Source organism: Ixodes scapularis, unplaced genomic scaffold (assembly GCF_016920785.2).
Source record: "Ixodes scapularis isolate PalLabHiFi unplaced genomic scaffold, ASM1692078v2 PGA_scaffold3__209_contigs__length_174095766, whole genome shotgun sequence".
In the NCBI taxonomy this organism is placed as follows: Eukaryota; Metazoa; Arthropoda; class Arachnida; order Ixodida; family Ixodidae; genus Ixodes; species Ixodes scapularis.
In genome coordinates this window covers 68,927,694-68,988,641 of record NW_024609868.1, presented here as the reverse complement: position 1 = coordinate 68,988,641, position 60,948 = coordinate 68,927,694, and the positions used below count along the sequence as shown (strand labels likewise).

At 43.1% G+C, this 60,948-nt stretch overlaps 1 protein-coding gene across 1 annotated transcript; it reads right to left on the bottom strand.

Moving 5' to 3' along the window:
* Positions 1 to 7,907: 7,907 nt before the first annotated feature.
* On the bottom strand, positions 7,908 to 51,636 carry LOC121046937 (nose resistant to fluoxetine protein 6). The gene is made up of 15 exons (XM_042292759.1): positions 51,381 to 51,636; positions 46,625 to 46,833; positions 45,851 to 45,971; positions 44,416 to 44,503; positions 41,182 to 41,207; positions 40,825 to 41,010; positions 28,078 to 28,171; positions 27,690 to 27,791; positions 24,413 to 24,578; positions 21,155 to 21,237; positions 20,943 to 21,065; positions 20,240 to 20,360; positions 19,529 to 19,715; positions 12,010 to 12,152; positions 7,908 to 8,090 (listed from the first exon to the last, which is right to left on the bottom strand). Exons 1-15 carry the CDS (start codon positions 51,634 to 51,636, stop codon positions 7,908 to 7,910), a joined length of 2,088 nt encoding a protein of 695 aa, XP_042148693.1.
* Positions 51,637 to 60,948: the final 9,312 nt, after the last annotated feature.

Here is a 60,948-nt window from a genome sequence, read left to right as displayed (position 1 = left end):
ACTGCACCGAGAAACGTAGAAAGAAGAGGAGACAAGAGGGCACGGGAAAGTCAGAACGACGAGTTCTGGTTGGAACGATTAGAGGGTAGACGTAAAGCTAGCTTTTCTCCATTGCACTCGTCGAGGGCGTTAGAACGCGGAGCGACGGACTCCGCCATTTGACTCTCGCATTCGAATGCGTTTGACGAATGCAGTGGAGGCAAATGTAGCTACACTCTAAGAAATGCCTGCGCGTGTCCTTACCCGCAAAACAGTCAAAGAGCTAATCTCTGCGATCTACGAAATCAGCTCAGCGATTGATGAGGTGGAACATTTGTTTAGATCTCAAAATTAGGTCTGCGCTGTGGCATCACGCAATGCAAGCATGACGCTTTGCATTGCGTAATGGCACAGAGCAGACTTCATTTTTAGGTCTAAACGGATGTTCTGCCTCATCGTTCGCTGAACTGATTTTGTAGATCCCAGAGATTGTCTCTTTGAGTGTTCTGCGGGTATGTAGACGCACAGGCATTTCTTAGAGTGTGGCTTTACGTCTACCCACTAATCACTCCAGTCATAACTCGGCGTTCTGACGCCCCGCGCACTCTCTCTACTGCCTTTCTCCCTCAGTTTCTCGGAGCACAATGCCTCTCTGATTGTGTTTGAAAGCGCAGCTCTTGGGCGCCCGTTTCCAGGTTGAGAGGCGTCGGGGTCGCCGTCGACATCGGCGTCGCCGCAACTGCGCGTTGCATTATGGGACGCTTTTCATAATGTCATCATACGTAACGTCACGTGTGACGTCACGTAACTGCACACATGACGTCAAATATTTCACGCCAAATTTAGCAAAACGTTTTCCCGACAAATTTAGCGGGAAAATTGTACCCTCATGACGTCACGCGTGACGTCACATGACGTCACGCTAAATTTAGCGGAAACATTTATCGAAAATTCGTTCGCTAAATTTAGCGGGGAAATTGACGTCCCCTAACGTCAACACCAATTCAGTTTCCCCGCTAAATTTAGCGGGAACATCTTCGCGAAATACACCCGCTAGCGGAAAAATGTTGGTAAATTTGCAGCTAAATTTAGCGGGAATATTTCCCCGCTAAATTGAGCGGGGGAAGTTTCGCTTAATTTAGCGGAAAATTTAGCGAAAATTTCCCGCTAAGTGGGAGGGGAGAAGGAGAGGAGGAGAGGAGGGTACGGAGGGGGAGCAGGGACATGAACTCCTCTTCGTACCCTCCCCTCCTTCTCCTTAAAGGGGCCCTGCAATCATATTTAAGCATCTATCTTTTTTGCGGTTTCCACGTCTCTTGGGGTTCGGGCAAGCTAGCGGGCACGGAGAGAGTAACTAAATATCAGTGCATCCTATTTTAACCGGACGACGCGGAAACCTCCTCCACCGACGGGGGCGACCCGCGGTACCGAAAGCGCGCGAAATGTGACGTCTTTGGTCCTCAGCTTACTACTGGTCAGAGCCGCTAAAAGCTTCTTGTTAGTCGAAATACAAAACATAAGTGGCGCGAACCGTTTCAATTATTTATAAGAGTAGTTTTTGTTCAGTACTTTAGATAAGAAAAGAAACAAATCAGTTTATAAAGTATGAAAACAAGAAATGACCCGTCGTCATACCCGCCACCAAGCGGTGGAAGAGGCGGCGCATACTAGAAAGGAGTAGTGGGATCATGCGCCGACAAGGAAAGGTCCCGGATGTATGTGGCGGCGCTGCGGTCGTTTACGGACTGGAGGATCCGACCGGCTCCGAGCGTTAATCCCAAGGCCTTCAGCGAGCAGCATTGTCTCGCGTTTTGGCCGTTTCGCGGTACGGCAGCGCGAAGTGGCTCCCATTCTGAACTGATCTTCGCACCGTGTTTGCTGTCGTTTGTGGCCAATGAAGTGTCATGCCGAATTAGTGTTTAATCGCGCAGCAAATGCAATGAGAGCCGCTCTGGCGGCCCGCTGTATACAGCCTACCTAGAACACGGTTTAGTGGCGCCCTCTCGCGCCGTCGACAGAGAGTGCGGCAGCCGTTTGCGCTCGCTAAGCTATCTATCCCTCCTCTAGTTCACGGCCACTCAAGCAACCAAGGACGTCACGAAGGAGGTTATCTTTTGCTTGTTTTAGTAATTTTAATTTGCCTATGACTTTTAAAATAAAGCGAAATTCGAGAAAAGAAAAGTTTCATGAAGTTACTACGGTCAGTGCGCTCAGGTTCGGTGCAAATTAAGAACCAGTAAAAAGTGCTTGCAGGGCCCCTTTAAAGGGGTCATGAAACACTTTTTCAACTTTTTCCTGTTTAGCTTTCCTCCTCAACTCATAAATCGCGCATTCCACCAAACAGCTCAAGAAGACGAAAAGAGGGGGGCCCCTCTTGCACGGAATCTGGTTTGTGTACCCGGACAGAGCCACTGTCCCCCTAGAAGATTAAACCGTCGCTCAAAATTCAGAGAAAAGTTGGTTTCCCCAACCCGTTCACTCCGAAGCTGACAGTGCTGTGGAAGCTACGAGTTTGTTGGGCCAGCCAGGCTTGCCACGTGATCACGCTCCTTCGCGCATACCCACGCGCAGAGAATGAGGTCAGGTGATGAAAGGGAGGCAACGTGTAGCTTCCACCACAATGTCAGCTTAGGGGTGAAAGGAATAAGGGAGGTCCGGTTTCGTGTGACGTACGTTTGGACCCGATGACGCGCTTTTGGGACCCCGGATGTATCACAGTGAAAAGGCAGAGAGGTTACGAAGGGGAGGAGGTACGAAATAGTCCGCAGTGTTTTCAAATTTTCGTACTGAAAGTCAGGCTTTTGACTTTTTACCTTTTTTTGTTTGGCCCACTGAACCTCCCTCCGATGTGCTATTAGCAAAATCCCAAACTAAAATGATTTATCCCAACCCGAAATTCGTTTCATGGGCCCTTTAAAGGGACCATGAAATGATTTTAAAATCGAGTTTCATTCACCGCACGTCGTAAAAGGTGTGAAAAGAAACACAAAAACACAAAAATAGGGAGCCCAAAAAAATTATTTGCTATAGAACTTTTAAAAGAAAACTGGACTCTTTTGCGCCTTCCTTCCTTCGCCTGTTCACTACGATGCATACGCAGAATCGGTGCACGTCAGCCGAATCCACATCGCCTATTGGGTAAGAGCCTACCTCACCAGCACCGCGATCGTAAACAATAAATAGCCGGCGAATCTTTCCTAAAAGTTTTGTTAAATAATATTCAGATCCACATTTTGTAGCATAATTAGAGATGTGTGGCGAAAATTGCCAAATTTGATAATGCTGAGAGCCAAGCGCCATCTATCGTGTGGTAAACGAAGCAACTACTGCGCGTGCGCAGTAGGGCAGGGCCGCCAGTTACTTGGGTGACGGCGACCGACGAACATTTATTTTCTTTGTTTTCCTTCCTCTCAAAACTCTGACTGACTGAACGTTTATTTTTCTACGTGTTCTTCCCGCGCGTGCCGACTTCAAGCAGCAAGAAAACAGTACTTAAAACAGACCACGACGAACAAGAACGCTGGATTCACCGACTCCGACGAAGCGTATAGGCCTAGCAGGCATTCCGACTCGGCGCTGCGTTGCTTCGTCGCAAGACCGTCTGCCTACGACCGGCTGGCGTGCTAAATGGAATATGCCCGCGCGACCCTTGTGGACCCTTCCCGTATTATAGTTTGATCACTGACCTCAATTCTAGATTAAGAGGTGAGGAGGTCAATCTCTTCCCCTTGTTTTCCGAGGCAGTGTTGACGAACACTCGTCGAAAAGGGACTCTCGTCGATTCTATCTTCTTGTTTTGTGTGATATAGAGCTGAAATAAACGCCGTATGGATTGCCTTCGTAACACGGTATGTACACTTTGTTATTGGTATGCCATTTTTATTCTGACAGACTGCACGTCACTGTCGACCCCGGTCCAACCTTTCTTTGCCGAGTGTCGCGTCAGTATCGAGTTGCAATCGTAAAAGAACGGTCCCGAAGCGCTTACCAACAGCGCGAATACAAGACTTCCATCAAGCGCGCGCGTCCGCTCCGAGTGTAAGCAGGTATTTACGTGGCTCTTGCTGACACTCGTAGTTCAAACGTATCTTTTTTAACGTCGGCTCGCTCCTGCATCTCCGAGGCCGCGAAAAACGCCATCTACGTCGCTTTGCAAACGACTGACACGGGCCGGCCCTTCTGCCAACAATGACGGAGTGGTGACAAGACTCGCTGCACTTCCCAACAGGCATACCGGCGTATGGGACTAGTCCCATGCTGTCGCTGTAGCGCAACATATCTCATTGAATTTCGCTCAGCTGCGATGCGGCGATGAGAGGCGCCGATTCAGGAAATACGTCGGTGACATCAGCGCAGTAAAACCTACCGGCGCACCCCAACTCGTTGCCGCTAACACTCCCATTCTCCTACTGCCGAGAGAACTTCCGGTTCCGGAAACGGTCTACGTCACGGCTTCTTTTGCGGTCAGTTGGAGAGAATGAAAAAGTCGATATTTCAATAATTTTTTGTGTAAAAGTTAATAAACCGAGACGAAAACGGATGCCTGTTCGGCATTCAGTGAACATTGACGGTTTAATGTAAAAGTTATCTGGAAAAAGTAAAAAGGTCATTTCATGGTCCCTTTAAGAGCTGCGCTCGATTCGGTATTAAGAGAATTGTAAACGTCTTTCATTTTTTTTATATTAATAATATTCTTAATTTGTAACAGTTTTACTACCCGTGTTTGCATCTGCGGCCCCTCTCTATAATGCCTTTGAACCTTGTGGGCCATATTCAGTATCTAAATGAATAAATAAACCGAGGGGTATCGTTCCGCGGAGCTTCTTTGGGGGGCGGAGCCTCTGAAGCAGTTCTTACGTTAATGCAAGACTAAAGCGCGATTCAAACAGACTCGGAATACGGAATCCGGGAGCCGGAAACCGTACTGACGTAATCACTTCCGGCCCCCATTACGGATCCAAGTCTTCACAGTTTGGTTTGAATGGCGCGCGGCCACGGGCCCCCGTATACTCTTTCTAAGCGAATGAAGATGGGGGGGAAGGGGGGGGGTGGGGTGGGGGGGAAGGGCCAATAGTGAATACGCAGCGGGCGCGTTGGTCACTGGCTCTCGGGGGGAGGGGGGTGTGGGGAGAAAGGTTGCGGGGTAGGGGGGGGGGGGGGAGATAGAAATAGTTCTATAGAAGGGGAGGAGAAGCCGTGGGGGGTGGGGCCATGTCGGAAGAAGTGCGAGGGGGATTAATTTAGTTGTATTATGGTGCCTGGAACGCGTCTCCGACTGGTGTGTTTAGCGTTCTATGCTGCCCATATGTCAAAAGTGGACCCCAAGTGGCAACAAATGACGTCACAGAAGCCGCAGTGTCATGCTGTTGACTGTCGCAATCCTGGCGGTTGGCCGTAGAATTGCTGGCGAAAAGCGCGAGATTACGTGAGTGTTGCTGTCGTCAGGGCGTCCCAGGCGGCCCACCTTTCGGTTGCAGTAGCTTCCGTGGACTGTCACAGCGGGGAGCGACCTGCAGCAGGACAGGCGTCTGCCATTTGTACCACAACTGTTGAGACGCCGCCAGAGTCGCGACCGGCGACAGCACGACACTTCTATGACGTCATCAGGCGAAAATCGAGGGACCACTTCTTTTGGGCGCGGTAAACACACCAGGAGGAAATGCGTTCCACGCACCATAGTTGTATCGAATACCGGGTGGCCGGGGGATAGGGGTGGGGGGAGTTGGGGGTCCAACGCTGGAGGCTGGCACAGCGTGGTGTCCGGCGATCAAGCAATCGTCAGGGGCGACCACGCCGTGTGGTGGGAGGTCCCATTGTATACGGGAGCTGGGCGGAGGAGGGATGCGCGCCGTGCTGATTGGCCGCGGAGAAAATACGGAAACCTACGTCACGACACGGAAAGGAGAAAGTTGAGAAATTTTCAACTCTTGACTACGGGTGCCGGAAGCCGTAATTACGTCACCACCTGTACGGAGGGAGCGCTGACGTCACTACTGGTTCCGGCACCCGTATTTGTATTACGGGCCTGTTTGAACCGCGCTTAGCTAAACACTGTGCGACAATGTTGACACGACCACCGATTTCCCTGGACTTTAAGAAATTCAGAATGAACGCGCGGCACCATTTAATTGCTATTCCAGGTTCTTTTCAATATGTAAAAAAAGTTTTTTTTTGCTTCGTAAAAATAAGTGGTTAAAGGAAGCGTAACGCAAACTGATGCGTGCGTTTGAATTGTATCTTCGTTTTATCTCTAATAATAGATACGTCATGACCATTAGGGTTGGTGCAAGAATATATGTGTAACTTTACAAGAAAAAATACACACACAGTCTCATTTTATATAAGATATCTATTAAAATATATAATTCATTAATTGTTTCATCCACTGAAAAGAGGAAAGCATATGTAATTTCAAAATTTGCCTGAACATTAATAAAATATTAATATGTTTGAAGAAAACAACAACATCAAAATATGCTTGTTAGTTCCAGGAAAGTTTCGAAACATAAATGGTTGCATTCCTTTTTACAGTTCTATGTGTACAGATTTTGCTTCTCTTTGTTTCCACCATATTTTTTCGGTTGAAGAATACAAAGGGAAAATTTACTGGGCAACGTTGTGTTCAGTGCAGTGACCGCTTCACACCGCGTCAGGCAATTTCTAGCCGATATTTTACCCTATTAAAATCAACTAAAAAAAGGAAGCTTCAGTCAAGGAGCAACTCGCTCAGTTTGTACGTCTCCAATAGTAAAATGGCAGTGAATAAAACACGTTAGGACAATTTTGGCATTGTCTTTTTCACGAATCACGTAATATAATTCGGTGTAACTGGCTATGGCAACAGGAAGGAAAAAAATATATCAGTTCTTTCCAAGCGTAAATGGGGTTTCAGAAATTGTCGCACTAGCTGATAAATTTTTATTTGTGGAGCTTTAATCGAATATTTTTTTAGTCCACCGCTCTTATTATCTTTATGAACACTATAATTCATAAATATTAAAAATAATGAGAAATTTATGCAAGGCTATGCTAGCTGTAACGTAAATAGGATGACCTGCGTCACATATAAGGGGCCGGAAACACAGTTCGAGAGGCTCAAATGGGACAGCACTCAGAAAATTGCTGTCTTCTGCACCTCACATGTGCAAAGGTTCTGGGGGTTCCTAGCTGGTATCGTAAGTATAGAGCAGGTAACTCTTAAAGTGGCTACCTGTCGCATGTTACATCAGACAACGTCCAGTGTGGCCTTTTTCTGGTGTAATATAACCGTAATAATAAATGTAACATAAACAATTAAAGGTAATTAATCTCAATATAACAAATAAAAAAAAAAACTAATCTCAAAATTTTGTTTGTCTGTTCATTCGCCGATCTCCCGCCAAATTTAGCAGAAAATCGATACAACGTGACATTGTTATGTCACCTGACACCACGACCTTACAGAGCGATGCCAGGTCACACGCTTTGACGTCAAGCAAATTTTCAGCGCTAAATTTTGAAGGAAACATTGTTACAATTTTACACGACTCCACGCGAAAATTTCATGCTAAATTTAGTAGGAATATTGATGTCAAGTGAAGTCATTGTTTACCATGACACCGTGACCTGACATTGACACCCGGTCGAATGACTCAAAATTTCGCACAATGTTTGGTCACGTGATGTAATCTTTCTTGTTAAATATAACAGGTAATTATTAAGCAATATTTTTTACTCCCCTAGACGACTGTTTAATGTTTTCTAAACTAATTGAAATGATCGCTCCTTAAAAATTTGCATAGAACACTGGGTATAACGCTCGCTGGTGATTATTGTTTTCTCAAATTCTCACTTGCCATGAATGTTGTGGTCTATAGCTTTGAACACTACAAGAATCGAAACGGCAAAACAAAGACACGTGTGTAACCAAATCAAAGGAGTCACATGTTTCACAACTGGGACTTCTCGTGGAGAACTTCGGAGACAACAGGGGGTTTCTTGTCAGTGGTGAGAGACTTCATTGGCTTATCGAATATTAATTTCTCAATTTGAAGCACGGGCGCCTCGCAGCCCAGGTGTAAGAGGTACGCGAAGAACACACTGATGCAGAAGACACCCAGCGCCGTAGTAACCTGCAAACAATGGGGCCATATGAATGCTTGTTAGTAACATTACTATATTGTTTTGGTTCTTGGCTACGCCACTTCTGGAGCGCCATGACGTATGTACCGGCACTAAACTTGCTTCTAAAGGTCTGAAGTCTTCTGGTGAAAAATATCATTTGACTGAGTGAAATATACACACAAAAACAGATAAGTTGATATTACACATATACGACTTGCACGTTTTTTTATTAAGTTACCGTATTCTTACTGGACACACTATAATTTGCACTTTTTCTATGAGACAAGGCCAATCCGCCTTTTGCCATAGCAACAATGTTTTGAGTGATCGAAGTCAGTTTAAAAAATATCCAATTACCACAATTGTTGGTCACCAGGAAGAGGTTGCAGCTCACATAACATAGGGAAATACTTCTAACAATTGTTGGAAGACTACAGTGCAGGGATTTTAAGCTGCTAACGTCATCGCACAAATCTGACACTTGCTAACTCGTACCTGCTGCAAAACACGCTTTTAAGAATATAGACGGCAAGAGCGTTCCTTTTCAAACTACAGTTGTGATTGTTTATTTTATCTGCTACCGTAAACTTCTACACGTATTTGTATTTACGAGCACACCGGTTTCTTTTTTCGGTGTAAATTAATCGTTAGGGCAAAGGCGAACGATGAAATGTCGATAGCATAGATATTCGGAACGCCGATAGCATGTTCTCAGAAATATTATTTTTTCAGGCACAAGAGTTATGGACGTGGAGCTATCCTCGGCGTCGTCGAACTGCTTGAGGGGATGAGGTCGTGTTGTTTTTGCGTTATTGGTACACAAAGCGAGGTGGCAGATGATCTTAATTGAGCTATCAATGTACAGCGGGGGAAAAAAAAAGCTCTTAGTAGTATTGAAAATATCAGGCTGTACTTGACGTCTTTTTAAAGTGCTGTTTGTCTTTTTGTCTCTGCCCGTGGTGTGAATTATAAGAATGATGATAGTGAGCACTGGCCGCTACATGTAGTAAATTTCTAAGATTAAATGTTACGAATATAAAATAAAAATGATGCACATTTTTGTGGGAGGTTATTGGAGCAAACACGACCATTCAGAGCGGTGTGTCAGGCGCATTACTGATTGGGAGGCAGTTTTTCTTGAGGAATAGCTTCCTCAATGTAATTGCATGACTTATGTAAGACTCTTGCCGTACTTTACGTAGAAAAACAAATTGCAAACTTCAAAGGCAGCTTCCATTGATAACACATATCTGAATAATTGAATGATTCTGTCTCCAAGGGCCAGTAACAGTTATTTAATTAAAGCTGCGCTAGAGTATTGAACGTAAATGCCACATTGCAAGAACATTTAGTATTTTTTCGTAGCTGTGATTACTTGCTTACACTATATTCGCGACAATATTTATGATCAAGTTCTAAACATTGGTGTCTAGAAGAAATACACTATGTATAAACGTTTTTGGCAATGCGAGCTATTAAATTTTTACAAGCATAGAAATGCGTTGTTTACTTATTTTAATGATAAACTCGTCAGTAAGGCTACGATTGCAGCCTTCCCTAGCAAAAACGCCCAGTCTAAAGTTTCGCAATCTGTATTATGAAAGTGGAAATATATCTGAATTCTATTTGAATTTAATGTTTTCAGAAATTGATATTTTTTCTTCAATCTGAATTGCAAACAAATCCTAACATGCGTCTCCAGAAACAATTCCAGTTATATTTCCAGTTCCATAATCCAGATAGTAAAAATTATACTGCTTTTATTTGATAGGGTTGTAAATATGTGCATGTGCCATCTGCAAAGGCGACAAAGAAAGTTAAGAAATTTATTAACATTAATTACGTTCCTAATGAAAGAGAAATCTTTTTCTTGTCTGAGGATTATTGTTGCTCGAATTGCTTTGTTTAATTCACACTTGTAAAATTTAACTAATGAGTACTGAGGCAAGAAGTGTTACTTTTGTGAAAGTAACCGAAAAGCACCCCAACTAATGGTTTGGACAGCATCTGATGAGGTGAACCCAAGCCGTCTGCTCGCAAAGAAATCATTGCAGATTTGAAACCCATGAAAATTGAGCTCCATAGGTCTCCAGGTTGCTGCCTCCTCATTTCAACCTTACGGTAGTTATTATGTCATTTAATCATTATCTTTTCATTTTATCTGTTTTACTCCCTCTCCTTCCTTCAAGACAAGATAACAAAGGTGACCCTTCCTGAAAATCCTGAAAGACAGGCTATGCACCTATATTTTCTGTTTATAAACAATAAACTATCACGACAACTTATTTTCTTTAACATCTGTTGCATGTAAAGTCATGAAACATATATCAAAACACATATTTTATTTCTTTGAAGTCAACAAGATGTTTTATGCGAAGCAACATGTGTTTTGGTCTGGACTGTCAACAAATAACACAGCTGATTGAAATAACTCATGACACAGCGTCCACACTTAATGACTGACAACTAGTTGATGTCATTTGTGCAAACTTTGCACAATCTTTCGATCGGTTGCCACACAGGAAACTTATGTTAAAACTCAGAACTTTCAGAAATCACCCAATGATTACCAAGTGTATAGATTCATACGTACCTAACCAAAGTCAAAGGGTTGAAATTAACGGTCACGTGTCAAACCCCCTTCCAGTTTATTCGAGGGTACCCCTGGGTTCTGTTTTGGGGCCATTGCTGTTTTGATGTATATAAATGATATAGTACAGGCGACTCCTCCAAATATTTAAACCAGACTCTTCGCAGATGATTAATTTATTTATTCAACCATTAACTCAATTGACCAACATATTTCGTCAAATAAATATCTGGATCATATAAAACAATGGTGCCACAATTCTGATATGAAAAGAAACTACACCAAACCTGCATACTGCCATGTAACCAAAAAACGAAGCGTACTTCCATTAACATTCCGCGTTGGAGATACAGAATTGAGGAACGTAGAGTACTTGAAGTACCTCGGTGTCACTTTTTCTAGAAACTTAACCTGGATCAAACATATCGACACCGACTGCGCATCGTAATATCGAAAGGTTTGTTTTCTAAGACAACAATTAAAACACGCAAAGAAGGGGATTAAGACAGTAGCATACATTAGACCCATCCTAGAATATGATTGTCTCGTCTGGGACCCTCACTCAAAGAGAAATGTTGATAGGTTGGAAAAGACCCAGCGACAAGCTGCACGTTTTATTAATTCTAGCTACAGGCAGGCAGTATCCCCAACAAAACTGCTCTGAGCTAGCAATATAGAGCCTTTGCGTATAAGGCGCGAAATCGCACGTCTGAAATTTTTTTTTATCTAATCAATATTGACAAGCTAAGTCAAGGTCTGAATAAATATGTCCTCCCTTCAAATTAAAAAAAAAAACATCCAGTAGACTAAATCACTCAAAAACATGCCAAACTTAAAGTAGCCGAATAGATACGTTTAAGCAGTGTTTTTTTTTAATTTGGAATTTATTTATGAGCTTGGAATTTATTGCCCAGCGATAGGGTGAATTTGGAAACTGCGTTCCCCTTCGAGTATTCCATGGCACAGCTGCTAAATCAATAATGGTTCCACATGACGCATTTTGAAACTGCATTTTGTAATGTTATTTATGATAATTTCATTTGCCATATGTTAAGAATGCTACGGTTCCCCTTCGTTGCCATTGCCCGTTCTAAAAAAGGGTCGGTCTGCTGAATCTTCTATGTTTTATGTTGGCGTTTTTTATGTTGTTATAGGGATTGACATTTTCACTGTAATAGTCCTCAAGAGAGGGCTAACAGTATTTTCAAATAAATAAATACATACTGCTACTACTATTAGCACAACAAAAACAACAAATCTACAACTATTACCACTACTACTACTACTACTACTACTACTACTACTACTAATAATAATAATAATGAATTGGAGCTTACCTGAAAATATTCTGCGATATAGGTGTGGGTCTTCATGCTTCCGACCCGTAAAAGAATGAAGAGGAGGTGAACTAGGTAGATGCAATACGTTAATCGTGACAACGGCATAAACGCTGTCCAGGATAGGAACCCGTTTAAAATTCCTGAAACAAAACATACATAACCCCTGAGCATTCGAGATAAAAGGAAATACAGGCGACATTTGAACAAACCAGTATCAGGAGGGCTTCATGATGAGAAAAGTTAATTTAATATAGTCACCTGACAGCTTAACAAACACAGTCTCTTAAAAATGACTGCGCGGGTACTTACCCGCAAAACACTCGAAGAGCCAATCTCTGCAATCTACGAAATCAGCTGACCAAATAATGAAGCGGAACACCTGTTTAGACCTCAAAATTAAGTATGAACTGTGGCATTACGCAATCCAAGCAGGACTTCATTTTGAGCTCTAAACGGATGTTCCGCCTCATCATTCGCTGAGCTGATTCCGTAGATCGGAGATATTTGTTCTTTGTGTGTTTTGCGGGTAAGTAGACGCGTAGGTAATTCTTAGAGTGCATTGCAGACTAAGTCGTGAGCATCTCATCATCGCTTTCCAGCCAATGAGATTGTGGGATTAGTCGATGAGTATGCCGACGAGCACATTGTGATGCAAGGAGCGTGAAGAGAGAGGTTTAGGGGACCGTTTCTGCACATCCGATAGGGTACGGTGGGCCCTCCGGTACGCACTGCGGATGTTCGAATCTTCTACGGTAGTACATGCGCAGTTCGTACCAAAGGGCTCATCGTACCGCATCGAATGTGCAAAAACGGTTCTCTAATATTCTCTAAAAACGTACAGCGTTTCGTAAGTTCTGGGTTACTATACAAGCAATATTCACATAATTTTGCAGTTTGTGTTAAATCATTTTATAATAACCTGGCGAACTGTCAAATTTTGTTAGGCAATTATTAGTGTATTGGCTGTCAGATGCCGTGGTTGAAGTTACTTGACAATATGCATCATATTTGCAAGTTTGGGAAACCAAGTACAGAAATGCTTAGGATAATAAAAAAAAACCTTTTTCAAATATATTGCGGTTTTGTGCATCATGTTTTATTTTAAAGTTTTTATAAGCTTTAAAAAGGACAGAAAAATCCCAAGTGGCGCCAGATGGGCGCCACTTAAGCTGCTGCCTCTCGCAGGGAGGGTAGGGGGATTTTTTTTTTTACAGAAGGAACTTTGCTTGTGTTAGACCAACAGTGCCTAGAATAATAAAAGCGGCATTGTGTACCGCCATGTTTACCTCCACGTAACATCACCCCACTATACTCCGTTCAACCTGAAAGGTGCCCTGAGAGGTTTCTGAGACCCCCTAAATATGGCGATAACTCACTCTGCTGGCTCTAAGTATCCTAGAAATCCCCAAACCATGATGATACGCGGTCAATTTCCTTATTAAAAAGAAATAAAAAATCGCAACACATCGAGGTCGTCTCCGGCGATAGGAGGAGTATGTTCCGAAACAGAACATCTGTCAGCCAATAGCACGCGAAACGAAAGACAAATATGAAGTAAGACAACGCCCGGTAGGCTCTCCGCCGCCTTCCGTCGTGTTTTTCTTCTTCTCCCGGGCAGGATCAAGCTCTTCGCGTTTATTTGTTTTTGTCTTTTACACCCTTTCACCCTTTCAAGCCTCTTCGACGTCTCCCGCCACCTGCACAGACATCAAGCGCGGGTCCGTAATCCCTCGATTCGCGGGCTCACAACTCGCGTAACAGACTATGAGGCCAGGCGCGAGGGGGCCGAATTCTCTTTGTCTTTGATGTGCGCTACTGTATCTAGCACGATCTTGAGGCACGGCTGAACAGCGTCCGGAGCAAAGCTAAGAGCATCGTCTTCGAGGGTACGGACGATACTTATTTTGGTTTACTTGTCTGGGGATGGTGGTCGAGTCCACTTCTCACTTAACAGTCAACTGTCAACATAACGAGGGGGGGGGGGGGGGGGGGGGTAAATGTGGGCCATTTAAGGAGTGCTGACAGATAGAGAGAGAGACCGCGTAAAAGTGGTGTGATCATCTATTGCGACCAATTTTTTCTTGTCAGTTTTTCTGTGACTGGTCGAGTTTTCGGTCATAGAGTGTCCGTCGTCTCCATGGCCATCTGTCAGATGTTCAAAATTCAGGGCATTAAGGAGAAAGGAAACCTAGAACTTCAGTGCATACTTCGCTTGCCAAAAAAAAAATTGTCATCAGCAAGACAAACTCTAATCTACGGGAACGCATCAAGGTAAGCTGGTAGACCTGCATTCTGCATTGTCTATACATTGTAACGTTAGAACCAACTTTCTATTTTTTGTGAATAACAGGCGAAATACCCGAGTCAAAAGGGAGCTTTCGTAGATCACTTCTTTAGCTCCAAATCGCCGAACTGAGCTTGCGCACAGCTAGCTTTGTGTGCACAATTTCAGGGATCATTTCCGAAGGCCGAAAGCAAGCGGGATAGGGGGGGGGGGGGGGGGGGGGGCTGCAGGTTTCGGAGCCTTGTCAGCTTACAGGTGAACGGAGTGCACCCACAGTCTTTCTTAAATACAATATTTTTTTACAAGGACTACCGTAATACGGGCGTATGAGAAATGACAAGAAGTCGTTGCAGAAAATTTGTAAAAAATGACAAAATTGTTTCCATTGTTCGCTGAGTAAGGCTACGAAGAAAGTAACGTGAAAGTAATTTGTAAAGTAACAAGTAAAGTAATCCGTTACTTTTCAGCGAAAGTAATTTGTAACGGTGATCCATTACATTTTCGACTCGGTAATTTGTAATTGTAATCCATTATATTTTTTAAGTAATGAGAACACATCTGGTTATAGGCTATCGATCGTTCATCGATAACCTGTAATTTGCTCTCTTTATGCTGCTGAATGTTCTGCTCATATTTCTCCAGTTACTGTATTATGGTCATATTTTTAAAAAGGAACGAGTAATTAAAGTAATCTGTTACCGATATTTTTAACGAACATACAATATAAATTACTTCCGAAAAAAGTAACATGGCAATTACAAAATTACTTGACAAAGTAACGGCTTAGAAGTAATGCGTTACTTGTAACGAATTCATTCCCAAGTCTGCCTGCAACCGCCACTTTGTCTCTGACTTGTCAAGTTTTTGGTCATAGAGTGTCCGTCGTCTCCATGCCTTCTATTAATGAGATGTTCAAAATTCAAGGCGTTAAGGAGAACGGAAGCCTAGGGTTTCTGTGCATACCTTGCTTACCAAAAGGCAGACATTGTCATCAGCCAGAACAACTAACTCTAATCTACGGAAACAGATCAAAGCAAGCCGGGACACCTCCATTCTGCATTGGCTATACATTGTAACTTTCGAACGAAGTTTTTTTTTTTCTTGTGAAGGTACACGGAGTGCACCTACACTCTTTCTCTTAAATGCAATATTTTATTTTTACAAGAACTAGCATAGTAGTGTTGCAGAACATTTTTGGATATCAAAATTGTTTTTATTGTTTTCTGTGTAAGTGTACAGAAAAGTAAATTTGTATTGTAACGATTAAAGTAATCCGTTACTTTTCAGCGAACGTACCTTGTAACGATAATGCATTGCATTTGAGGTTCAATACTTTTTAATTGTAATCCATTACATGTTTCAGGTAACGAGCACAAGTCTGGTCACATGTCGTCCATGGCTGTCCAAACAACGCTCCTCTCATCGCCGGAGATGACCTCAATGTGTTGGATCTTTGATTGCTTATTTAATGGGGTAATCAGCCTCGTTATGATTTATAGATTGCTAGGATGCTTCGAGCCGGCAGAGTGAGCTATCGCCATACCTAGGCGATCTCAGAAACCTCCTCAAGCGCCCCTTAAGCTGAGACCGCGGCCAAAGATACAAGCGCGACTTATAGCCCGTCCTCCTGGCTTTGAGACGTGCATTTCTGTGGAAGAACGCTTCAAAGCAGCGACCTCGAGCTCCCACATTTGTGGCATTGGCTGCAGCCTCAGCTTAAGGGGGAACGAGGCATCGGAAGGAGCCAACGCACTACTTGGGCCGGAGCCTGACACTCCGCGTCTTTCTACGCTATGAATGAACGAGAAGCCCAGTCGAAAGCTGACCTAGCGCGCACGTGCATGGGCGTTGATTGTTCTATAGACGTTTAAAAAAAAAGTGCTCCTGGCTGCTTCTATTTTCAGTGTTCGTGCGTATGGCACGTGATTTACACGCTTTCTGAAGCGACAAGCATGAGCGTGTTGGGCTGAGGAAATCGCACGCTGGCCGGAGGAATTGTAAATATTGAGATATTGTGTAGTCTATTACAGCTAAAAAAAAAGCTCCGGCGGTGGCTTATTATGTTTAAACGTCTTGGTTTCTAATTCGTTCTTTGTCCTTATCGGCTAATCACGCAACTTCATTTGCTGTAGAGCACTGATAAGATGTCCGGGACCTGGCACGCCCTGCGCTTCTTATTGCCGGCATTGACTATAGGTGCTGTACCGTTGGTTCGATCCTGGTAATCCAGCTTAATACGAAGTTATTTACTTTTGATGAACATTCTGTATTATTATGTATGTATTATTTTTACTCCACCTCTTCGTTGGTTAAAATTGAAATGTTCTGTATGTAAATGGTATGCTTTGAGGCTTTGAGTGATTATTTAGTTGGAATCTTATGCTGCACTGTATGTCAAGTGTTGGGGGGCAGGGGCCTGTGAAGCTGCAACCGTAGCTTTTTCCCCTGCTTTCCACACTCGTTTGGGGTGAATATATGTATATCGTAAAAAGTAGGTAAGTGCTTTAAAACGTATTTATGGGACGACTTTCCTAGCGGGGACCGCTCTTCATCAGGTCCTAATGTTGCATTGAAAGCTGGAAGCCTGCCACTTTGACACGGCGGCAAAAAGAAAAAAAAAAAAGGAACATTGAGCAAAGGCGAAAAAACAACTTCTCAGGACCGACCATGGGTAGACGAAGGCCGCGGCCGAAGGTGCCCCGCACGCATCCCCAAACAACCTCCCGCTCGGCAGTGTCCAGAACGAAACAAGGGAATAAAACAAAATCAAGTATATATATATATATATATATATATATATATATATATATATATATATATATATATATATATATATATATATATATATATATATATATATATATATATATATATATATATATATATATATATATATATATATATATATATATATATATATATATATATATATATATATATATATATATATTTATATTTATATATATAATTATATATATATATTTATATTTATATATATAATTATATATATATATATAACTTCCGGAGTAGCTATGCTATAAGTTTATTGCATGTATTGACTCCGTAAGTGTGACGTCATGGGTCCAAACAAACCGCTGCTAGGGTCGTTGTTATGGACAAATGCATGTGGCTAGGTTTCGCTACTAAAACCCGACCGTTCAAAAATCGGGAGTAGGGTTTAAACTTCTAAAAATCACAGATATAGAAAGCTTGTATGTCATATATATTTCGACAGAAGTGTGCCGGTAATCGCTTGTTTTTGAAATATTTACGACTGCAACTTCCGGTCCTCAAGATGCCTGCAGCAGACGACGAATGCAAGAATGCCGTCTGCCACACGCCCGCCGACCAAGCCGGCGCCGGCGTCTGAATCGGGTGAATAAAGACGATATTCTGATATTGCATTTGGTTGAAATACAATAAGTTTCAGACACTTATAAGAATTCATAATGGGGTGCTATGCAAAATATGGTTTATCGAAAGTCCGGGCGTCGATCGAGATGATCGTCTGCTAAAAGATCGCATTGCTCCCGTTAGAAGAGCACTTCAGGTGATCGGCTGAGATCCCAAATTTTGTTTGCGGACTCGCGCTACGGGAGGATGTTTCGTACCTGGTTGTAACCATCGCGTGGAGAAAGATTCTTGCAGTTTCTTCAGATTTCCGCAAGACCCCAAAGCGCGAAAGAATTGGATAAACATAAGCTGAGTTTAACAGATTGTACTCTCATCGCGGGTTCAATGGAGATTTGCGATAAGGAAAGAGGAACATTTAAGACAAACATATATTAAATGTTCCTCTTTCCTTATCGTAAATTAATAAACAACACGCTCAACCATCTACCTACATCGATGGAGATCTTCACCGAAAGAGCACATCCACTAAATTTAATGTATACAAAAAAAAAAAAAAAAAGAATGCGCAATTGCGATAGACATGCAATATTTTAATAACCTGACAACCTCAATATTAATAATAACAAACGACTTACCTCGACGGTGTACGATTTGTTTCCCATGCTGGCCTGCACTACGCCGCCGGTAATGCACTTCAGATCGTCGTCATAAATGATCTGCATGACGCGGGTTGATTTTACGGAATTTTCGCCCCTCTGAACAAAGCTGGGTTCTTCACAGAAAAAAAACGCACATTGCGAAGTCCTCTGTGGCCTTGGCGATGCACTTGCATGCAGCAAATCTATCGTGTCGTCTGCTACCGAAGCAAAGGGGAGTGGAATACTTCAGAAATGGCTTTCATCGTTGCAATACGACGCTGAGATGACAAGGACATCTTCATGATTAGATATCGAGAAGTTAGGTTGCTTACTAAAAATTATTTACTTACTTATAAGCAAAAATCTAGCCTCATGTGGAGTCTCCGTGCATTAGTCCATAGCAACGCCCCTAGCAACGGTTTGTTTGGACCCAGACGCCCTGTTGTGACGTCATCACTTACGGGGTCAATTACGACAGTTTCGCCGAGAGGTGCGGCGTCCTCAGGAGATGGCATACATGGCCCATGTATGCCATCTCCTGACGATACCGAGCCTCTCGGCGAAACTGTCGTAATACATGCAGTAAACGTCTAGCGGAGCTACTCAAAAAGTACGGATCTCTGAGTGATATATATATATATATATATATATATATATATATATATATATATATATATATATATATATATATATATATATATATATGTGTATATTCAAGTCGAACTTAGAATAATGCATGCTAAGTAGTTCTCATGAGCGTTTCATGCAATCCCTTATCAATTCCACGTTTTAGCTCCGACGTGCTCTGTTTCGTAAAACTTCTCAGCTTGACAAGTGAGACAGCCTTGTCACCTATTACTCTGAGAGGGTTGACAAGTAGGAAGGAAAACGATGATGTAGGGCTTATCAAGGTTGTTAGCGCCGTATTTTTATAAGAAAACCAAAAAGAAACTAGCTGCTTTCGCCTTTCTCAAGTAAAATAAAATATTATAAATAGCTACATGTTCTCGATAAGTTTCCGCGACGGATATAACTCAGCGACATAACTTCTCTATCGCGCAATGAACAGTTTTTCATCGGTGCTCGGGGGCCCTATGCTACACTGCGGGACCAAGGGACCGGGACAACACCGTCTGCTGCGCCGCTGACCAATAGCAGCAGACGGCTTCGTCCCGATCTCTTGGTCCCGCCGTGAAGCATAGCACCCCTGTTCTCCTAAAAATTGGGTCTACGGACAAACCTCCTCGTCCAGTGGCACATGCGTAGGCCGGCCATGCCAGGCCCAGAGACCAGAAGAAGCGGTGAAAGCCGCCGTACAGTGCGTTGGCGATTTCATTCGGTAACTGGCCTCGATTCCACCGGAATGTGATGAACATCACGGACGTCGTGAGGCCCAGTGAGATGAGCCAGAGAGCTGCCCGCACAATCTTGAATACAGAGAGAAATAAAAACAAAGATAAGATAAAAGAAACTGAGAGAAAAAAAAAAACCGTTTGTATTAAAGCATTTACAAAGCACTTACAAGGGACAACCGATGCCATCTACGGAGGAACGCGAAAGACTAGAACGAGAATATGTCTAAACATAATGAAAGAGCCTTCATTGCGTTACTGCGCATGGTCAAATGTCATGCTCAGTTTCACAGTGGAGGGGTATAGGATGTTTTTTTTTTTAAAGGTATAAGCTTATGCCCCGAAACAAAAATCATCACTCACTCCTGCACTGTGGAGCTGTGCATGACATTTGTCCATGCTCCACGACGCAGCGGAGGATCTTTCTTTAGGTCTAGACACATTGTTGCATGTTTTCAGCCTCGTTCTTCTCCAAGTTTCCTCCGTAGCTTGCAGTGATCGGCACTCCCAAGTGCTTTGCTAGAAAGCATACCTTTCAAATTTTCTAGATTAAATAAGCACTTATTATGTTGAACGAAACAATTAAAAACAATAATTACCGGGTGGATCTTGGCTTTTCCGGAGTTAATGGTGACGTAGCCTGTGACGGCACCGAGCACGTACGTCGCGACGTGAGCGAATGGACGAAAGTAGATGTACCGTAGTGTTTCCAAGATTCGTCTGAAACGTTACGAGAAGCGAAGCAATCTGGCAGACATTTGGATAAAGGACTCAATGGTACAAATACGGAGGTAGAAATTGAATCTGTATCTATTAAATAGTCAGCCATATGTGAAGAGTCAATATGCTTTGTTACTGCTTGAAGTTAAACTATTTTATTTGCGTACATACTCGTTGCTTGAACATTTTATGGGGTTCCACCGTTTGGTAGACAAAGAGTCTATAACAACAAAATATTTTTTTATTGTTTCTTGTTGTTTGAAGGCTTAAAGACACTTAACGTGTCCACAGTACGTTACATAAAGCTCTGTTACTTTTGGTGTTTCTTGAATGAACAACGAGGAGCATTTTGTAGAACTTTGTGGGATAACATTACGTGATCGAAATGATGGATTCGTACCAAATTTATACCGTTGAACTATAAATGTTTGCTTAACTATGTTGTTTTTCTAATATCCCAATTCTTGTTTAATATTTTCATGTGGTAAAGTTACGTAATACGATTTTTAAAAATCCAGTTCTTTAAGGCAGGCTAATGCGACCTGAAATTAAAGAAGATATTAAAAAAATGCACGAACTCACACTCCATCATTTGTTCCAGAAGTGCCCGAATACAGAAGGTGCCAGGAATGTGTCTGTAGGGACGTCATAATTGAGAAGCCCAGCATAAGAATACCAGAAACCAGGAGGGCAAATTTTGGATACCTGAAAGAGACAAGAGTAGCATAAAACAAAATGCCGAGACAACAAAGTTCGTTAAAATAAAAAAAAATAAAAAATAGGATTAGGGTTACCTGATGAATAAAAGTGTGAGTGGGAAAGCGACGACCATGAAAATCTGCATATCCGTGCTCACGTACCAAAGATGAATGAGGCACTATATATTGAAAATAATGCATATGTTACAAAAATAAAACTCATGGCTATCATGCCGGCAGATAACTAGTGGCTAGAAAATTCAATTCTACACACGAGTTCATTAAAACGTTGCTGTAGCGCAGGGGTCGGCAAGCTTTCGTAGCGCCAGGTCGAGTCGTAATTAACCACGCTGACACGGAGGGGTCCATCTGGCAAGTCGCAGAGTTTGTTTGTCAGTATTTGTGTTGGAGGGAAAGGGGGGGGGGGGGGGCAGGCGAAGAAAAGGCAAAAAGGTAGTGAAGACGTCCTCTGCCCAGTGCGGACATTGTGAATTGGAAGTGCTCCTTATTAGTGCCTTACCCCACTTGAGGTTAAAACCGCCGTGCGGGCCTTAAGCCTGTCTGGGGAAAGGGGGAAAAGGGGTCCTCTAAGAAATGCCTGCGCCTCTACTTACCCACAAAACACTCGAAGAGCCAATCTTTGCGATCTACGAAATCAGCTTAGCGAATGATGAGGCGGAGCATCCGTTTAGACCTAAAAATGAAGCCTGCGCTGCGGCATTAAGCAATGGAAGCATGACATTTTGCACTGCGTAATGACACAGCGCAGACTTAATTTTGAGGTCTAAACAGATGTTCCGCCTCATCATTCGCTGAGCTGATTTCGTAGACCGCAGATATTGGCTCTTTGTGTGTTTTGCGGGGAAGTAGACGCGCAGATATTTCTTAGAGTTGGGAGGGGGGGGGGGGGGGGAGGGAAGGGGGTGGATGCTTCTCAAGTCTCCTACCGGGGGCCGCGGGTTGCCGACCCCTGCTGCAATGTGTTCCCCTCGACAATCGTCAGCATGAGGACAGTTTCCACAAAGCGATCAATCACATTTTGAATTTCAACTATAAAAGAGATACAATTAAAGGTCCTCTTTTTGTATAGAGTGGCGTTTCAGCTCGTTGAGGTTTATTCTATTTATCCATCTATTTTGTCTATTCTATCTATTTATAAATGAAATGTTTTTATATCTTTCTTTCCGGGTCTCCGGTACCTCCACTTAACTCCAATGATCACTTTAATTGTGATGTTTTTTGTTTTTGTTTTGTTTTTGCATGAAGTTGGTACATCTACACGTTCTCTATACTTTTTTTCACTTTATGTCCGTCCTCAGCCGGCACTACAATTCGACAGAGCCAATTAAGCAGTGCCATAAGTACATCGTCATGGCGCTCATTGTGTCTTTGTGCGTTTTCTATTACAGACTAGACCAATAACGTACAGTGAATGCCTAGATAAGAGCTTCCCAGATAAGAACTTCGTACAAAAAGCCACATTCTTTGAAGCGACGACTGCGTGACGGTGCAGGTTTTAGGAAGCGAATGGCGGCTCACAGCCGAGGTTTGAACTGAGTGCCGCCATTTTATTCCAGCGGAATGTGCTTTGTCATTCCTTTCGGTGTTCGTTACTTGTAAAAAAAGATTGAAGGGACTTTAGTTCGAACCTATACATTTCTGTACGTGATTGATTTAGCTGCTAATAAAAAAGAAAACCTAGAAAAATGAAAGACGTTTACGAATCTCTGTAACGCGAAACTAGAGCGCAGCTCTTGAGAAGGAGGGGAGGATACGGAAGGGCGGGTGTGGCCCTCCCCCTCCTCTGTACCCTCCCCTCCTCCTCCCCTGAATTTGTTCATGGATGACATGACACGAAGTCGTGACGTCATTTCCTCCGCTATATTTAGCTGTGAAACTGAATTGGTATTAAGGCCACGTGACATCAATTTTCCCGCTAAATTTAGGAGGAAAATTTCCCCGCTAAATTTAGCAGGAACATTTCCACCTGACTTCAGCGGGAGAACGTCCCATAATGCAACGCGCGCGGTTGCGCCGACGGTGACGGCGACGACGACTACCCTCAACGCGGAAACGGGCGCCTAAAAGCTAAGTTCTAAAAAACAAAAAACAAAAAAAAAAATAAGAGCCGTGACGATGCACTTTTTTTGCATCGGTTATCAGCCGGGTAAAAAATTCTGAGCTGCTGAGCTCTGGACGCGTGCGCAGGCTCCGCTATACAGCACAGCAGAGCAACAGTGCACGCTCGGAAGGCGTTCTCCAGCCCAGCAGACAAAGATGGTGCGCGAAGAAGGCGATTTTTGCAAAGGTATACGGACATATAACCACGCGTTATTGATAAACAGTTCTGGAGACTTGGAGAATGCATATGTGTAGTGTCTTTGTTTTATGTTTATGAAATCGCGAAAACGTTTTATAGCTACTGTCATTTTAACCATTGGTCGCGCAGGTTGTGGATACTCTAACATGTAAATAGTTGTTCTAGAGATTACTAAACAGAAGCAAAGGCGAAACGGTGCTTTTTGGGGATTTAGGGATCGATAAGGTAAATCCCCGCGACACCATTCTAACCCGTACACTTAGTCACTAAATGTTTGTGCCAAAATTCACTAAAAAAAAAGTACCGCCGAATGATTTGTTTCCGCCAACAAAAGTTCTGCCGGTTGGGACAACATTTTAAAGGTCTAAATTTTCCTTCATCGGACGAAACCAAAAACACACGCTTTTCGGGAATATTAAATGAGGAAATGTCGGGGAACATATCCTCCAGATACTTGGAGGGGAATGGCGTCTGCTTTCGGAAGCAAGCCCCGTGTCTTCGTTGAATATCCGAAAATCACTCATAACTTAGGAGTCAAATAACTCGAAATATTGGCATTTGGTCCATGAATCTAGAACTACTTTTAAGTTCATACTGAGCGTTCGGTGAGGCGTAATTGTTTATCGAAATGAGAAGAAACAGGGTTCACGTAACTGTCACACCTCATAAAAAAAAATGTGAATACATTTCCTTAGAGAACATGAGAGAACGAATCACGACGAACAGTCTACATTGCAGCGAATCACAAAACTGCGAAAAAGATTAGACTTAAAAAAAGATGCGAGCAGGGTTATGATTTTGACTTTTTACACGCGGATTCTCTCTGCGCACATCGGCTTTTTCAGATCAAGTCATATTATCAGGTTTATCATTTGCTGAGATCCCTCTATTCTTCACTGTGATTGGCTGTCTCCGTGTTCTGAGGGAAAGTGAGCACACCTGTTTTTTTGTTTTTTTTCTAGGACAGAAATCTGGCACTTTCGCGAAACAACTCAATACCCCTATCTGTGTTTCCGCGCGAATCTCGGCCTCACCATTTCGTGTATAGCGTTGAAGTTGTTGTAGTGCAAGAGCACGGTCCACCATCTGTCGGCGCAAGAGCCAACTTGCTGCGCCATCAGTTCCTGGTCTGCGGGACCGTCCGCCAGGAGGGGCAACAGGAAAGCCGCCAGCACCACGACCACGATGGGGAGCGTTAGTCTGGAAAACGCCGCGTTCTTTTCAACGGTGATAATAGACGCTTTCTAAACAGAGATACAAATATTGGGGTCGGAATCGCTGTGCAGATTGTCCTTGAGATGTGGTAGTAATTTGCACCATCTTGCACTGCGTAACATTTTTTTCTCAATTAAACAGCTTAGCTACTAATTCCTCGGACGGGCATTCTATGATGAAACAACATCATTTTCTGTAGCAATAATATAATTCAAAGGTTTCTTTTTTTACTTCATAAATAAAAACATACTATGTATATAAACATTATAAGATCTTGGTAACTGTATTTGCCGGACGGAAGCTATTATAATATGTCACATTTGTTGGGTGTATTGTCACTTGTATGTCGCTTGCTTTCTTGGTTACAAACTGTTCCACGGACACGAAAGTGCGAAGGGGTTTGTCAGAAATGCTGCAGGGTTTCAAATACGTGAGTCGTCGAGGAAACAATTTGCGTAAAAAACAACAGAATAAGCACTACGCAAAAACGTTAGGATCGGCGTATTAAAGTAAGAATAGAAAGGTAAATTTCGGTCCTAAAATGAATAAACATATTATCTTCTCCATTACGCAGCTTTAGAGCGTCCATCAGCCAGGCGAAATATTCACTTGGCTGTGGAGGCACGCACCACGCCTGATATTACACATAAAAGAGCTACTGCGCATGATCAAAAACGCGTCTCATAGACCATTGGATCAAAATGGCAGCACGCAAAATGTGGTTACTTGAAGGGTTATCTGCATAGTGCATCCGTATTCTTGCCATCTATCTAACAAAAGGTCGCAATTTTTTTTTATTTAATATAGTTGTTGATAAAGTAAGAAACTCGGGTTGTGTCTGACACTCGATCATGTTTTATTTCGTTCTGCAACCAATGAATTCTTAGTATTAGCCGAAAAAGACACCGAAGAATTAATCAAGAAAAATCAATATCACAAGGCACACCCTGCGTTTCTTAGGTATCCTTGACCGGAGTCCCAAAGTGCAGCTAATTACGGTTTGCGGTGTCGTGGCGGTAGCTTGTGGCGACAAGCCAAAGTACTCATTGAGAACTCTGCTCTCTAAAAAATGCCTCTTCGTCTACTTACCCGCAAAACACTCGAAGAGCCCATCTCTGTGATGTACAAAATCAGCTGAGCGAATAATGAGGTCGGAACATCTGTTTAAACCTCAAAATTTAGTCTGCGCTGTGGCATTACGCAATGTAAGTACGGCGCTTTGCATTGCGCAACGCCACAGCGCACTGTAGACTTTATGTTTACGCCTAATCGGATGTTCCGCCTCATCATTCATTGAGCTAATTTCGTATATTGCAGAGATTGACTCTTTGAGTGTTCTGCGGGTAAGTAGACGCGCAGGCATTTCTTAGAGTGTACTCTCAAAGTGTACTGCCCTACCCGTGAAGATCCTGCGACTCGAGAGATTCCTCCCCTGCCTGACCGGGAGCGTTGCGGCTCGGAGTCGTTACCCGCTTTCGGTTAAACGGCCATACAAACCGTTATATTCACAGATCCAAACGGTCTTATAACTAGATGGCGTTTAATAGCTCAAATAATGATTTTTGGTGAATCGCTATCAAGTTGGGACACCCTTTTCTTGGCGGGCTGTGATGCTAAAGAGGTTTTATGAGCGGCAGAAGGCGCACGCGTATATTATGTGATGAAAATTGGTGCATCTTTAATTACACTATATTTACGCTTTGATAAAAGGTAAGTAATTTTCAGACTCAATACATTTTAATTTCGTCATAGTGCATTGCGCCTTGCTTGTTTGATAGTTCACATCACTAACTGGAACACTTCTGCCCCAACGCTTTTACAGCCCACGCCAGATGAAAATCCATTCTTCTCCAGCCCTCTTTCATTTATTCCAACCAACCAAACTTAACTTTTAGTTTTTTTAATAATTTACATTTGCCTAAATCTCCCCACAGGACGAAGAAGGATCCTCACTTCTTAAAGGTTAAGCTGTCTGCTCCTTTTTTAAAATTAATATTTTGTGCTGCCTCAGCATTTTTCTTGCCGATATTATAATCATTCGAAACCTGTCTTCTTAAAAAAATAAAAATGAAAAAACTGTATTTTTAAAGTACATTTACTTACTCCTTATGTAGGTAGTGGTTGAAATTCTTTACTGAAGTTACTACCCAAATAGTGAGTGTGGCACAAGCTGCAGCCACCTGACGGTGAAGGCGTGGGTCAAGTTACCAAGATCAGGAAGCGCTTGGTGGAAGTTGTAAATGAAGGTAAGGAATAAATGATCTTGTTCTTAAAGAAAAAGGCTTCAGTTTATTGAATTTTATAAAAAAAGGTAGCTGAAAAAATAATTTTGTGTTTAGCTCCCCGTTTTCTTCGTTTGATTTAAATCAATTACATGAGGTAATGATGGCTTAAGTGCAAAACATATTGGCACATCAGAAGGTACTCTACTTTGTAGTGTATTAATAGATTTAATACAATATAGTTTAAGAACGTACATAAAAATAAATTTATATTATTTCAAATCAAGAAAGGAACTAAAATGCGTACAAAAAGGAGCTACACGCAAAAATGTTCCAAAGAAGGACAAAGCAAGCGTTTGGTTGCTGGTGGCTAGTCGGGTTTTTCTTAGGCTGCACTGATGATGTCTCCCGCATAGGAGACGAAACGTCTATTTAAACTTTGTTGATATTGTTATATAAATCGGGAGGAATTAGTTTTTAAAAAGGACCAGCGAAATGAGTTCACCCTTGTGCACTATAGATAGGCATAGAGTTAATAAACACTCAATTTTGCTCACGGTAAAAAAAGTGCGTATTTTGCGTGTATGAGTTGTTTCGTCTCGTGTTTAAAACTCCATAACATGAAGTTATTAAATTAAAGTGGTCCTGTTTTAAAGCCATCGAAGATTTGCGGTCGAGGGCCGCGAAATAAAACAGAATCCCGGCGATTATATATATTGCTAATTATTTATTTGATAAAAATCGCTACTGTTTAATATTAAATCTTAAATAAAGATTGATTGAACGCTTTCTATTGATATTTGGCATCTTTAGAATGTGACGGTTGGATCCAATAGCTCTTATTAGCATGCAAGCGATACTGCAAATTCGATACCTGAAATATCGCCGAAGAGCACCAATCACGTATACAGGAATCAAAAATCGTTTCTTGAGTAAGTCTCGGTGGCCAAGCATCAGGAAGGTTGTAACAAATCCACTGAAACAAATGGAAAACAACCGAATACGCTAATTATTAGAAACAAAAGTTCATTTTACAAGTGTGACGTTCGAGCTCAAATTAAGGACAGATCCGATTTCGAGAATTATACTAACTGAGACACTGTCGCTTACATTAGTTATATTTTGTTTTGAACAAAATCGAACAGAAAGAAACGTAAGTATCGCGTGTACATTGTGCAAACTAGAATCGAGACGAATACGGTGTACTGACGCGGACGTGCAAACTGTTGTTTTAAATGCGCGCTACTGCGAGCGTGTCTTACCTGAGAAAGAGAAATGTGGAAACACTAAGTAGAGCGTTGACGACGACTTGGAACAAAACCTTGTTGGTCAGCTCTAGCATAAAAAAAGGACTTCCTGCGTAGAATAAGAACGTGTTTTTTTTTAAATATAACGACACCTTAAAAAAAAATTTAAAAAATAGGACAGTCTTTGCCGGCCAGTTCGCGGTTGACAGTTTTATATGTACGAATGGCAACGCAATTTATGATTGAACATAGTTTTCTAATAATGTATCAGGCGCTCGTCGTGTTTTTTCACACTAAAATGGGAACCCACACCATATTTAGACTTTCAAATAATGAAAGCACATTTTACAGACCAACCGTAAAAATATAATTCAAATATATATATTTGAATTATATTTTTACGGTTGGTCTGTAAAATGTGCTTTCATTATTTGAAAGTCTAAACATTATTTGGGTTTCCATCTTAGTGTGAAAAAACACGACCGAGCGCACGACACATTATTGGCAAAAACTATCATTTAACCGTAAACTGCGTTGCATTCGTATATATAAAACTGCCAACCGCGAACTGACCGGCGCCGCTCTAAAGGCATTTATTTGTAAGCCTTCGCTCAAGTTACGTAGAAGAACATATATATATATATATATATATATATATATCGGTGTGTCGAACCGAAAAAAATACGGGTTCGGTTACGGTTCAGGTTCAGGTAAATTTATTTTGTTCCGGTTCAGTTCCGGTTCGATTAATTTGATCCGCGAACCGGTTCGGAAATTATAAATGACAAATTGCAACATCAAAATAAATTACAAATAACAACATCTGAAATCAGCAGATACGAAACAGGATACATCGTAGTGTAAGGCTCAGGGATTTCTACCAGGAATGGTTTCTTTATGTGCACTCAAAGGTTACCTCACCGACGTTTACGCATTCGGACTTCATCTAATTGGGTCCGACGCAGTAGCTGTAAAATCCGCGACCTCCTTACCAACCCACTTACAAGTAGAACTCGCTAACTATCCCGCCACCTCGGCGTGTAAGCAATTGAAGGAACAGTGGGGAGAAAATACAGCTTTCTTTATTTGAACTAACCTTCGGTAACTCAAACTAGACCCTTAAAGAAGTTTTCATTAAACAAGATGCGGAATATGAAAAACACTTCACCGAACGCAACGCCAGAAGGACGTAATAGGATAAATATTAAAATAGAAGAGCTCGCTGTCTCACAAATATGTTAGCTTCTAAGTGCCTATACGAAACCGGATCCATTATCATCAAACTCCACAGCCTTTTCTTTTCTCATTTCGATGGAAGCAAGCTTCAAGAACTCGCGCGTTCTAGAAACGTGTTTTGAAATGAGCACACAGCAGCATTTAGGATTTACGAGATTGTAAAAAAATAAAATCCCGTGACGCGATTTTTTTTTTTGCACAGCCTTCCAATTTTCTTCCTTCCGTGCAAGCCGCGACCAGCGCAATACTGGTTCCTATGTCAAGATTCATGGATGCAGCGTTTGTCAAGATTCATGGATGCAGCGTTTATATTCCTAAGACTGAGTGGAGAAGAAAAATATGTAAGCGAGGTGTGTGTCAGTTGACGGCACTTAGAGGGCAACTCCGGTCCATACTTTCGATTTTGGGATTATGGCTGTTTTTAGTGCAGTTAGCGCCCCTGAATTGCAAGGTGTAATTTTTTTCTCGTTATTGTGCGTAGTTTTAAAAATATCGACGTCTCAAAGTTTTGTTTCGGGCGCGGCCGACGAAACCGAAACTAGCCGCTCGAGGTTCCGGCAACACTGGAAATCAGCCGTTATGTGGACGTGACGCCAAGATCGTTCTCGTTCGGCGAGTACGCAGTCCAAGCGGCACCTACCTCTGTTGCGCTAGCCGTCTAAGGATAGAAGGTAAGCTGATTTTTTTTAAAATTCTGTATACGTGGTAGTTATCCAGCATATGTAGCAAGAGTTAGTGCGTATACCCAAAAGCTAGCGACTGGCAAACCCGTCAACTCGTTCGGTGGCGTACTCGGCGGCCGCCGCCGCACGTGCGCTATGCCGTGCCGTACTCGTTGCTTGTATACCCAAAAGCTAGCAACTGGAAAACGAGTGAACTCGTTCGGTGCCGTACTCGGCAGCTGTCGGCGGCGTGCGTGCGGTCTCCCGCACTCGTCGCTAGGCCTAAATTGTCATCGGGGCTCCGTGGATGGAGCGGCGTTGCTCTACGCCGCGCTGCCAGTGACGTACAGTGCTGGCGCTTTCGCGCGGCGGGTCAGTCCCAGATACGAAGCTTTGAGGCTCTTTGGCGCTTTCCGCGACAACCGCACAGACGTGTGTCAAGCTGTAGACGTCTGTTTTTTCGTTATTTTTTCCTCAGGCGCGTAAAGGCCGAATGTTTTAAGCTACGACAATAATTCACCACATAAGTTCGTCCAAGTGGTGAATCCTTGTACAAATAAAAAAAAAACAACTTGCCGCACTAAAAAAAAAGTTTTTTGGGCAGTCATTTTCTTCTCAAAGCTAGCAAAAGTGTTTGTGGGTGATAAAGGAAAACAGAGGACGTTAGCAAGGTGAGAACACTTTCTTTCCCTTCCGCATTCCCACCCCCACCCACACCAATTTTTTTTATTAGAATACATAGGATTTTAAGTTTTCCTTCGTAACTTCTGACTAAGGCAAGTGTTTTTTCTTTTTTTTTTTGCATTTTTAAATATTATATTTACCTCCAGCCGAACTCGGGCAAATTAGGAGTCCTAACTTACAAATCCGAACTTTCGCGATTTCTTTAAAGTCCCTTGTGGTATTCACGAGCGCAATGTTAATTAATACTGCTGCGTAACGGGTTCGAACGATTGGGAGGCGAATGTTTATATCGCATGAGCTTCACGCGCCGGCTGTTCGCTAGTAGTCGTTACGGGCCTGAATACTACGCACGAGATTGCGTAGTAAACAAGCAGTGACGCAAAGCAGAACATTGTTTTTGTTTTCATTACAAACTTCAGTGTTTGGAGCTAGTTAGTGGTTGTACTCTACATGCCCACCATTCCCCATTCAACAGACATTCAATGGAGCGTGAATGCTCAATCTTCAACACTGCACTTGACAATGACTGTTTTATTTATTGATCAGGATACTTTTATCATGTTTACCTTTTCTGTACATGTACGATGGGCAAAGAGCGACGGCACGGCATCCTTTTTAAGCCTCGACGCCTTTGCTGACAAGCCACATGCAACCAACACCTGTAGGTTTCGTTCGTAACTCTCCGGCGAAATATGATCGGAGCAGAGCTTCGATCTGGGGGTCGACGTCCAAGGCTTTCCAAAGTCCACTCGTCGAACAGCGTTCACCCACACCTTCTCCAATTTCCGATCCGTTGGAAACTTGTGAAAAAGCACCTCCGGGTTGCGCAGCGGCTTGTTTGAGCAGCCCACAGCGCTTTAAGTTGTACTCGGCATCTTTCGAGGAACAGCTGCGCAGTCTTGGGCGCACCGAGTTGCTCGCTAAAACGGGTCTAGGAGTCCTCACAAGCAAATAAACAAAAAGCTATACCGAAGCTACACGGGCTACAGGTAAAAGCAACGGCTAAACACGCAATTACAAGCCGAAGTAGCGGTAATAGCGGCACAAAGAAGCGCGCGCGACGGCTGCGCCGTGCGCCCGTCCGGAACGGAGGAAAAAAAAGAGACGACGTTGACATCACGGCCCAATGTTGCTTTAGCAATCGGCAACCCGCTGGCCGCCCGCTAAGGAGCAGCGGCTCGCGGCGGGTCGCGTTTTTATTATCGGCATTAGTTGAGAATGCGGCGTCCCACGGACGTGAAATTTTGGCTGGGGTCGCATTTTGTGTCACTAAAGCTATACCAGTAATTTAATTCATTTTGAGTTTTGGCCGGAGTTGCCCTTTAAAAAACAAATGGCATTGATAGCACCTTCATTGTCAACAGCGCGTGGCCGAACCGTTTTGACATGAGCCGGTAACCGTTATTTTTTTCCGGTTCAGTTCCAGTTCGGGTTCATCGCGATAACAAAATAACGGTTCGGGTTCGGGTTCAGTTCCGGAAAAAATACCGGTTCGGTTCCGTTCCGGTTCGACACCCTGATATATATATATATATATATATATATATATAAAACTGAGAAGAAAAAAACCCTTAGTGAAAACAGCAACAACGGACGATTTAATCTTCGACGTTTCGGCCGGAGTCCAGCCTTCGTCAGGCCGGACTCCGGACTTCGACCTTCGTCGGCCGGAGTCCGGCCTTCCTGACGAAGGCCGGACTCCGGCCGAAACGTTGAAGATTAAATCGTCCGTTGTTGCTGTTTTTCACTAAGGGTTTTTTTCTTCTCAGTTTTATACCCACGCCTTCGGCCTCCCGCCACCATGCCCGTTATATATATATATATATATATATATATATATATATATATATATATATATATATACATACATACCGTTGACAGCTTAATACAAACAGTGCGTTAAGGTTCCCAAGCATACTCATTCATATCTTTAGCCATCTAGACTGCTTTAGCCATTAAACAAAAGCCGAAGAATGAATCACAAAGCGACAAGAGTGAACAAAATAAACCACGCCGCCCCCCCCCCCCCCCCCTTTTTTTTCTCTCTCTCTAAGCATCAATGACTATAGTGCTGCGCGTATAAACTCATTCGTGCGTACCGTGCGGTACTTCCCAAGACTTGGATTTATATAATTTGTTACCCTAAGTAAATAGTTTTATTTAAGAATTCTAAATTAAGAAATTAAAGGCGTATTCAGGGCTAAGAATTTCGGTATTTTCGTGTTTCTAAAGCTTTTTTGTTGTTTCTTTATTGTCAGTGACAACTCAATCAACGCCGGGCGTGGCAGGTTCCAAATAACTTATTACCGCTTCGCAGGCAATGATATTGCCGCATTATGAGATGTGATCTCCAAAGAACAATTCCCAAAGCAAAAATGAAAGCCTGTTACAACTCCCTGTTATACCGAAATAGAGCGCAGCTCTTGAGGAGGAGGAGGGAAAGGTACTAAGGGGAGCGTATACAGCTCCTCCTCTCCTCCTCATCCTGCCTGCTACAGCTCCCTCCGAGCGGCGTCGGCGGCGCCATCTCCGTCGGCGGAACCATGAGGTCACGTGACCCTCGTGACCCCATGGAGGTCACGTGGCCTCATGTTTACGCCGACGCCGACGCCGACGCCGCTCAAGCCAGAAACGGGCACCTAAGAGCTGTGCTCTAAAAATCTGGAACCCAATAAGCGCGCGTTTCCCAAACTGTCAATGTGCGTTTCAAAACTCATCGATTTGGTTGAACTGGGTTACTTTGTGTTTTCAGAAGTATTAATTAACACTTCGTTTACTCAGTCTGAGCCTTTTTGTTTTTCCAGAATATTATTTTTACTTTTTAATGGGAGCTAGACAATATCTCGAAGGTTTATGAAATGCGCCGAGTTTGCGGCTCCATTTAAATTAGATCGGCACGTTGATGCTACCTATAGAGCATATTTATAGAGTAACGATGACGCTGCGTATTTAAGTATAATTTATGGTATCTATCACTATTTGGAAAAAAAAAAAAGCCCGTGCGTCTATTTTCCCGCACAACACTCGGAGTTTCAATCAGCGTAACTTACAGAGGCAGCTAAGTGAATGACAATGCCGAAACGCATGTTTAGACCGAAAAAAAAATAAAATACGCAGCATGAGTTGTGACGTTAAGCAGTGCCAAACAACACGCTTGCATTGCTTAATGTCACGACTCGGACTGCTTTTTTTGGTCCAAACAAACGTTTCGGTATCGAGATTTATTTGAGCTGCCTCTGTAAGTTGCGCTGATTGGAACTCCGAGTGTTGTGCGGGAAAGTAGACGCACGGGCTTCTTTAAAAGTGTAGTTGTGAGCAGCTCGTAATACGAGCACTTTCGTTTCGTTTTAAGTCCGACCGTAGCTAATTCTACTGTGCGATAGAGCCAATCAGGCAGCATGAAAAGGGGATCGTCACGGCGCACGTTGCCTTTGTGGGCAATCTAGCACCAAATAAATCAATCATGAACAAAAAAAAAAAAAAATCAGGATTAGGGCTGATTTTACTCTACGTGATTCGTTTAGTCAGTGATATAGCAAACGCACAATGACAATGAGGGCCATGACGATGTTCGTTTTGGGCAGCTTGATTAACTCGGTCGCGTTGTCGAGTCGGCCGCATTCGGACTTCACCTGAAACGGAGTATGGTCACTGAGTATTTACGAAATTCGTTTAGAACCAAGGTTTTTGCTTTGTAACTCGCTGTTCAGTGTCCCGATCCACTGATGCTTCAACCTTATTGGCCGCGAAGGGATACTAAGACTCTCAGAACTCGCCACTCCCCATGTTTCTTAAGCTTGCAGTTAGTATAACCGTTTTCGTACTACACTCTAAGAAAAAATGGAGGAAAAAAGTAGCAACGGTGCGTCTTCCTCCCTTCTACTGACGGGCCCTCAAGCGGACACGAGGAAAGGGGAGGAACGGAACGTTTTTCTCCTTCTCCAGGCAGACGGGAGAAAGCTTTCGCCCTCCCGACTCATCTTCTTTCGGTTTCGTTTTTCGAGCAGGTCGCGCACGTTGTTTAATAAATAGCTGTTGAGTTGATTGAGCTTCAGCGGCAGTGAAGGCCGCCTGTAATTCCGTCTTCTAGTCTAAACGTGCAGAACATTTCGGTTGCATTGACGTTTTTATCACTAATTTTATCAAACGAGCAAACGAAGCCGCTAGAAACAGCGAAGTTCCGGAGCAGTGCCAGCAGCGCCACATACACAGGGGGATGGCCGTCTCCGGATTGCGAGACTCGCGCTCGCGGCGAACCGACGGAACTACAGTCACTACAGTAGCGAAACCACGCGGAACTGTGTCGACGTTTTCGACGTTATGGAAACCGCAGGAACTGCGTCCAAGACAGGCAAGTTTTGGAGCCGGTTGCCTGGGTGCCTTCCGTGCTGAGTTCGATTCTGTTTTCCGATGCCGAGTGCAACGGGCGTTCAACGTGGTTCTGTATTTGTGCGTGTCAGCAACATAGCTGCAACATCGTGATGGCAGTGTTGTGGGTTGTGAACAAAAGACTGGAATTATCGCCGATGTGACCGTGTGTTTCCGTATCAGTGGTGTAACAACAAGATGAGATCGTAAACTGTCGGGCATTGATGCCGTTGGTCGGGCCGTGATGAGGGGTTGGCAGGTTGACATTCCGCTTTACATTAAAAAGTTTAATACCACTTGAGGGATTACGTGCAATCGATCAACGTGCGGATAGTCATGTTGGAACGCTAGCCTGAACAGTAGAAGCTCCTATCGCTATCGTACAGTGGCCAATGTGACTGTCGGAATTGTCTCGCCCCCGAGAGCGATTGCGCTCTGGGGCAAGGACTGAACAGTACGAAATCGTGACGGAAAGCACGTATATTTACAGTATGAAATTTCGGCATTCAAAAACAATAGTAGGTAAAATCGAAAATAAAAAGCTACCCTTTATTTTGCTGTTTAAATATACTACGGTTCCTGGAGAAACCTGCCTTCCAAGTGGCGCACTGGGATCAGTGGCGGATCCAAGGGGGGGGGGCGGTGGGGGCGATCGCCCCCCCCAAACGCCTCGCCATTTTTTTTTTTTTTTTGTGGAGCCATTGTTTTTTTAATTTTTTTTTTGTCTTTTTGCTCGCTTTTGAAGCACATCCCTTGGTACGCCAAAAAGTGTGGCGGCAACGCGAAGGGAGTGACGCTGTTGCTTCACTTTCAAGAGCATTCGTAGTGTTACTTATGCGCCATGAAGCCCCTGTTGTCTTTCTTTTGTACGTTTTGATCCTCCTAGGCGCCGAGAGGAAAATATGACTCAGGAACAACCAGGAAACTGGTACATTATTGACACACGCGTCATACAATGCCACATTGTCGCGTTTTGTCTCGCGCGTATCCCGTTACGTGAATAATTATTTCCGTAAAACAAAGCACGCTGAACACTCAAATTTGGTCTGCATGCAGCGAATAAAACTTAGGAATGAAATTAAATTATACCTTGGTAGAAAGTCTGTGCCAACCGGGGCGTACTTCTCGAAGTGAAATCTCGCGCGGAATTATGCACCTCTTTGACGGGCGGTCAACTCGGCAATCTCAAATCGGCATTTCTTTTTCTCCGGAAAGGACTTGCCAAAGGCAGTCATTTATGGCTCACGCAAAGTGAACAGGCTAAGGCACGTCTCAGTGAAGCTTGAAACTTGTGTCTAGGTGATAGCTGGCACTAAACAAAAACTTTCGTTGGGTGCCTTCACTCCAACTGTCGCATTTTGCCCCGCGTCTCATTTGGCCCATCTTACCCTACTTCACTTTGGACAAACGCGATCTATTAGTTTTGGAGCTTCCCCCACACGAGTGTTCGTGCGGTCGAGGTGTTTTTTGACATATCAGTAGTAGTAACCAGGCATTGTGCGCAGCTTTTATCGGCGCCCAGCATGCTCGGGCTCACAAGCGCTTAGCTTCGAAAGCATAGACTGTAAAAAGTAACCGTCAAATTCACGGCGCTATACGCTAATAAAAACTACAAGTACGCCGTGAAGAGGAATTATCTGAAATGCACCGTAAACGAGCAAAAAAACCGAGAGAGAAACGCAAAACTTCATGGAGCAAGAAAACAGAAAGAAAAGACGCGCTTCGCTAATTGGTCACCACGCTTGACCTTTCGGAAGCTGCGGGAACCCAGAGAGTCTCCTCTCGCTCCTTCACCTCCTTTCTTCGTCCGCGCCAGCCGCGCCAACGCAGAACGTAACTGCCTTAACTGAAAAAAGAAAAAAAAGAGAACTAAGAGCAAACAGTAGAGCAACAATGCGACGAGCTAGAAGCATAAACAAAAGAAAGGAACGTTGGTTGGGGCAACGCGGAAAGAAGTGGAAAAAGCTGACGTTCAGTTCATTTTCCCGCCTTCCCACCCATCTCCGCGCCATTTTGTCCTCGTTCGTTTGTGGCATTCCCGGATTTTTGTGCACCTGAAAATGTGGAGCGGAAGGCAACTGGATACTCGAGGCAGGTATTTCACTATCAATCTGCTGCTTGATTGGCAAGGATAGTGTAATGGTGGCATAAATACAACACTCTAAAAGATGTTTACTTGCAGAATTTGTAGTTTCTGTTCAAGCACGCTTGATGGTTGTGCAATTCGATGAGCACGTTTTCAGCTCTCGAATTCTTCAGTGTGTGGACGAAGGATGCTGTCGCCAGTTTGTTACGTAGGATGCTCTCAGGTGTCATATTTTGAGAAGACATAGGCATTGGTACGCCTAAGGGAAGTTTGGTTTGTTTCGAGGAGTTTGGAAAGCTTTCAGTGCACTTTGCCACCATGCCTAGAGGAGTGCCAGACAAGGGAGGCTTTGCTAAAACATCTAAAAGGCCACATCACCGACAGTATTTTGTTTTCGTGTTCGTGCTCCAACTGTCAGAAGGTGTGAAATCATAGTTCGATCACGGCACATTTGAACTGGGCGCATTTACGAGTGACGGGTTTCTTGGGCGACGGCGCATCGCCTGCAGGCCCGCTTCAAGTTGAGGACTCTTCGGCTCGGTCCACTAGTGCGGATTCTAATGAAGACGGTGCTGTTAACGTGATGCAATCCCCTAATGATAACTACGACGTGTTAATGTCTCTGTCTGCAGGAGAAAAAAGGAAAACCGTAAAATACGACCTTGTTTTTTTTTTTTCTATCTGAAGTTCAACGGAACGCTTCTTATGCCGATATCAACAGTTCAAAAAACCATTTATGAATTTCAACGTCGGCGTTTCTTGTACAAACAATACATGTTCGGCCAACTTGCTGAAAGCCTTCAAAACGTGCTTGGTTCAGTCGAGGCTCATAACATCATTGAGTTCATAACATCACTATACAATGATGTTATGAACCTGAATACTACCACCTTTCTCGCCGTTTAAATTGCACCGTAAAAATAACGGCGCGCTGTAAATTTTTTTTTTTTACCGCAAATTTGAAGGCCGACCGTAGATTTCTACGGTCCCCGTTTAAATTTATCGTAAACCAGATTTACAGTGCACCGTTATTTTTACTGTACAAGTTTGGCAGCATCAGCTGCCTGGTATTTGACCGTAAATTTTACGGTCAAATTTACAGTCAGGACGCTACAGTGTAGCGTCCTGACTGTGTGTAGCGTCCTGACTGGTGCCCCATACGAGCAGGTACGTGTGGCGTGCACGTGAATATAGCTTTGGTAGGCTTGCAATTGCACGTGATTTTCCGCACGAGCAGAGACATTGCGTTGGCCAGATGCCCAGCTTTCTGAGGCTATGCAGTCAAAAGTACGGGAGCGTGTGCCTTGGTGTGCATAACCACAGGAAGTTCAAAGAGTTCATCCCCTACAGGTAAACCGATACAAAAGCTCTCAAGATCTATATTATGTTATCAGAGTTTAGTAAAAACGATGACTCCACAAAAAATATAAACACTCCCCCCCCCCCCCTCCCCCGTTTAACGCCGAGGAACCGCCCCCCCCAAAATGGAGGTCTGGATCCGCCCCTGACTGGGATGAGCGCTAGAAGTTTTTGGGCTCGCCACGGCGTAGCTCCGTACACTAAACACCTGCCGTAAGTCGCGGCTTTCACTGCATTCAAGTTGATCGAAAAGCGATTTCTCAGCATGTGCAGCATCACTTCCAGCTGAGTGAATATCCGCTCTACAGAGATTAATTGAAGACGGCAATTGCAGCTTTGCGCGAACAGCACAAATAGAAAAACCAATAGAAATACAGGCTACGACGTGCCGTATGGGGAAACAAACTCATGGCTTCGAACCGCATTGGAGCGGCTTGATTTATTGGCTTTCAAATAATTACGGTATGATAGAGCATTTACTTTTTAATAAGAGATTCATCCCCTGAGCCATTTAAAATAATTTCAGAGGTATGACATTGCTGGAAAAAAATCAACATGCTGGGAATATTTTTTATTGCTTAGGGGGTCACCGAAAAGTTCCGTACGTTCAAAACGACCAGTATAAAAGACGGAAACGCAGAGCGCGGGTGTAGTGTTCGGGTTAGTGTGGTGTTCCGTTAAAAAAAAAAAAAAAAAAAAAAAAGTGTGGTGTTCCGTTGTATGTGCTCAATGTATGTTCACCTTATGCTTGTAATAAGCGTAATGTTTGTATAGTAGAAGGAGCCCCAAGCGCAGGAGAGCGGCTCTGAAGCGCAGTAGTGACCTGAGAAGAGTAAAATACTTTTTGTAGAACATGAATTGGGCTGTACCTAGCGCCACCTAGCCTAGCTACTTGCAATTACTCTGCTTGATCCCGCCATCTGGTGGCTAGCGATTTAACCTTTTACGCTACGCGATAAACAGCGGCTTCGAGTTTGTTCTTTCGAGAGCGTCTTTTGGTTGGCGGATTGAGTTTGCCCTTCTCCGTGATGCGCGGTTGACGAAGGAATTGTGACTCGAGAAACACCAAAGGTAAGACGCAAAGTGCGCGAAGTAACTGGGTATCGGTTGTCTCCGTTTAACATCGCAGTGCTGTCGACGAGAAGACTGAGTAACTGCTTTCGAAACGCAAGTTTCTGTACCTGTGGGGGGAATCTGGCTTCGGAAATAAACACAGTTTGCGGAAAGCTCGTGTTACGCTTTCATTTGCTGCTGCTCGCGTCCCGTACAAGAGACGTAGCGTCCTCGTTAAGCCTTATTGGGCTCGATTTGCTCGATTCGGGGCCGCCATATTGAGATGCAAGCGACGGAGGAACTTTGCTCCCCTGCTTCAGGGACGAAAGTTTCTCCCTTTCTAAAAAAACATAGGTTACAAGACCGTTCGTCCCCTAAGGGAGGACTATCCGTACCCTTTTTTCTAAGAGTAGGAGAACGTCTTCTGCTCGTCGCTTAGGAGAACGTCATCTCCTCGTCTGTATCACGTATTTTAGTTGTTGCACATATTAAGTAGGGCTGGGCAATTGATTGATTAACCTACCAATTAATCGATTATTGCTTTAATCACGATTCATTTTTAAGCGGTTATTTGGTAAAGTATTTACGAAATAAAATAAAGTAAAATTTAAACGCTTTCACCACACAGACGCGGAGGACTACATCTGTATGAAGGGCTACATTTAGGTAAAATTTCAATCTAAAGTAAACTGTACGGGCGACATTTCTAACTCCAGATTAGTGCAGAATGGTACAAATGTTCCGGCGACTTAAATGCTGTGCGAGTGTCCGTTTCGTTTAGCAGAGACCATTGAACCCTCAATGGAGGTCGCACTTGCCGGACAATATCAACGAACCTCTTTGCCTCGTTAGTTAAAGTAATAGTGTGTTAAGGTGAGTGCTTTTGAACTGTTCTGAACTACACATTGAGGTTAATTGATAAAACGTCTATATTTATTTGTTTAGCACACATTCAGAAAAAGCGCAAAAAATGTAATGTAATGTAAAGTTTTACCATTTAAAAATATTATGCATGGAACTATCGAAACCGATTAATCGATAAATTAATCGATTAAAGGATGGCGATTAATCGGGTTAAAATATTAATCGACGCCCATCCCTAATATTTAGTCACTCTTACATATACATCAGTCACTCGGATCCTGCCTGTACTGCCCTCAAAAGAGGGCTAACATTAGTTTTTAAAGAAAGAAAGAAATCCTGCTGAGTTCTTAATTTGTAGTGAATCGCGTGTTGGAAGCCTTTCAGAACGCTTCTTATTTACAATTTCAAGAATTAGGCTTTCGCTGGCGGTAAGTCGGGGAATATGCTTACTGGTGAATTCCGGCTGAACAACCACGTAGACGTGTCCGTATATTACCCAAAGTATGAGCAAGACTTTGACACCGCTGAGGAAGAGTATGGGTTTGTTGTCGGCTCTCGTTTCCGTTCGAAGCAGACGTCGCGTGTTGTTGATGGCCGAAAATATCAGCACCAACTTCAGAGGCCCGAAAAAAGCACCTGCAAGGAAAGCAGCGCCAGGGACTTTAATGACTCACGCAAAGTATGTGTATGTACAGCGTGCGTGATACATAAATCGCCTGGCTGCTTGAAGTGGGACAATCACGACACCTTTTCCATATTCAATTAGTTTTCTTCTGAGGTGAATCACGGCTGTGATTATTCACTCACCCAACATATACTCTTCTAAGTTGGCTCTACAAGCAATCAAACAGAGAACTTTCTAACAACAAATAACTGGCTCAATTTCTAGTCTTTCCGAGTGTTACGCTTTCTATACACACTCCAAGAATAAAAACAAACCTATGAGCATGCATTCCAGTTTTATATAAAAAAAAATTCGATCATCTATACATGAGGCAGAGAGGCGCAGTTGAACACGATGCTTGGAGGGGGGGGGGGGGGGGGGGAGGGGGTGATGCAAATCGGTCCACTCTAGTCCCTAGCTGTTTACATGTTTAGAAGAATGGTTTGTAACTTTTGAGAAGTATAAACCTTTCTTTAAAAAGATAATACGACTCTGTTGCACCCAATCAATACACAGAATATACTGTATAAACTTTGAACTAATGTGAGGGATTCCCGTGGCAGTAAGCAAAAAGGAAAAATGCGTTTCGCGAATAAATAGTATTAGTGTTTTTGCTATGTTAGGCAGTGAAACGTCAGATTCAGTTCTCAGTATTCCCAGGAGGTTTCTCTTCGAGTTTAAGAGTCGTTCATCTGCTAGTGGGAAGTTGTGCAGAAGTGACAGAAACGAGCGAATGAAAAAAAGCATTATTTTAAATGTTTTTTTAAGAAATCCGATAAAGCCTTAAAATATGAAGAATGTTAAAATCATGGTAATGCGAGAAACATATGTAAGATAAAAGTCTTTGGCGAATAGAACGATGCATGCAGAGAAAAGCGAAAATTCGTCTTGTACGAACCGTCTCCCCAACGAGTAGGAACGTCAATAACGACTAAGAATTGTGTCATAATTGGCAAGATCGTTCAGTTTATCAGAAAACCGAGTGCGTGATGTTTATTGCCTCAATGTTGAACACAAGTATTATTAGTGTGAACACCATAATGCAAGATCAGAGGCATTTGTGCACGGCGTGTGAACGTTGGGTTCCACGAATGTTATCCGAGGAGCAGTAAAACACATCTTTGTTGATCGTTCACAGATCGTTCGCGTGCTGTAAGGAAGATGGCGAGGAACCCAAAAAGTGAGGGTGCGCTTCTTCACTTCCTAAACAAGCAAATCGTCACTGTAATTGACATCCTTTGTTTCTTTCGGATTGAACATTTGTAGACTATTTGACGAAATATTAATGAGAAAATGGCAACCAACAAAGTTTTTAAATGCATGATGATGAGCATCGTCTGCTGCTGGGAAACGGGCCACCCCATTTTTTTATTTAAAATTCTCCGAGCAGGACTATAACTTTTGAATCACATAACATTATATTTGTAAATTGGTATCCGGTTTTAACTGCTGGCGCTATATTCTGGGTGGAGTCTGAATGCTCTGCAATGCGTGCACTCCGTTTCTTTTCCTTAGTTGACAATAGGGAGTATTCACTGGCGGCCAGAGCTGTGTGCGCGACTGCTGGGCGCGTGCTGATGGCGAGCTTTCTCAGTTTTTTTTGTTGCAAAAAAAACTGAGGAAGCTGAGAAAGCAAAAAAAAACTGAGAAAGCAAAAAAAAAAAACTGAGAAAGAGAAAACCGGCAACCATCAAGATTGCCGGTTTTAGGAACCTATTAATGTGAGCTTGTTCTGAGCATGCGCTCTAAATAGCACCTACAAATATGGCGTCAAGTAAATGCTCTCTATACGCCTGTCTTCTGCAACGTTATCATGCTCTTGCCCGTACGCATGCTCAGAGAGCGGGGAAGGAGATGAAAGAGAGACAATTGATTGTTTCAGCGAGTGCTGCGCACTCGCCGAAACAATGACCGTGAATAAAAATTTGTGTCGCTGTAAACAAAAAAATGTTTTATCTGTTATTTAGGCGTTACTTCCGTCAACGATCAAAAGTATTCGAACCTGGTTGCGGCGATCTCACGTCAGATCGACTTTTCAGAATCCACTCCAACAGTGTTGCGACCGCAACCAAGCCAGCCAAGGTGCCTAAACAGCAACTGAAGCAGAATAAATGGAGACGTAAAGGAGCTGTGCAACATTTTTAGTGATTTGCTTAAATATTTTGAGAGTTAGTGTCTCGACCGTTCTGAAGCAAAGAAAAAAAAAAACGCTTTTGATTGCATGTCCTAGTTTTTATTTTAAAAATGGACAAATATTAAGGTTTTCGGCACCTTAACTCCTTCACAATCTTCCGAGTCACTTGCGCAGTGACGTCAATGGGGGACGCGCGGGGTTCCGGTGAGGCTCTCCCTCTAGAGCCATCAGTGAGGAGCGAGAACTTACCCGCGCTCGCGACCACGTGACCACGTGCTTGAGTAGCGCGGTCAACATGGCGAAAGAGGGAAAGTCTCTTCCGGGTCTGGGCATCCCCGTCCGGCTCTGCCCCCTTTCCCCTTCGGCTTCTGGCGGCTATTCGCGGTAGCAGATAGAGCTTACGGTTTTGTTGATATCAGATAGATGGCGCCACTAAAACTCCGTATAATAAACGTTTTGCGATGATTCCAGGTCTTTGACGCGTTTATATATATATGTTGGAACGACAAGATTTATAGAAAAATTACCTTTCATCGAGCAGGTATTTGCACAACTTCCTATCTTTTTACAAGTCCCCCATTGACGTCATGCAGCGTGGTTCTCATGGCCGCCGCTCGCGGCTGCAGGTCGGGAAATATTCTAATTTTTGCTCCGCAATTACGCCGCGGAATCGCAATATTTCGAAGGAAGATGTTTTTTCTTGTCCTTTCTGACCAATGCCAAAAGTAGAAGATGAAAATTCTTCGAACGTTAAAGTCGTTGCACAGCTCCTTTAAGAACAGACACATACATGTTACAGCTATCATGCAATACACGCCAGCAGTGTTTTTTTAGCCAAGAGGTAAACCATTCATTTGAAAGCCCCTCTGCTTGATTGACGACAGGAGTACGTAGAAGGTTCTTCCATTTCCTTCTGTCTGGTATGTAAATTTTCCTTCTCCTGTTTGATGTGTCGGTTGCTTTAAAACGGGCCAGGTGAATGATTGTGTGTTTTCAAAAAGTTTCGTGTTTTTGTTTTGTAACTCTAAAGCCGTTGTGCATTTCAGATAAAGAAATTCTTCGTGGGGCTTGATTACGGAATAGTTCGAGACAAAAGGCCCGCACTTCTCACTAAACCCGCTTTTGCTGGATATTTAACGTTCTAACTATGTAAGGGCAATAAATATGTTTTTAGGCCTTGTATAATGGGCAAGAAAAAGTTACATTAAATAAGAGTAACAAAAACATGCATAGTCGTACTTACATAGACACAAGCTGAAGAAATGTAACCCGCTTAGGGTCATCTGTCCTGCAACCTTTTACGGTGGCATTTGTTCCGTAGATTCTTAATACTGTTTGCAAAAAAAGGTAAAGAGACCCGATTTCCTAAATGGATGAAACTCGCTTGCACTCCATTTCAGTATCAAAGGCTCAAACTAATTCTTCGAGGGAGCAGCTGACGTTGTAAAAAACGTAATATGTTAAAACAACTTAATACAAAAAAATACATTTCACAGTTTTATATCGCAGCGATGCACAACAGCTCAGGCTAATGGCCACTCAAACGGCGAAGCATACTCAAGCACGCGCAGCTCCAAAGCTAAATAGTATAGTGGTTACACGTTCTTCATGTGCCTCAAAAGAAAAAAAAAAAAAAGACCGCTGTTGAGCGGAAAACAAATTGGACGGCTTTCCTGAATTAATCTCTTCCTCTTAATAGGCAATTAACACCAACATAGAAGAGCGCAATTTTCGATGCAACAACATGAACGAGCTTAGTCCTTTCTGCAAAATCGCTATTGAGTCTTTCAATTTCCCAAACGTAAGAAGCAAAAACAAAAATATATTAATGCATGGATTGCATTATAACCGAGCTCCCTACTCCCAGACTAGATAACAGAAAGTATAAAACAGAGAGAGGACGAAACACAGACGAGTACATTCTTTCACGAAAGGATGTACTCGTCTGTGTTTCGTCCTCTCTCTGTTTTATACTTTCTGTTATCTAGTACATCGTACCAACACGCTCGTTAGGAATATAATACTCCCAGACGTTTGTCGGTCCTTCCCATGAGCCCGCGCATTCCACGAAGGCGCATAGTTGTCAAGGCATGTCGACACAGCGTATTTGGTTACCGTGGCCACATAATCGGAGCAACATACACACACATTTACTCAGTATTAAACCAACACGCCAATCCCTCGTAAGAAATAGAGTACAGAACCTCTTATTCCACCGACCGATGATCTACCAGTGCGCCAGCTTCAGGACCTTCTAAGTGCGGCGGCACAATTGCATGCTCCACGTCGTCCAGTACAGTCAACCCATGACGATGATTTTTGTAGCGCATGGTTATGTTGTAGAGGAGAGCGATTGCAATTAATAAACATTATGCTTTTTTTTCACTCCTCGGAACGAGTTTTGAATATTTTTCTTGCAAATTTAAGCGATCGGTCTTTAAATAATTCTTATTGCATTACATGACTTGGGAAATAAGGTAGTTGTCATTTATTTAATCATGCTTTTGCCAGATATCGAACTCGAATCCTTTTTATAAAAGTGGTTTGTCGTCAAATTGATTCTCGACATGTTTTGTTGAGGAGTTAGTTGCGGTATATTTCGAAAGATAAATTTTGCTTTCACGGTCTGTTTGTAATATGTGTTCGGTCCTTGTAGCGCAACAGTCATGTTTACTCACGTCCATTTGCGAGCAAGTGTATCTCCTCCGCACTGCAGGAAGAGGGTGTACAGGTACCCAATCTTAAGGCTTTCTTTGCGAGATTCGTGTCGGTTGTAATTTTTATTGGGTCGAACCTTCCCTGTAAAAAAAACAAAACAATGATTAGTGGATGCGTAGGCATCATATGATTTAAAAACAATCCTGTTAGCTTAGCATCATTAAAACCTATACATCCATATCAACATGTCTTCAAAAATGAATGAGATATTCAAATTGATTCTTGAAAAACATGAATTAAAAAATGCTTGATCTATAATTATATTGTCAACAGAATGTGATTTTTTCAATAGATATTCAGCATACGGAAGTGAATATATGTATTTTTTTCAGTTTCACTAATTTTGGTGCAGTTAGGGGTTTATGCGGAAATGTAAATAAATTCCCTGTGACATGTATACACTACTGAGTTAAGACGAAAATTACAGGAAAATGCCTGGAATATACATCGCGAAAGACAATACTCGCAACTAACTGTCATTCAAACAGTCTATAATTATGAAGTCTCTTATGTTTCACGTTGTAAAGAACAGTTAGCTAATTGTTTTTATTTCTGTCACAAAAATATTTTATTAATAGTGTCAGTCATTAGTTCGCCAATCACGACATTAGATTGGTTTTGAAAAATAATCACCACACATAAAAACCAACGAATGAAAAAACCAAGCGCCCTGCAAAATATCGTCTCCGCGCAATTCACAAATGATATAGAACAGGCAGTATGCACATGCTCACCAATAATTCCCCGGCTGCTTGGAAGTGGTGGACGAACGATTCCAACATTGACTGCCGAGGTTCAATAAAGACTGTGCAGTACTGTCCCTTGAATCGGAGTTCACCATCACTGCCGTACATTCTTGTCTTGAGGCACTGTTCATATCCGCCGAGGCTGAGCAAGCTGCCTTCCAGAAGATTGCTAGGCAGCAAGCCGTTGGATAAGATCACTGAAATATCCGTGGTTTATTAATAACTCATTGTTTTGGTCTATCGCGCCCATAAATGACCGTAAAAATTAAGTATATAACCTGTTTGTCTTACATCACCGATGAATAAATCCTTTTCAAAAGTCAAAGCCACCTAGTGGCGATGCTAAAGGCTTTAATTGTGTTGCTCTAATGGACAAGATCACGCATTTTAAGCACTCTCGATTTCGTGGGTCTAAGGTGATGCACGAGGCCCCACTTGCTGGAATAACTTCTCCGTTTTTGGATTCATGCTCTCTATAGTGATCGCTCTCCTGGTGGGGAGACGCTGTTTAGTAACCTCATTAGAGTGTAAGGTATACGGTTCTGGACAGACTGGGTTGACTGACTTTTGAAAAAAGTTTATCAAACTGATAAAAATACATCCCAGCGATTTTGTTAACTTTTTTCCGTGAAGCTCATCTGCAGAATTAGAACCGTTCCGACGTAATTTTTTTATTAATTAAACGATTAACCTGCTAAATATACTTGAGAAGGGTCAAAAATTTTAAAATTTTTCATATGCGTCTTTCAGTGGGATACGCAGAAACTCTCTTCGATTGCATCGACTCGGGACAATTATAATTATGCTTATGTTTGTTTATTTATGTTTATTTAACATGCAATCCCAGTGGTGCATCACAATACAAAAACACACACACACGAACACACGCACGCACGCACACAGACACAAACACACATGAAGCGCTTTGATATCATGCACATAAAAATACCGAACCTAAATAAAATCAGCAAACAAGATCATATGTTCGACTATAGTTCGACTTTATATTTTATAGTATATAATCAACTAAGTTCTTGGACTAGCTCACAGGCATAAACATGTCGATTGAAGGTGACGAAACACTAGTAAACGAAGCTTCCATTCGGGTGACAGGCGAAAGCTGGGAGCGCACACCCACATAAAACAGTTCCATTCACCTCAAAGAGCAAAAAGAGAAATAAAAGCTTACGACGCATAATCAACTGAAGCATGTGTTTGCCGTTTAAAAGATTATGAAAAAAAAAATCATAAGATAACAGAAAAAGTGCTTAGTGTTTAGAGCAAATAATTATTCAGATTAGGACAAAGCTTGCCAATTTTAGTATATAAGAGCTACGTAGCACATTGTTTCATGCGCACTCCATGTGCTACGGCTTGCCTAGGAAATGCAAATTTTGGTCGTTTTTTTTTTGGAACAAAGAACGCATGGTAAAACTAAAGTTTTCATGTAGTCCCGAACCCTTAACCAAAGCGAATGGACGGCTAAAGTGGCACACAAGGGTGTCACATGGATAACGACGGGACAGTATGCGGCTGGAAAGCAGTAGAAACTGTTGTATGGCTTAACCAATCATATTATAATTTATGATCAGGTTTATAACGCTCGGGGTGCATTGCTTTTTTTTTTTTAAGCGAACATTTTTACTGGAATATTAATCAGGCCCCTTGACGCTTATTGAGTAATTACTATATATCTGAAAACAAGTAAATTTAATGACCCTAAGCACATAGAACGCAACTCTTTATTTTGTACGAGTTGAAATTGAGGGAGAGGAGAAAATGAGAGAGTGCTGGGACTTCGGAATATCGAGCTCTGCATGGTTGGAATGATTCGTAGGTAGACGCAAAGCTAGCAGCCTCCGTCTCTACTCAATCTTCGAACGCCTTCTAATGCCAATCACCGACGCTTCATTTCTACTCGAAAATTACTTGCCAATTTCACCTAGACGAATTAACGAAACGATCCGTTTTGTCATACTGTTCCGAGGAGTGACCTTGCTGATCGACGTTTCCTGGATAGAACGCCATGGAATAATCAAAGAGCCGCTGCCCGGGCCTGATGTGTTTGTTTCGCCTCAATTTGTCGCTACGTGCTTACTAAATGGAAACGACCCGCGGTAATTACACTAGAATTGCAGGAATATTCCTCTTGCTAAGCGGTAATGAGTCTCTCAGCCTACAGACCTCAAGGTCGTACAATGAAGGATGTACTACATAGACTCCCAGTCGTTGCCGTGCGTTTCAGATACATAATTTCGGACGCACTGACATAGTGGGATTTGAACAGTTCAGACATTAAACAGTAGCATCAGTTTTTAGATGTGTGCTTGTTTATTTTATCTATACTGACACGAGGCGCATATCTTTGTTGTTATATTTGGAGTTAAAATAAGAGTAAACAGCTAATTCGGCTAAAGGCTTTGTTAGTTTTTTTGCCGTTCCAGCCCAGTCTTAAAGTTAGGTTTCACAGAAGTATCAAAGATATGCACTAGGAGAAATGTATTACAAAATAAGAGCGTGCCTTTTATAATCAATTGCCTTAATTCGAAGAAGTTATAAATGTATACCTACGAATTTGCGAACTTTGCTACCACTTTTTAACTGTCTTCCCAACTCAAACGAATAATTTGTTGAAGGCAACGTTTTAATTATCATTAAATTGCGCGCAATGCCAGCAAAAAGTAGCAACATAGTAAATTCTAGAAACCTCTTTTTAGCGTCAGGACATTTTATCGACGAGAGTTGACCATCAATGACAATTGGTTTATCACTTATAATGAAGAAAGATAGCTTAATTATACACATGGAAAACAATTCATACAATCGCTTCGGGGTAAATATTTTGTCTGTGGTATTTTTGCATCTGTTTTACACTGTACTCCGTGAATAACGCTTCTCAGGATAACGAGCTAAATGAAATATGACCATTCTCATTACGTTAGATCTAAATGCATGTAAAATTGAAAATTATATTTTTATTTGGGCGGGAATATTTTATATTTTTTATTCACTAGCAAGCTCAAAAGTCTGAAATGTTTTATATTTTGTCAGACATACTTATAAGTATGAAAAGTCTAATTGATAACGTTGATAAGGTAGTGGATGTAAAATATAATCATACAAACTTTTTCTGCGCGACTGGTAATTTTTTTAGGATATATGTCTGATTAATATTTCAGAAAAGGCGTTTCTCGTAACGACGGTAGACAATTTTGGAAATGCTTTGTTTAAATTCCAAGGGGGTTTGTTACTATAGTTCGTAAGTCGACGGGCCTAACCGCGGTCTGCATCTTATATTATTTTATAGGAGTTGTGAAATAAAGATATCGAGGACAGATACGCCTGGTAAATGACTGCAGGTATGCACATCACTAGGAATATTATATCATTAATTAGTACGAAAAAAAAAAAAACTAAACGCCTAGAGACACGAGAGCCGCGAATGGGAGTATCGAAACCGTTTTCTAGCATTGTTATCGTTCCCTCAGCGAAGAGCATGGCTGCTCTCTGCTGAGGAATATTGGTTGAACGTTAACTTGTCTGCAATAAGGGGGCTATTGAAAAAGTTTCAGAGTTTATTTCCCTGAGTTAGCTCCCTAGCTTAGTGAAGCTAAGGGCCACATGCGCTAGACTCGACAAACCGGAGACTTTTCAATGAATGAAATACTCTGCCTATAGCGTATACACTATTTCTCATGTCGAGGTTTGAGGTACATTCTAACGTTCAGGATATTATAGGGTGAATACGTCTAGTAATCAGCTGTCGCAGGGAGACATCACAAGGAGACATCGCCACGAAAACTTCGTAAAGTTTTCAACCACGTGATCTAAAAAATACGTACATTGCCGATTGGAATACTTAATTGCGGAGCTTTTAACAATTATTGCAGCGACTACATAAACAGTGACAAAAAAAAAACTCTAAATATTATTAAAAACGCTGTCAGTTCTGAGCATGTGCGGTAACTTTTTTCGGATGTAAACATGTTCGGCAGAGATCTGTCTGATTAGGGAATAAATAGACTGACTGAAAGAATTGAATCTTTAACCAAGCTTGAATAAAAACAAAATACCCCACGTTTTGGGAGCAGCTCGGTCCCATGGTCACGGGTGACTATGGGTTGGGCGAATCTTCTTTGTCGTCTTCATTTATATCATCTTAATGATATAGATATGATATAGGTTCCAGGCCCTGAATATTCTTGATGGAGATGAAGATGAAGATCATTAAGACGACATCGGTGATGACGACAAAGAAGGTTCGCCCAACCCATAGTCACCCGTGACCAAGGCATCGAGCTGATCCCGAAACGTAGAGTATTTTTTTTTTCAAACTTGGTTAGAGAATACATTTTTTCAGTCAGTCTATCTTTTTTTCTGCACAATAGGAGACACCACACATACTACCGCAGCCCACTCCCTGGGAATTCTTCGCCTGGGTAATAGTCGCAAAGACGCGTTTAGCCGCTATTCAGTCACCATTCTCCTACGTTGCCAGTATTTCGTAGCCGAAAAATTAGCACACATGACCAAAATTATGTATTGTCAATGTCAAAGGGGATGTGTGCCCCTTCATCTTCTGCTATGGCGAAGGCAGAAAGGCCTAGAGGCCAAACAATCTTCGTATGCATGGTGTTAAGCTTTACATGTTCTTTTCAGTCATCCATAATCAATACGTTTTAGATGAGGAATCGCACCACATCTGAAAGTCCATAATTGGCACCGCAAAGAGGGTATCACTTACTTCTTATGACCCAGGGATCTCTCTTTTGAACGGCGCTGATGATCTTGAATAAGTCCGAAGAGCACGCCGAGCCAAGTTTCGGACTAAACGCCAAACCAGAGACTATCGGCAGGATATTTTTCATCAAGAGACCCAAGACGTCTTCAATATCCGATTCCAGGCTCCTGGTGACGGTCTCTTCCTCTTGACCGAAGGTTCCGGCCAACAGATTAGAAAGCAGCGTTACCGCGAACGCAGCGCTACATAGCCAATACATCGTGGAACAGCACTTTAAAACGTCTTCTCTGCACAGTGTAATATGAAGCGACTGCCAGAGGTTGAAGATCAAAGTCGGAGCAGTAAATGTGACAGATTTGTGATGCTCCTTCTTTTGAAAGGCAGAAGTATCAATGGGGGAAAAGTGAACGTCGTCCATCGAGGTATTCGCTTTCCTCGTCCGATAATGACCGCTGATGTTCGCCGCCATAGGTAAAACACAACAAAATAGTTGGTTCCTGTCAACCTCCGTGTTGCATTGCCACATTTGTGACCTTGGAGGCACGAGGAATCTTTGTTTCACGGCCGTCTGACTTCTTAATCGAGTGTTGAGTAAGGAGTGCTTAAGCGAACGTAGGAGTTATCAATTGCAATGATTCGTAAACTCTTAGAAAATATTATAAACGACACGAATATGAAACTTAAATTTCGGTGCCTAAGCTTTTAGACTGATTATCTGTGCCATAGTGCGTAGGCGAGGCCTTGAGAGCAGTGTTCTGTGCTGATAGACCTAGCTGAAAGCAACCTTCCGGTTGCGTACACTGTGGCAATATTAACTGAGATCATTTCCATATATTTTTATAGCGATGCCTTAAATAGAGGAACTGAAAACTTGAAATCAAGCCTCTGCGCTAGTTTTATTCTTTGTCAAAATATTATGGTGTGTTGTTCTGGTTGACGACATACACAGGCCCCTTCCTCTAACTGGACATTATACTTGACGGGCGGGCTTTGGAGGGAGAGCTCTTATTAAAAATTTACTAAACTGATTTTGCTGTGATATTTTGAACCACGGTATTTCTAACGCATCTGCAGTCGCGTCTGCCTCCCGAATATTCAATATGCCAATAGTTCGCAATATTGCACTGGAACTCTATTTTAAGGTTTGCGTTCCCTTTGTATTTAGCCTTTCCAGAGTACACTTCAAGGACGTATGTCACATTCTCCGAGAAAAACCGCTTCTTTTTTTTCTACGCGTACATTAATTAGTAGGAACTTGCTGTTTCTCAAAAAGTGATCAATAATAGGTTGCTGCATCCTGTAGAAAAAATGAAAGCTGTTTACAATTCCCTGTAACGCCGGTTAGAGCACAGCTCTTGAGGGGGAGATGGAAGCGTACTCGAGGGATAGGGGACTCCTTGAGGTCACGTGACCTCGGGGAGGGGGGGTCATGTGACGTCAGGGAGGTCACGTGACCTCGGGGGAGGGGGTCACGTGAACTCGGGGGTCGCGTGACCTCAGGGGAGGAACGTGACCTCGGAGGTCACGTGAACTTGGGGGGTCACGTGACCTCAGGGGGGTCTCGTAGTCCCAGAAGGGTCACGTGACCTCAGGGTTAAGCCGACGGCGACGGCGACGCCGACACCGATGCCGACGCCGCTCAAGCCGGAAACGGGCCCTTAAGAGCTGCGCTCTAAAATGTTCCTAATGCAGGCGCTTTCTTCTGTTGAAATGGTGGAAGAAAAATAAATAAATATAAAGGTGAAACAAAGCCAGTCGTCCTGCTTGGCAAGTGTGTGGGACAAAGCGCGCGCGCGCACACTCACACACACAGATATATATATATACAATACAATACAATACAATACAATTTATTTTTCTTTTTTGAGTACATTTCGCTCTGTACCCACGTAAGCCAAGAAGGCTTGTGTGTGGAAATCACGTGTTCCCCATATCCCTATCTAGGCCTAGCTCAGGCAGGCCGTGGGACATCGCCATGGGGGCGGGGGGGGGGGGGGGGGGGGGGGGGCGTACCGGATGCGAAGGCGAACCAGCATTACCTTGTGAACGGCTTTCCCTCGCCCTTCTCGGATGATTTGCCGAAGGCACACCCCTCGGGATCATTACTTGGACGCGTCCGCCCCTCCGGGGAGCCAACCTACATCCGACCCACCCCGGGCGCGTCCATTCCCGCAGGCTATATAAGACGGCCCTAATCCACCGGGCAGGCCTCTCGCTGGGGGAGGCTCTGCTTGACAGAGCCTTGCTATCTTTATCTGATCCTCCCCCTCCGTGATACTGTCAATAGCGGCAGCGCGGGCTCCGACTGGCTATCCTGTCAAAAGAGAGAGCGCCGTCATCTTCGACATTGTTGGCCCTCAGGGCAAGCGTGTGGCGTTATCGTCAACAAACGTCTTTATCCGGACCAAAGTATCCTTCTTTGTATCTCTAAAGACCCACCATATATATATATATATATATAAAAAGTAGAAGCCACCGAGGGTCAAACAAACTTGGAAGGTTTAATTCAACATGTATAAGTTATACACAAACCGCTACGTTTCGAAGGGTCCCGTTTCGAAACGTCTTCCTTCGAAGCGTCGCGGTTTCTGTATAACTTATACATGTTGAATTAAACCTTCCAAGTTTGTTTGACCCTCGGTGGCTTCTACTTTTATAAAAATACGCCAACAGCCTACTTAGCCCCAAGATGTTATATATATATATATATATATATATATATATATATATATATATACAACGGGCATTTTGGTCTAGCATTTAAGACTACCTACGTCCACGCCCGTAATCTCAGACCGAAAGAGTGTCATTGGGCACCTCGATGTTTCACAAGATATGGCAAAGGAACCAGACTGTACTAAGTCCCAACATGCTTTACTATACTCTCATTGAGTCTCATTACTACCACAACAAGGTATAAACTGAAGAAAGCGCTGAGAAGCATTCAAGTATAACCCCCGTTCCCCCATCCGGTTGACTTTGTTTTTGGTTTTGATTTTGATTTCGTTTCGCTTTTAATATAGGTATCCCATTTGTGTATGCCTGTTTCGTTTGCTGACTGCCAGACGCTGTCATACAAGCCCAATGACGCTTTGGCAGGTCTGTTTTAGAGCGCAGCTCTTAGGCGCCCGTTTCCGGCTTGAGCGGCGTCGCCGTCGCCGTCGACGTAACCGCGCGGTGCATTATGGGACGCGTGACCATCAGTGACGTCATCGTCATCGGCATTGTCACTGGTGACGTCATCAGTGACGTCACTGATGACGTCATCGGCATCTGTAAAGTCATCGTCCTTGGTGACGATGACTTTACGGATGATGTCGATGACGTCACTGATGAGGTCATCGACATGACCTGGGAGAGGTCACGTGACCTCCCCCAGGTCACGTGACCTCCCCAGTTCACATGACCTCCCCGGTCACGTGACCCCCAGGTCACGTGACCTGGGGGTCACGTGACTAATGCCGATGACGTCATCAGTGACGTCGCTGATGACGTGATCGGCATCCGCATTGTCATCGTCACTGATGACGTCATCAGTGACGTCACTGATGATGTCATTGGCATCCGCGTCGTCATCGTCATCGTCACTGAAGACGTCATCGGCATCCGCATCGTCATCGTGACGTCACTGATGACGTCACTAGTGATGATGACGTCATCAGTGAAGTCACTGGTGACGTTACTGATGATGTCTCGTCACGTGACATGATGATAATCATCAGTGACGTCACTGATGACCATCGTGACGTGACGAAGGTCACGTGACGATGATGATGATGACGTCATCAGTGACGTCACTGGTGACGTCACTGATGATGTCATCATCATCGTCACGTGACCTTGGTGACCTCACGTGACCCCCGTGAGGTCACCTGACCCTCGTGAGGCGACGGCGACGCTGCTCGGAGGCAGAAGTAGCAGAGAGAATCAGGAGGTGAGGAGGAGAGAGGAAGTATATATATCTTTCCCTCGTTACCCTTCCCCTCCTGCTGCTCAAGAGCTGCGCTCTAATTCAGCGTTACCGTTACAGAGAGTTGTAAACGGCTTTCATTTTTGTGTGCATTTTACACGCAATAAATATATTATTATTATTATTATTAATTAATATATATATATATATATATATATATATATATATATATATATATATATATATATATACTGCCAATATTTTTTTCATAATTGCCGAGGTATAGTATAAAGGACAAGAAAATATATAGGGAGAAAACACAACACCCCGTGTTTGAAAGAATCGATACGTGGAGCACATTACAAATCAATTAAGCTAATAAACCGATGTCACCAAACGAACTGCGCAGGCGCGCGCATTCCAGAAGTGGTGCTGCCGCTACGTTACTTGTAGTTAACGTTACTAAAACACTCAGTTGGGAAACTCGCCGTCGAAACCTGGGCCGCTGGCGTCCACCGAGACCGAGCTAAATGCGACAACAGCGCCACTCTTTATCATTTGTTTGTACTGTGGCCACCTTGAGCGTTTTGAAAGCCTGTTTTCGCGTAAAAACAAACGAAAAAGACTCTTTTTGTATGAAATTTATTGGAGTTTTGTACCAAAAGAGGGGCGCGTTATGTTTTTAAAATCTTTAGTTTGCAGGGTTTTGCGGCACAATTAATATTGTTTTTATACAACCATGCCTCAGCGGGCCTTTAAGGTAGCACGTCCCGCCCTAGGTGCATTTTAACTTCGGTAGCTGAACGCGGCGCGTCTGCCGGGGAGACGGGGGTGGCACCCTCTACCGCTGTATCTGTTCTTAAAGCCAAAATAGAAGTCACGTGCAGTTCCTCGAGTGGCCGCTGCGGGAGAAATGGTGGCGTTGTGTTCGTCATTAGCTCGGTGCTCGGAGACAGTTTGGGGTCACTTTTTCAAAGCTGTCTCTATGGGAGTTTCCCAACTGAGTGTTTTAGTAACGTTGCTTGTAGTCATCCCTTTCCGGCTTCCCGGCTACTTAGGGGTGCGCGTATATCGTAGATTATCGTTTGGAACGTCCCGGTATCAGCTTGGATTCTCCTGCATATCTGAGGCCAGATTCTCAAAGCGAACTTACGACGAAAAAAATGCGTACGACAAATTTGAGAGAAAATCCGTATTCTCGAAACGAAATTGTCGTAACTTTTGCGCAGGTTACGACAAAATCCTACGACAGCTCCGAAGCTGTCTTACGCACTTTCTACGATCAAATTAACATGGCCGACAACGTCGCTCAGTTGCTCGGTCGCGACGACCCAACGGACATTTATTTTTCTACCTGCTCTTCTTGCGCGTCCCGACTTCAGGCAGCAAGAAAAAAAATGAAGAAGTACTTGAAACAGACCACGACGAACATGAACGCTGGATCCAGACACCCGGAAAAGGCAACGAAGGCGACGATCCCACCCACCAAGCGAGCTCGGCAGAATATATAGGCCTAGCAGGCACTCCGACCCGTTCCGGCGCAGCATTGCTCAGACGGTCCTTGGCCAAGACCGTCTGCCCACGACCGGCTGGCTTGCTGAATGGAATATGCCCGCGCGACCCTTGTGGACCCTCCCCGTATGAATAGTTTGATAGCTGAACTAAATTTCAGAGGTCAACCGATTCCCCTTATCATCTCGATCACCTTGTTTTCCGAGGCAGCGGTGACGAAAGCTGTCGTCGAAAAGGGACTCCTCGATTCTATCTCCTTGTTTTGTGTGATATAGAGCTCAAATAAACGCCGTATGGATTACCTTCGCAACACGGTATGTACACTTTGTTATTAGTATGCCATTTTTAACTCTCGAGCTGTATCAGTTTGTGGGAGCTACGCGATGCCGGTCCAACCTTTCTTTGCCGAGTGTCACGTCAGTATCGAGTTGCAATCGTAGAAGATCGGTCCCGAAGCGCTTACCGAAACGCAGTCTGAATCCAGCACTTCGATCAAACGCACGCGTCCGCTCCGAGTGTGAACAGGTATTTGCGTGACTCTTGCTGACACTCTCGTAGTTCAAACGTATCTTTTTTAACGTCGGCTCACTCCTGCATTTCCGAGCACGCGAGAAACGCCGCGGCGGTTTGTTTCCTTCTACGTCGCTTTGCAAACGACTGGCACGGGGCTTTTACCAACGATGACAGTTGTGTTGACTTCGTAGCGATCGAGTTTGTAGGAGTCAACGAAGCGTTTAAATCCTGTTAGCGTCGATATACCACTGCACGGACACGAACCCCAGACAAGCGGTGGTGGAAAGGTCGCCCGCGTTTATGAGAATCAGCTTGAACACTACACATTTACACACAGACAGGACAGGACATACACGGAGCTGTCTATCGACGAGTGGTTAGCCTATGTTTGTTATTAAAAATCCACGTGCTCCGAACTATACCTAGCTCTCTAATTGGTTGTTCGTTTTGCCGAAGACGCCGTTGCCATAGCAACAGCACCGGAAGTCATCGTTTCTCCGTAAGAGGTCGTAACTTTCCTCCTCTCACTTAAGAACGCGTTTGTGAATACCGTTCTCGCCTCATCTTACGATGATCGTAACTTTACGAACTTCGTAGCTAAGTTGTCGTAGGTAAGAGGTTCTTTATGAATCTGGCCTCTGTACTTCATAAGATTGTGTTGTCTCTGATTCCTTAGTTTGTCAGCAAGCGCAGAAAAACTGTTCAAGTCTTTTTGTTGTTTTAGAATCGCTTTGTCGTCTGCTTCGACGTCGTCTGCTTCTTCGTCTTCACGAACGCTTGAGTACACTGCCGTTTACGCAGTGGTCCCATTGCGGCCGCAGGAGAAAAACAACGACGCCAATACTCGAGCTTTCCGGCTACTCCGACGTCCGACGTCTTGTATGGCCAAGAACAGAAAAATTCGAAGGACCATCGGATTTGTGTAGCACCGCGCTACAGCATCAAATGTGTTGGTGAAAAACTGAGCTTGGTAGTGCTCAGTCTTGTGCATAACGTATAATCAACAATGAAGTAAGAGGAGCTAAATAGACTTTCTCGGTGAGCGATAGTTTTCTATAAGTTTATTTATTCTGGTTGACACCCTGTGCGACAGGGTGCAGATGAACTGCGGGGAGAAGCCTGCACGGAGAGGAAATGATCTACAGAAAGGCCATGCCTGACGCGCCGCAACAATTGACATTTGTCAAAAAGAAGCAACCATGCCAGATACCTGGAAGCTGGGGGTGGGGATGATTTTTCGTGTACAGTTTCTATTCAGTTTTATTTTGTTTGCGCCAGCTCCGATCGCTAAGAGTCACCCGACGGCGGAAGCTTTTTTCTGCGGTCTCGATTGAGACCGCAGAAAATGCGGAATGGATCAGTAACGCTGGCCTAAGACCACCACAGATAGGTGAGGTTCGTTTGTTACATTTTTGGTGGTAAGTGCTGCACTTCTAAATTGCATTATGTGGTGTTTTCACATTTTGTATGAAAAAAAATAAATAATGAAGACTGCTTTCGAAAAACGTTGTTTCATTGCAAGTGATGCATATCGAGAATAGCTGCTCTTTTTTTAGTGACTGTCCGAATATTTTGAAGTACAGTTGTGCTTGAAACATGTCGTTGCATTAACAGTTATAACCACCAAAATACATCGAGCAAAAAGTGTATTAAAACGGCCTAAACAAAGCAGTGGAGAAAGACCAACGGATAGACCCTATGGTGCGAATCCTCAGAGATATTCCAACGTACGGAACACTTCGGCACGCTCTGTGTCTCGTGCCCTGTGATCTTATACTTTTTAGCTGACGTGCAATAGGTGGATACAAATTATGAAGCAAATCGCGAAACAAATCGAAAAACGCTATTTTGTCTGCCGTACGTATCTGTCCGGCTCTGTTTACATTTCTTTGTTATGCTGCTTTCTTTCGGGAAGACATAATATCCGAGGCCTTTTTACCTGGAGTCATGAAAACCATGAGTAAACGCCCGGCTGAAAGTCTCGTGCTAGCCTGAAAATTTCCAAATGCCGGGCGGGCGGACAATGCGCATTGAAGCGGCCGGAAAACTGGGGAGAACTACAGGTACCAGAATGCACCGCGACAGCTGTGGCGTCGCGCAACTCCTGATGAGATCGGTCTATTATCGCGCTGCAAATAATCAACAATCTTTTTTTTTTTTGGGGGGGGGGGGAACTTAGGAGGCTCTTTGTTGGCATCTTTCTGGAAGGGCTATCGCAGGGGCCGAACACTTTCATAAAAAAATGGTTGGTTGTCGAGTTCCGATACGGCTCTCCAGTGACTTTTTTTTTTGACTCTGCAAATCATGCCAGTTGTGTTATATATAAATATTCCCTTAAATGAATGCACAAACTAGACTTTTTAACGTCTAGTTTGTGAGACCTAGTAAACGCAAAAAATACAGTTTAATCTGCCGCTTGTAATGTCTTGGTTATCACATGTCCCTTTAATATTTGTTGGTAAACGTCACCCCTATATCAATCCGTGAAGATTGCCATATTCAACGTGCCAGATACATCTGTTCAATTTACTTTGTCCCGTTAGGCACAAATTAACACAAAATAAGCCAGCTATAATCTGTCTCTTCGTGGTTTGTTTTTATTACCACCCTGATTACAAAGGAAAAGGTAAGCAAGGCAAGCGAATTGGTGGTATAAAGTTTATTTAGGGAAAAAAAAACAGTGTTGTAACAAAAGTTGTTTAGTAGTATGTCCTGGATTTAAACTAATAGAAAGTTCTTACAAAACAACACTTCTATTTAAATATGTTTTACCTTAAATATTTTTCTCACTAGCTTCACGTTAATTTGCTTCAATCGACTTCAACGTCAAATAACATTGCACGCCTTGCATTTTCCCTCACTGCACATTACGATTTATTGAGAGCTACCTGATTGTATTTACAAGAGTCGCAAAAGAAATTTCACCGAAGGTTTCAGTTCATTATCGTAGAAACACTTTATTGTTTTCATATGAAGTTGTCTTTAAGATATCTAAACCAGCTCTCTGCAGGTTGCTGTAAGATTTCCGCATTATAGAAGCCGAGAAGCGAAATAAACTTGAATTATTTCGGATTCCGACATGGTGCGTTACCCATAGCAAGTTTTAACAAGTTATGATATTAATATTAATAATAGTTTATTTTCGGATGCGACGAAGTATGATTCGGGTCTGCCGTAGCATGAATTGGCGAGTGTGGCTAAATCACCAGCATTAAAGATATAAATCAATTAATTTCAACATTGTGAAGAGTGCATCAGCACATAAAACACACACACACACGCACACACACACACGTTTTAAAAAAATAGCATTGAAGCATTCGTAAAGTTAGTGTCCAGAGTTGCTGGTATGGGGATAGTCATATTACATGAAGAACACACACACAGACATCAAAGTATTAAAAAATGAAGCACAGGTTATGTCACGTTGCCACAGTACTTGGGTTGTAATAAAGATCATATCACTGGTTTAAGAAAAAAAAAACTTTAGAGTACAGTTTAAGACGCCCAGAAGATGAATCTGGTTCGTGCAGGCCCACTTGATTTAAAATAGGTCTCATAGGGTTTGTTTCAACTTTTTTTTCGAATCCAGGTCCAACACTCTTTCAGGGAGACTGTTGAAAATGTCCGTTGCAT

Coding starts and splice junctions, on each gene's coding strand:
- LOC121046937 (XM_042292759.1), bottom strand. CDS start 51,636: ATGTATTGGCTATGTAGCGCTGCGTTCGCGGTAACGCTGCTTTCTAAT. Junction 41,011..41,181: donor CTTAGAAGAGTATATGTTGG/GTGAGTGAATAA, acceptor CTTTCCTTGCAG/GTGCTTTTTTCGGGCCTCTG. Junction 21,066..21,154: donor CTCACACTTTTATTCATCAG/GTAACCCTAATC, acceptor TGTCTCTTTCAG/GTATCCAAAATTTGCCCTCC.